The sequence below is a fragment of the Drosophila tropicalis genome, unplaced genomic scaffold (genome assembly GCF_018151085.1).
Source record: "Drosophila tropicalis isolate 14030-0801.00 unplaced genomic scaffold, ASM1815108v1 contig_859, whole genome shotgun sequence".
NCBI classification, from domain to species: domain Eukaryota; kingdom Metazoa; phylum Arthropoda; class Insecta; order Diptera; family Drosophilidae; genus Drosophila; species Drosophila tropicalis.
This window is the reverse complement of record NW_027173353.1, coordinates 1-60,050: the sequence shown is the minus strand read 5'-3', so window position 1 is coordinate 60,050 and position 60,050 is coordinate 1. Positions and strand designations below refer to the sequence as shown.

At 37.4% G+C, this 60,050-nt stretch overlaps 13 protein-coding genes and 1 long non-coding RNA gene across 15 annotated transcripts; 1 reads left to right on the top strand and 13 right to left on the bottom strand.

Annotated features, from left to right (window-relative positions):
• Positions 1–14,950: 14,950 nt before the first annotated feature.
• Positions 14,951–18,299, bottom strand: LOC137582443 (vesicle-fusing ATPase 2). The gene is made up of 2 exons (XM_068296982.1): positions 18,106–18,299; positions 14,951–17,975 (listed from the first exon to the last, which is right to left on the bottom strand). The coding sequence occupies exons 1-2, from the start codon at positions 18,213–18,215 to the stop codon at positions 15,833–15,835; spliced, it is 2,253 nt and encodes a 750-aa protein (XP_068153083.1). The 5' UTR covers positions 18,216–18,299; the 3' UTR covers positions 14,951–15,832.
• Positions 18,300–18,398: 99 nt separating this feature from the next.
• LOC137582444 (tRNA:m(4)X modification enzyme TRM13 homolog) lies at positions 18,399–19,944 on the bottom strand. Its single transcript, XM_068296983.1, has one exon. The coding sequence runs from the start codon at positions 19,933–19,935 to the stop codon at positions 18,589–18,591; it is 1,347 nt and encodes a 448-aa protein (XP_068153084.1). The 5' UTR covers positions 19,936–19,944; the 3' UTR covers positions 18,399–18,588.
• A 736-nt stretch (positions 19,945–20,680) lies between these two features.
• SmD2 (small ribonucleoprotein particle protein SmD2) lies at positions 20,681–21,401 on the top strand. Its single transcript, XM_068296309.1, has 2 exons — positions 20,681–20,823; positions 20,940–21,401. Coding segments are annotated over exons 1-2 (360 nt in total). The 5' UTR covers positions 20,681–20,821; the 3' UTR covers positions 21,298–21,401.
• Positions 21,334–22,292, bottom strand: LOC137581910 (protein D2-like). The gene is made up of 2 exons (XM_068296308.1): positions 21,972–22,292; positions 21,334–21,900 (listed from the first exon to the last, which is right to left on the bottom strand). The coding sequence occupies exons 1-2, from the start codon at positions 22,098–22,100 to the stop codon at positions 21,418–21,420; spliced, it is 612 nt and encodes a 203-aa protein (XP_068152409.1). The 5' UTR covers positions 22,101–22,292; the 3' UTR covers positions 21,334–21,417.
• Positions 22,293–22,424: 132 nt separating this feature from the next.
• LOC137582513 (protein D2-like) lies at positions 22,425–23,367 on the bottom strand. Its single transcript, XM_068297089.1, has 2 exons — positions 23,065–23,367; positions 22,425–22,992 (listed from the first exon to the last, which is right to left on the bottom strand). The coding sequence occupies exons 1-2, from the start codon at positions 23,188–23,190 to the stop codon at positions 22,513–22,515; spliced, it is 606 nt and encodes a 201-aa protein (XP_068153190.1). The 5' UTR covers positions 23,191–23,367; the 3' UTR covers positions 22,425–22,512.
• Positions 23,368–23,471: 104 nt separating this feature from the next.
• Positions 23,472–24,322, bottom strand: LOC137582299 (protein D2). Its single transcript, XM_068296778.1, has 2 exons — positions 24,139–24,322; positions 23,472–24,070 (listed from the first exon to the last, which is right to left on the bottom strand). The coding sequence occupies exons 1-2, from the start codon at positions 24,229–24,231 to the stop codon at positions 23,588–23,590; spliced, it is 576 nt and encodes a 191-aa protein (XP_068152879.1). The 5' UTR covers positions 24,232–24,322; the 3' UTR covers positions 23,472–23,587.
• Positions 24,323–24,696: 374 nt separating this feature from the next.
• Positions 24,697–25,579, bottom strand: LOC137582300 (protein D2). Its single transcript, XM_068296779.1, has 2 exons — positions 25,418–25,579; positions 24,697–25,365 (listed from the first exon to the last, which is right to left on the bottom strand). The coding sequence occupies exons 1-2, from the start codon at positions 25,577–25,579 to the stop codon at positions 24,892–24,894; spliced, it is 636 nt and encodes a 211-aa protein (XP_068152880.1). The 3' UTR covers positions 24,697–24,891.
• A 1,319-nt stretch (positions 25,580–26,898) lies between these two features.
• Osi20 (DUF1676 domain-containing protein Osi20) lies at positions 26,899–28,109 on the bottom strand. The gene is made up of 2 exons (XM_068297536.1): positions 27,700–28,109; positions 26,899–27,637 (listed from the first exon to the last, which is right to left on the bottom strand). The coding sequence occupies exons 1-2, from the start codon at positions 28,094–28,096 to the stop codon at positions 27,195–27,197; spliced, it is 840 nt and encodes a 279-aa protein (XP_068153637.1). The 5' UTR covers positions 28,097–28,109; the 3' UTR covers positions 26,899–27,194.
• Positions 28,110–31,880: 3,771 nt separating this feature from the next.
• Positions 31,881–33,221, bottom strand: Osi19 (DUF1676 domain-containing protein Osi19). The gene is made up of 4 exons (XM_068297643.1): positions 33,016–33,221; positions 32,682–32,952; positions 32,421–32,602; positions 31,881–32,081 (listed from the first exon to the last, which is right to left on the bottom strand). Exons 1-4 carry the CDS (start codon positions 33,211–33,213, stop codon positions 31,932–31,934), a joined length of 801 nt encoding a protein of 266 aa, XP_068153744.1. The 5' UTR covers positions 33,214–33,221; the 3' UTR covers positions 31,881–31,931.
• Positions 33,222–35,612: 2,391 nt separating this feature from the next.
• On the bottom strand, positions 35,613–36,813 carry Osi18 (DUF1676 domain-containing protein Osi18). Its single transcript, XM_068297852.1, has 2 exons — positions 36,256–36,813; positions 35,613–36,191 (listed from the first exon to the last, which is right to left on the bottom strand). Exons 1-2 carry the CDS (start codon positions 36,701–36,703, stop codon positions 35,731–35,733), a joined length of 909 nt encoding a protein of 302 aa, XP_068153953.1. The 5' UTR covers positions 36,704–36,813; the 3' UTR covers positions 35,613–35,730.
• Positions 36,814–39,521: 2,708 nt separating this feature from the next.
• Positions 39,522–49,214, bottom strand: Osi17 (DUF1676 domain-containing protein Osi17). The gene is made up of 9 exons (XM_068297594.1): positions 48,610–49,214; positions 47,568–47,804; positions 47,072–47,325; positions 44,673–44,857; positions 44,184–44,513; positions 43,518–43,704; positions 42,035–42,133; positions 41,799–41,977; positions 39,522–39,743 (listed from the first exon to the last, which is right to left on the bottom strand). The coding sequence occupies exons 1-9, from the start codon at positions 49,136–49,138 to the stop codon at positions 39,602–39,604; spliced, it is 2,142 nt and encodes a 713-aa protein (XP_068153695.1). The 5' UTR covers positions 49,139–49,214; the 3' UTR covers positions 39,522–39,601.
• A 7,271-nt stretch (positions 49,215–56,485) lies between these two features.
• LOC137583146 (uncharacterized) lies at positions 56,486–56,985 on the bottom strand. Its single transcript, XR_011033371.1, has 2 exons — positions 56,726–56,985; positions 56,486–56,669 (listed from the first exon to the last, which is right to left on the bottom strand). It is a non-coding gene; the product is annotated as an uncharacterized lncRNA (long non-coding RNA).
• Positions 56,986–57,171: 186 nt separating this feature from the next.
• Osi16 (DUF1676 domain-containing protein Osi16) lies at positions 57,172–58,973 on the bottom strand. 2 transcript variants are annotated; one of them, XM_068297488.1, is made up of 3 exons: positions 58,524–58,973; positions 57,840–58,471; positions 57,172–57,774 (listed from the first exon to the last, which is right to left on the bottom strand). In XM_068297488.1, exons 2-3 carry the CDS (start codon positions 58,153–58,155, stop codon positions 57,251–57,253), a joined length of 840 nt encoding a protein of 279 aa, XP_068153589.1. In that variant the 5' UTR covers positions 58,156–58,471; positions 58,524–58,973; the 3' UTR covers positions 57,172–57,250. The 2 variants fall into 2 exon arrangements, with proteins under 2 accessions (XP_068153589.1, XP_068153590.1); XM_068297489.1 differs by having other exon boundaries at positions 57,172–57,771.
• Positions 58,776–59,986, bottom strand: LOC137582010 (uncharacterized protein DDB_G0280315-like; the record flags this gene model as incomplete). Its single annotated transcript, XM_068296436.1, has 2 exons — positions 58,776–58,779; positions 59,060–59,986. Coding segments are annotated over 2 exons (931 nt in total), but the record flags the coding sequence as incomplete, so codon positions are not given.
• Between the last annotated feature and the right edge of the window lie 64 nt (positions 59,987–60,050).

Sequence of the window (60,050 nt, the reverse complement as noted above, 5' to 3'; positions counted from 1 at the left end):
TCATGGTGACTTGTAATCAATGTCGTAATAGCAACAAAAAAACAGTTAACAACTTCCGTATGTCATGCACTATAATTTAGCTCAAGTAACAAACAAAATAAAACAAACAAAATGATTAAACAAACGGACTAACAAAACGTCGCGACGTCTCACAGAGTCGACTTAAATGCAATTCGATATTTAAATCAAATTTGATTCGATTTGCAACATACACACACTCTCACACTCACTCTCACACACACTCACACACACATTCGATGGCCACTTGGCAATTTCAATTTCGATTTCATGTTTACATACAAATTGACATAATTTGTTTATAAATGTTTAAATGCCCAGCCAGATTGTTGTTGGCGGAAAACCAAACACCCAGACACAAATATTATACGTTGCCAACATTCAAAGTCTTGATTAGTTAATATTTTTATATCTGTATATATATGTATATATTGTTTTGTTTTACTGTTTGCAATTGTGCGAAATACACATAAATAGAGTCTAGCATGGATGTAGAGAGGGCCAAGGAGGGGAGCGTTTTAGAGGGTGAATTCCATGTATTTGTTGTTAACAATTTTAGGTGAACTGAACAACTGAACAATGACAAGACAAAAGACTTAAAAAAAGGTTTAAAAATTGAATTTGTTTAATCTTTTTAAATGGCATGATCATAAATGAATATCCTGAATATATTTATGACAATTTATTTGCCTTTAAAGAGAGCAAATCGACTCCTCATCTTAGTTTCTTTTAAACAATTTCATCGATAAACACGAAAGGGGCTGAATCTTAGATCGGTTTTTCTAAGTCTTGATTCCTAGATGCTCTTGAAATCAATTATTATTTATTAAGATATTATTAAATTCAAGAAGTATATTCAAATATGTATAATAAAACCTAAACCTTAAGGTTTCGCTCCCTGATTTAAGTCTAAACCAATTTGTTATTAAAAAGTCAATAAGGATTCTGCTAAAAGTATCCATTCTTATAAGAAGAAACAACCAATTAGCAGGTTAAAACCCCCTCCCCCACCCTCTACGCCCATGAAGTCTAGAAGACTAAGCCAAATGCTATGCTAATTTAGTTATCAAAGTCGAAAATTATATACGAAAGAAACACTTGCACTTAAGCATTCTGTTGATCTTTTGACATTTGTTGCCATAAATTAGAATATTCAATACAAACACACACAAACACACACACACACACACAAAACACTTGCCCACAGATTAAATTGTTCAACAACATTTGAGCTAATTTATAATAATAATAACAATTATATGAATGAATTTCGACAATATAATCATATTTATTTACAAGTTTAACTTGTTAAAAACAAAAAGTTATATGGAAAATATACCTCTTCCATTCTGACTTTAAACTTGATATTTGTGTTTGTCTGTATAATATATATATATATATATCCTTAGTATAGAAATCTCTAAAGATTATATGAAATGCTGAAATTAACAAATTGATTGCATAACAGAATAATTTAAAATCAGTTAAGGAACAAAAAAGAAGAAGACAACAAAGCAACTTGAAATAATAATTAGCATATCGGTTTATACATATATACATACATATAAAGAAAGGAGAAACGCTTTGCTTAAAGTCCTAGACAAATGCATTAAGTTAAGACTAACAAAACATGTTAAAAAATTAACATTAGATGACAACTATAAATAGAATTAAGTGAATAAGTTAATGACCATTTAAAATCTCTAACGTTTGGGCTAAGAAATTACATTATTATATATATGTATATAGAATTCGGCACACTTTCTCGTTCTGTGGCTACGACCTGTTCTGGATCGATTTGTGATATATAATATATATATATATCAATTTGGGTGTTGTTACACACAGTCGAGCCCAAAAAATGAGCAAAAACCCAACCCTGTCGAACTTGAGGTGACGCAAATGAAGGCACCCCAATAAATATATATGTATATATATTTATATATCATTGATGTCAATACCGATAATACAGTGCTGGATTAATCGAAACACAGAATATGCGTTTTGGGGATCCAAAGTAAAAGGTTTCTTTTCAATCCAAAAGTTAGGAAAGGACTGAAAAACGTTAAAAAAATAAAATATTTGCAGAAGTTTGGCTTTTTTTAGATTATTTGTTTGCCCATTTTAAACCGATTTTAAGTTCATAAAATATTTAAAATATTTGAAAAAAAACAAACAATGTTATGAAAATTGCACAAAATTTTGTTTTTGGCGACCTTTTCTATTTTTTTGTTAATCGATCGATTCCTTTTTAGTTGTTTTCCTTTTGGAATGAAATTTAAATTCACTTAAATATAAAGTTTTAAATTTTCAATTAGTTGAAGAATTGACTAAATAAATGTTTTAATTAATTAAGGTTTATTGGAATACTTGGCAGAGTTTTTTTTTTGCATTTTTGTCTAGCTAGAAGAGGAAACTTAATAACAGAGTATGACAATTTTCCAAAATAGGTTTTAGATTTGGTTCAAAAAGTAACCAGATTTGAAAGGTATAATCAAAATAAGAATAACATTTTAGTTGAAATTCTCAGGACATCTTTTAAAAGAGATAAAACACATTTTTTTTTTGATGATTCATGTCAGTATTTTGTCATATCTTAAAAATTGATGATGCATTTTTCATCGTTTTCAGACTTAAATATGAATTTTTTGATGTCCTCCAAATTGTCTGTATAATGAAAGGGACTAAAAAAGATATTTAAAGCCTTAGCAAGAACTGATTACATTGAAAAGTGGATTAAAGTTTGAAAAAGTTAGAGATTGGTAATGTTGAAAGTTTTTGTGAATTATTGAAAACTTTTTAAAATATATTTCATTGACTTACAATTAGATAGCATATAGTATATGGTAGATAGATGAATGAATGAACAATGAGTTGATATTTCAGTGAATAAAAATCCTGACTTACGACTGATGCGGCACTGCATTCTATATATAAATATTACACAAAAGAATTACATACTTACATGGATATACATATCTAATATGCATTATTATTAACACTTTCATGGAATTGTAAAATGAAAATGTCAAATGCTCCAAGTGCAATGTTGTTCTTGGTCATTCACGTTGGCATCGACGACTCACTCAGCATCGAAGTGCGTAGAATTGTGGCCAACAACAATTGAGAATAGAATGACTTTGGAACTTGTGACCAAAGTCTCAAGATTTCTCTCTCTCAATCTCATATTGGCAGTTACAACAACAACAACAACAACAAGAACCTATTACAATTATTATTACATATTAACATTTGTAACATTCTTACATACTTAATACATTATTACAGTAATTTAATAACATGTTCTCATGGTCAACCTGAGTGTGGAGTGCCCCATGTGCGATTGTGGACTGTTTTTTTTTTTTTTTTTTTTGCTGGAGTGGGCAAAAGGCAGGCAAATTATAAGGTACTTCTAATAGAGACTAACTCGGGCGATCGATATGCGCCAAATGGCGGGGCTCTGCATAATTTAAAGAGTCGCCGCTAGCGTCAACATTGTAGTAACAACCAAAACGACAAGAACAACAACGACAACGACAACAACGACAACTCCAACAACAACTGCAACAGGGGGTCATAATGAAAAACAATTTACGGGCATTCCATTGATGGCTAAGTCATCCATCCATAGTGGATATCATGTCAAAGATACAAACATCAAATATCACGATTTGGTTACGGATATATGTCGTAGAAAAACGAAAAGTGAAAATGCATCGTTTTAATTATAACACGTGATATCATTGGACGCGCATGATTTATGCACACTAACCACCCAGATCAGTTCAGAACAGATCCGGCAACAATTGCACCTGAAAAAAAAAAAACCAAGCACCAAATACAAAAACGCAAATCTCAAGTTCAATGTAGACGACGGCGATTTAAGTGACTGAAGAATTGGAGATGCCAGACAAGGCGAACCCTTGAAAATGGAAGCCACTCTCATCGTTTGTTATCTACGGGGTCCGTTGCACATGATACGGCTGTGGACACCTAAAACCACATGGAAACGGCCTCGGCACATCTACACAAATGTGCAAATATAAATACGTCTGGTTGTGTCTGTCATCCACATTGTTGTTGTTGTTGCTGCTGTCGGCGGCATCGTTCCATTTCTTTGCAAATTTGTGCCTTTTTATGATTTTGCACTATATATATGTATGTATATATAGGCTTAAATTGGGTCTAGTTTATGCGGTTTTATTTGATGAATCTGACCTTTAACATGATCATGAAATGTCTCTTTTTTTTCCCCCAACAATGGACTAGTTAGGGCGATAAAATGGGGGCTAGCCTGTGCCAGTTACGTGAAATGCCAAATGGTGACATTGAATTGACTAATAATTGCAAACAATTATTTATCGACGGGAGGGAGGGGGGTTCTGGGGCTGAATAACATTTCAAAGGAACCCACATGACTAATGATAGTGTCAAGTAATCATTTTGCTGATCAGTTTACATATGAAACAATTATGCCGGAAACTTAAGCTCAAGTTTAAAAAGAAATGAAAGTTCATTTCCGTTTGGCCAATCTTTACGGTCCTTGTATCCAAGGGGATAGTCATTCATGGGCATTACTTGTATTTCAAATCATGAGATATGAAAAAATGGATGTAAAGAGTTCCCACCACAAAGGAAATTGCTGAAATCTCTATCTCTGTATCCGCTCCTGTATTCTGAAACGTCTGGATATCATTAACTAGGGGAACCTTTGTACAATTTTAGAGATCAGTATTAGTATTTCAGACATTTTTAAGAGTTTTTTAATGTTATACAATGGGATTTACTTGATGACTTATTTAAGAAAATATTTTTGCAAAATATCTAAACAAAATGTAAATACAATATATGGTAAATAGAAATACCTCAACGAAATCCCTTATATATTTCATTTAGGGGGAAATCTAAATAGTTTGATCTTTGAAAAAAAAAACCCGATTAAAGTTTTAAGCTTTCGTAATTATATGGAATAATTTTTTTACATACTTCGATGAATGTTTCCCCCAACTTGTAAGCTTTGTTCTTTGTACTCCGATATCCGCCAACTATTTACACATTGTCGTTTCAATTTCCACCCGCCCCTTTTTGCCCACAAAATAACTAGCTCTAAATCAAGTTCAAAGTCAAACTAATTAACAACAATTTAAATAATCAATAATGACAAAAAGCACACAGACACAAAAAACAAAAAAAAAACTAAAAAATCACGATGGCAAACGCCCAAACAAACAAAAAACCTATAAAATAATAATAATCATAGATATAAGAAGAAGAGAAAAAAAAACAATAAAAAACCAATATGAAACATGTTTGATTTTGATTTTAATTTTGGTTTTGTTTGACCAAACTGTGACTAGCCAAACTACTTAGTTACTTACACTGACTAAGATAAGCTTCACATCCATAAAATGGGACAAGTCTTAAGTTGCAACGACTTTGTGATACCATGTATTAGGCCAAGTTTTAGGCTTTACTTTCTATTAAATGAGTTCAAGTCATTTTAATTTGTAATCAAATCGAATTTACTTTTGTTAAGTAAATAAAAATGGTCAGAATGGGCTCGATCCTCTCTTATGTAATTTCAAACCGTGTGTATTTGAAAATCTCAATTACTTTTCGGGAAATTGTACTCCAGAAATAAAACTTGATATAGAAAACAATCTTCCAAATGGGCAAATGGGTGGGCAATCAAAAATTTGATCTCTTTCTAATGTTCGATTTGTGTGCTGACTAAAATGAAAGCTCTGAGATTGTCAGAGCAAAGTCTTGGCAAGTCCTTCGACTTTATACATATGTTATGGGGTTATGTTAGGTCCTTTGTACATAAATTTTCGATTGATTTCTAGTGTAAAGTTGAGTTTAATATACTTTTTGTGGCAAATGTTTAACGGGTATAATAAATAATTAAAAACAAATACAGCAGCAATAGCAACAACAAATCAACTCAGACGGCTATATTTTGGCAGCCAACTTGTTTAATTTGCATAAAGTCTCACACACACAGACACACAGCGTTCAGTCCGGGCCCAGTTCAGTCCTCTCCCCCACCGAAAACCACCAGCACCACCAAGAGTCCCACGCAGTTGCAATTAAACAGGCGCGCGCGTAGATCGAGTCAGCTGCTGTTGATGATAATGGGCTTTATGGGGTGGGGGCTGAGAGGAAGCCAGGTGAGATACATAGGTGAGAAGTAGGTGGCGTGGGGATGCTGAAGCAGCCAACTGGAGTTAAAGTCAGAGAGTGAATGTGGCTATATTTAAATACATTTTTTATATGCACTTTGTTTTTTTGTGAATTTCAGGAATCGGAATCGGAATCTCTTGTCGAAACTAGTTCGTCGCGAAATTAGTGCAGTAAATAAGCAAACAAAACAAAATGACTAAAAAAAAAAAAACAATCACAAAACATTTAAATATGCACGTACATACTGGTCGGTTTATACATACATGTATGTATGTGTATCTGAGGAGATGTTGAGATTTTTAAGGTACCTACATATATATATAAATACATATACTTATATGTACTTGGCTGCTAAATGCGGCTTTATTTAGCGTGTTCTATTGAAAAGGACAATAAACTCTAAGCCAAACGTCAAGGTCAACCACTCGCATTAGATTCGATTCTAAAATTTGTGTGTTTAAACTGAGCTAAATTCTTGTCATTTTCATGGTATGCACATTATATGCAAATTCACACACATTCAAAGATCCAGATTTCGATTAACTATTAACTGAGATATTCAGAGATTCATAACCATATGAATAATGGGAGGCGAGATATTTGCGTCACGCCAGATTCTACCTACATTGATATTGCATATCGGAAATAATTAATTAATTCCGATAAGAAATCTTAACTTGTTTGCGATTGTATAAAAAATATAAACAGATATATTTAAATTGCTTTGATTTGACATGATTATGTATTTTAGATACACCGATAAAATAAAAATTATGCAATTACTTTTTAACATATTTAAATAATTACAGTCAAACTTAACTAAAGTGATCAGATTACAGGTAATAGAACGTAAAGGTCTAGGAACCTGCAACTAATAGGGAAATGTTTCTAGAGCGGTCTAAAGAAGGATGTCTAAACTCTGGTGATCCTCATAGAAGTCCATAGAAGCTTTAGGGGTTTATATGACAGAGGACCTTTCAGTTAGACAGACTAGTTTAGTCTTAGAGCTTGTCTACTAACTGTAATTACTAGTTTTGCCTTCCTGATTATTTCTGACTGATTTTAATAAAACTTTTCTTTCGATTCATTTCTTATCCCTATAAAAATCGTTTAAGTTATTTTTGTTTAATAGATAAGAACTCGGAAAATACCTTTATAATGTTTGTTTTTAGTGATATTTATAAACGCATAATATGTAAATAATAAAAGCAACTTTAACATTCGAGAACTAATTCGGTTTTTAAAATGTTTAATGTTAAACGTAATGAAACTCATGTTCTGTTTTGAAACATGTTTTTTTTATTGAAATTCTGATATTTGCTTTAGATTGATCCATTGATTGATGTTTAGATTGATCCTAATTCTTTTTCCATTTCTCTGAGATCATTTTTAAAGATTAAATTTCCTCGTTTCCCCTCTAATATCCTGTCGTATGCATATCTAAAGGACACACTTAGCGACTAATGCTTATAAAACTGACTCCATTTACTTTTTACTTTAAAAATGGCAACAATTAAAAACTTTTGAAAAATTTTCAAAATGAAAATTTGACATTTGTGGAAATTTTGATATTTTGCATTCCATAATTCTCGCTTCTTGAAAGACAAAGGATGTCGATGTCGACACAAAGTGAACTTATATTATACGCTGATTGGATAAGGGTAAATAAAGAGTTCAAAGATCAACCAATAGATGACGTGCCAGATAAGATTTGTTAGACGTCATATTACAAGAGCGATCAATTGAAAAACACTTGGAGAACATAGGGAACTAATAGCCTTACCATATCAGTTCGAAAAGCCTTTAGAATTCAATTCGTCTACTGTGTAAAAGGGGAGTTTTCTTTAGTCTTTGTGAATGTTTTGGATATGCTTAACACGGATATCTAAAATTTGGAACTGTATTCATCTATCTTAAAGATTTCTCTTTCTTGTTTGCTCTGGCATTTCCTAGGATTGTAATTCACATATAAAACGGAGGAGCAAATGCTCCTTTAAGTCTTCCTAAAATTACACGCATTTGGAATTATTGTAATAGTTGGATAGATAGATGCACTTTTAGATGCAATTTTTTGCCTCGTATCTGTCAATGTAAGTTGTCTCTCTACTTTAAACAAGGATTAATACTGGGGAGGACTACGAGGATCTGGACACCTGACGACACCTTAAAGTCCTCAGCTAGTGGCTGTTCGAAGTCTTTGCTAAATCCGACAAGGACATCATGGAATACAGTGGAGTATGAGGACTTGGGCAGCCCTCAAAATGTTAATAATTTGAATAATTTTGTACTTCTTCCATCTTCTTTTAACCCCTAACTAGTGGTCTATGCGAACTGTTAGGTAATCCCACAAACTTCATTGAAAATAACTGAAATTACTGAGACAAAAGTCGAAATATTTTGACCCAACATCTCTACGAACATGCTATATATGCAGATATATGCAGTTATATGTAAATGCGATTTAAATATTTCTGTTTTTTGCAGTTAACTTTATATATTCAATGCACTCGTCGAAGTTGCAGTTGGTGTTGTTGTTGTTGGTTGTTGTCAAGTTTTGTTTACTTTTGGATTTCGTCTTGTCTTTAAACTGTGTTTTTGTTGTTGTTTTTCTTCTTTTTTGATTAAGTGGCATGGCATATAGCCGGTAAGTCTCTGTGTATGTATGTAAAAATTTCATTATCTTGCCCTTTTTTTTGTTGTTGTCGTTGATGTTGTTGCTGCTGCCGCTGAAGTTCAGCACAATCAAGACGAAGAATGTCACATTGAAAGAGGTCAATCACCAGCAAACCAGGCGCCTTGTCATGTCATTTATGTAATTGAAAACAATTTATTTTATTTGCTAACGATACTTACGATTTAATTAAATTAACTATAAGAGCAGGAAAAGCAAGCAAAAGTAGTGAACAGCCAACAGATACTTAGATACATATCGAGACATTTGTATCTGCAAGTGGTTGTTGTATCTCTTTACACATGTTTTAGATACATAATTATGATTTGTATTTGTTGCATGACTAACCCGACTGGCCCGAGCAGTCGTCCAGAAAAGTATGGGTCTTGCAAATAAAAAGCGCATAATAGGCGTTTAAATGCAATTTTCTTCAAAAAAGCAAAATGCTCAGACAACAAAAATATTGTATCAAATATGGAATTATATGTTTTTAGGCCACATCATTTTAGTTTAGAAAGAAATATGCGGGGAGTGGAGGACCAAGACCAAGAGAAAGAAAACATACAAAATACAAAACGACAGCACACAAAAGTCCTTTTGCTTTTTTCCCTTAAAAATATTTGGGTAGCAGACGAAGGAGACAGTCAGTCCCAGAAGTCTGGAGTCGGAGTCGGAGTCTGGCCTGGTTTCTTCTTCTGTTTTTTTTTTTTTTTTTGTGGTTTGATGGAACGCTTTGTCAATAATTTTGTGAGGGTGCCGCCAAAAAGGGCAGCATATTTATTTTTTCGTCGTTTTTTTTTTTTTTGGTTCCTTGTGTTTGAAATAGATTATTGGCAAATAAGTTTGAGGAACATCATCTGTAGTATTTGAAAAATATTTATTTCGTCTGCCTAAGATGGCGTCGGGCAAAAGTTCAAGGATTTTTGTCATTTGGAAGTTCAGTGAACCAAACGAACCAAAAGGTAGCCGGAAATATCAAATTCGCTTTAATTATGGCAAAACAAATTAATAAGTTTGATGAAAAGTGAAACACAATGGGCATACACACAGCCAGTCACACACACACACACATACAGATGTCGTCACATTTAGGAAAAAAAGGAAAAAGAAATCGAAATCAATATCCGCCTTTGCTTCAAGTGTGCCCTCTAATGACTGTGAGGCGTGGCCCAAGGTGCGATCTCAACTCAACTCAACTCAGTTGAAGGCGTATGAGGGAATGGGGGAGTTAGGGGTGCAAGGGTTATATATATATGTACGAGGTAATTCGAGTAGCTTCTAAGGAAAGTGAAGAAAGCCGCAGCTAGCTAGGCACGTGCTGTCTTCCCCCCATCCCCATCCCCCTAAGACAAACAAAAAAGAAAAGAAAAGACAGCTGCGTTTTTTCATGTCGAAAACTGATGAAATGAAAGTGAACTTACCTCATACAATGCGGCACCGCTTCATCTAGAAGTCAGTATGATCCAATCCATTCCGAACTTGATCTCGATTCGATCGCGATTTCAGAAGTCTTCGGCTGCTCCTGCTGATGGCACTTCTCTGATTGATCTTGGGACTGCGTGCCAAGGAATTCCTAAGAATCTCTGCACACGAAGGGAAAAAAAAACGCCGCAAATTGTGGCACGCAAAAAAAAAAGGGTGGAATACAATATAATAATAACAAGGAGCAAGCGGAGCACACACACACACACCGACATATATATATAGATATATACAATTCGTATTATTTAATTTGGCAGTGTTTTTGTTTTTGTACCTCCTTGTGTATCAATGAATCGAAATCAAAATGAAATGCGAATGTCTCGATCGCGTGCGGCAACATTTTCACTGATTTGAGCTTCAGGTTTTTTTTGTTGTGTTTGTCCTGGTTCTGCGTTTTGATTTGTGTTTCGGTTGTTACCGGCTTTTGATTATGTTTTTTTTTTTCTGTTTGTATCTTGTGTTTAGGCTTTTAAATGCACTATAAATATGCTCATTTAAACGTTTAACCCTTGGCCGAAATCGCAGTTTACCATGCACAATATATGTATGAGAGGGAAATTTCTCTATATATTATGGGCATTCTGAAGCAACTACCAATAAAATTGGTAAGTACATAGGTGTAGGTTAATGAATTCTCGTTTAATTATTCATAGAATAGGCTAAAAAGTTTAAGTAAATGTGTCCTTTGACATTAACTTTTAAAAGTGTCTCAAAGAAAGGAATTTATAGAGATCTCTACTACTCAATTCTTATATACATATATCGAGAAATAGTTAATGAGTGTTAAAGAGTAGGCCAAAATGCTTAAGTTAAAATAAGTAGTAACCAGAAGAATCTAAGAGAAAACTAAAATAAACAGTGGAGATCTATTCTACTAAATTCTTTCCACTCTCCTTTCAATTCTTCAATAAATACTTGTCATATAAAGTAATTACATTCTATAAAAGGAATGTCAAGGCTAAACTCTTCCCCAAAACAGAGATTTCAACTATAAACTGGTCAGATATCGATATGTACAAAAGATTTTTCACTGTTATAGTCCATTAACTTTTCTATCATGGGTCCTTATTTGGACTATACTCAATGAAATAAGTATCTGTATATAACAATTACCAAATTTATCATACAAATTCTCCAAAGACTACTATGATCTTATAGCTTAAGTGAGTGCTTTGTGGGTTCTAACTTCATTAGGTTTATTTTAAAATACTCATATTTTAGTTCTTCTTATTATGAATAATAATATACATAAATGCATAGAATATATACATATATATATATATACCTATATATATATATTTGTACACGATGCTTTCTTAGAGGCTTAGAACTTTCGTTAGGGATAACTGTGAAACCAACTATCATTCTGAGCAACTGTCTTCGACTCTTTCGAGTCCTTCAAGTCGCATTCACCGATCTAATGGCTTTAATTCCTGTGCCAGTTGGGTCTTATATGCTTTGTTTAAAGATAAAACCTTATGGTAAGTTTTCTAACTTCCTTCCAACCAATTTCTTCTCCTGTCATTTCGTATATTCCCTTGCAAAAGGCTCTTGTCCTTAAACTAACTTTCATTTTGCTTCTAAGGGTTAAGCATTATTCATATTTTTGTTGTGTTTTTATAATAATATATGCAGAAACATATACGATTTCCATATCAAAACATGATGACTAATATGCATGCAAGTTCCAAGAAAATCACCGCATACCAATACTAAAATACAAATAGTTTTTGGATTTTTGGGCTCAGTCCTCTCTTGTCTCGCATGCCAAATTGCAACTTAATTATAAATTGCACAAAAACCAAAAGCAAAACCAAAAGAGCCAACCAACAGAGAGGAGGGGGAAAAACACAGCTAATTTAACACACACACACACAAATTGCATGTGTATGCAGACGTCTTGAAAACATCAATGAAAATGCCAAGAAAATGTAGTAGTTGGGCACTGGAAAACTCATGAAATGTGCGCAAGTATATGGAAAATCTTCCGCGTTTGTGTAATGCAGGAAGATTTTTGCATGATATTTGCTTTTTGTTTTGTTGTTCAGTTCAACAAGCGTTAAGACCCCGGCAACAACGACTCTCAGTTACCAACTATTAAGTCGACAGGCAATCCACAAATAAAAACTAATCAAATAAAAGTTTCAATTCCGTAAGTCACCTTAAATCTACTTCCATTTAAGCCAAGTTTATTAAGACAAGAAATTCCTTTTCTAGACTTCAAGCTTTCCCATAAAGATCAGATAAAATATTACCTAAGGAAAGATCTTAGTGTAAGGAAAGTTGATTTTGGCCTTCTTTCTAGGGAAAAGTGCTATATTTTAGAATTTTTAAGGAAAACGGATTAAAATCTATAAAATTTCAATTTCAGAATGATTTTTTTGAAAAATTTGTGAAAACAAAACCTGAGTTCCGATTTGAAGGCTTAAGATCTCTCGGTAAGTGAAGCAAACTAAAAACTTGGTAACCAAGTTGGCTAGATGAGGATTGATTGACAAGTACATAACTTCTGCCCCATAATTACAAAGTAATGCTTGAAATTGTAATTCCAGCATGAAAAATAAAATCATGTGAAATGAGAAGACTTTTTTTAATTGGAGGCTGGAAAATTCACGAAATTTCACCACAATAAAAAGGAAAAGGAAAAAGAAAAACAGATCCGGTGAGACAGTGAGGAAGATCAACAAAAGAGTCACAGAGACAGAGAGAGAGAGAAGTAGAGAGCGGGAGAAAGATGGAAGAAGAATGAGAGATAGCGAAAGCACGCGAGTTCGATTTGAAAGAAAGCTGAGAGAGTAATAAAAACTTGAACACATGACAGACCCCCATCACAGATGCCTCCTACTCCAACTCCTCCCCCTCCAAACAATCAAACCGCCTGTCGCCGGCAATCTCTCCCTCAATCGAAGCCATTCCACTTGTTGTCTCCTCTTTCTCACTCTCGCTCTCTCTCTCTCTCTCTTCTTCAGCAGAGACAGCGTGCGAAAGTGAAATCGAACCTTTGCTGCCGGCGTTTGCACTTTTAACAGCGATCAGTAGCGGCAGCCGGTTTCCAAAGGGGGTTTTGGGGAGGGACGGTATGAGATTGGGTTTGGATATGGGTATGAGAGTATGGGTTTTGGCCTGGCTTGGGTTCCAACCTGGGTGAGAAAGAGAGAGAGACACAGAGACTGCGCGCGGCTACAATTAATAATAAAAATAACAAAATTTTGTTGTAAAAGTTTCTCAGTTATTTTTAAAGACGTACGTGCGACGTACGACTGAATGAAAATCCGTTTTTGGTTTTAATTTTGGATTAAGTGGCCCGGTCAGTGAACTTTGTCCGACTGGGACTTTCGTCATTTACGTATTTTTACACACTTCTCTGATGACGTGCGTTTGCCCCTTCCCAAAGATGCCACCGAGTAAGTGGGTGGGTCTGGCGCATGATGACGCTCATTTTCGGACTTCTTCCTATTTGACCAAGTTAAGACAGCTGCATATGACTTGCATACACAATTAGCCAGTGAACTGATTGGATTGGATTGAATTAACTTGACCCGTTTACACAATGCAATGCAAATCAATTCTTAGATCTTAAGAAATATGCAGCTTTAATTAGTTAATAAGCAGCATTGACGTTTGCACCTGACACTCAGTCGCCACACATACCTGTGTGTGTGTGTGTGTGTATGTGTAGGGAAGGCAGAGGTGCATAACTGTCCAATGGCCAGGAATCCTCAGACATAGACGGTGCCACCACTGGCTGGCTGATAAAGCATATTGGCGCTGCCGAGCGCCATGGGCGTCGAGTGCAATTAGCGCCATATATCAATTACTATTACTCTACTTCCATATTACGTATACGACGCGCGCGCCGCCGCTAAAGTGTTTTCATTATAAATCATTTATTCAAATTGCATATTGGAACTGCTTCTGCAACTGCAACTGGTTCGTTGGTTTTGCTCAGTTATGCCAGAGATTATTATTGGGGCCCATCAAGCTATCTCAAGATTGAAATGAAAAAAAAAAAAAAACAAAACCAAAGCTGATGACGGCGGGTCAGTTAGTCGCCCGACCCAGTCGATCAGACAGCTGATCTCAAGTTGGCTAATGATACACTTAACGCCTTTTTTTACTTTGGACAATTGTCTGTCAAATTATTGCCAATTTTACAAATATTTCAAAACTCTTTAGCATTAAAAAAACAACGAAAATTAAGCTTAAGCTGGGAAACATTATTTATACTTACAAATATATTCAATACAATTTCATCATCCGATTTGATCATCAATTCCCTTTATGTATATGCTATAACTTAGTCTCTTTTTTAAGAATTAGTTGATTTGATAAAAGAAACGTTTAAATGAAATATTTAAAATATTTAAGATCGACTTCAAAATGTGAAAACCATAATGCATTGAATTTTACTTGTGATTGACAAATACGAATCTGAAATTAAATTTATATATAAAGAATTGATATGAAAATGGGATAATTTGGTCTTATTGAATATTTCGAATATAGAATCTTCCAAATGGTTTTCAATCTCTAGAAAATACAGATTTCTTACCACATATGTATATATAACTCAAAATTTATCATTAGTAACAAAAGTTGTTGAATAATAATTATATTTTATTTTACATTATATATTGTGTATAATTTTCATAAATTTTTTTCAAAACTGGGCTAGAATAAGCCAATACACAAATACACACACATATACACATGCACATCTAATGCTGAAACCCAAATTGTCCTATCAATTGCTATATGTAAATATATATATATATGTATGTATGTATTTTGTATCATTATTTGTATTTCTATATTGTGCCACTGAACTTTGTAAATTGTTGTACAAATTTGTTAAGAAATAAAGTTCTGTATAAAGTCTATAAAGGTCACATAATCCATATGCATATCTTTTATAGATTAGTCGCATATCCATATATATGTGGATATATGTATATGTTTTTAAGGTGATTCATTGTTTTATTTTTTGTTTTTGCTATTCGTTGGGTTATTTCACACTTTTGAACTTAATATCGAGAGCAAAATTTTAGATTTATCGTTAAACCTTATATAATCGCAAGCAAATCTTCAGTTACAATCGAGTTTTGGCGCTTAACAAAGAGGAAATCTTAGACAACATTAATGCACAATACCAAATAAGGAAGAATAATAATATGTAAGTAAGCAGATAAGTAATAAAATTATCATTATCAATTAATAATCGTCTAGGGGTCTAAAGCTGGCGATTATTTGTGTTTGTTTTAATTTGGACAGAGACATATTAAACGAGTTAGTTAGTTGGAATGTTTACTACTCCATTATTGCAGGGTAATTCCAAATATCCCAGACACAAACTGACTGACTGTCTGACTATATTTGAGCTAAGATAGATAGACATAGATCGAGGGCAAGTGCATTTTGCATTTAGAAAGCATCGTTGAGCTCTACGACTGATAATCTCAGTTCAGTCATAAGCGGTAGCTAGTGTGTACGCGCCACTAAATCTAGGCCGCCCTCCTCTTCCATTTTGGTCAGGAACTTGATAACACGATAATGTGGTTCCGATTGTCTTGCCATATCGATGAGGGCAAGCAGTTTCTTAATGCCAATGCACACGCGTTTACCGGCCATATTTCGGGCAATATTTTGTATCTCCTCGGGACTAAACAGATCAGAGTGATCGAGGACGGCAAGCACATGATCGGGACTGGACAAATTTGAGACATGTAACACTGAGGTGAAGGCCGGTAACATTTCCATTTCCTCTAGAACCTCTCGCCGGCTGGAAGTGCACAAGATTAGCAATTTACGTCCCTTGGGCGGTTGTTTTTTGAGCAGCACCAAAAGGGCTTGCAGTGTGAGATTGGAGTAGCGGGGTCCAATGGATCCATAGTCAAGCAGGCGTTCCACATTGTCTACCACAACGCAGCTAAGCGTGGATCGGTAGGCATCATCGAATATTTTGCGTATATGCAGACATTTAGCTGACTCGGTGAAGCCGACCATGTCTTCGGGTGAGCAGACCTTGACAAAGGGAAAGTCACTCATTTTGGCCAAATTGGCGGCCAGCGCCGATTTGCCCGAATTGGGAGCACCCTCGATGAGAACCGAGACAAGGCCTGAACTTTCGGTGGCTTTAGCCTGTTGGACATAGAGCATGCCATCTTCCAGAAGGCTTGTGACTGGTGGACCCCAATTGATGATGCCTCGTGCCACCATATTCTCCAGCATTTCCTGGGCAGCGCCAAAGGCCGGCTTTATATCGTTGTCCAGGGCGTGTAGGAAGTCCGATCGGGTTACCTTCAGCTTTTCCATGGCCTCAGGATCCACATGGACTTTGGAATCGGCTTTGATTAGCCGATTCATGGCTGTGGATTGAGCAGCTCGTACCAGACCCTCCAATTCGGCGCCACTGAAGTTCTTGGTTCTGGAAGCAATCTCTGCATTATCCACATCGCTGGCTATTTTATTAAATTCTCGCATCCGTTTGGTGTGTATATTAAGGATCTGGACGCGTCCCTGCTCGTTGGGTAAGCTAATTTCCATTTGTACTTCCAAGCGGCCAGGTCGAAGTAGAGCTTCATCGATCATGTCTCTGCGATTGGTCATGCCAATGACGAGAATGTTATTTAACTGTTCCACGCCATCGATTTTGGCCAGCAGCTGATTAACCACGGTGTCATGGACTCCACTGTTGCCTGCCACAGATCCACGAGCCTTACAAATGGCATCTATCTCATCGAAAATGATGATGTGTAAGCCACTATTGGGTCCCAGGCGTTTTTCCTCCTCTTCCGCTTCGGCGAAAAGCCTTCTGATATTTGCCTCCGATTCACCCACATATTTGTCCAGGATCTGCGGACCATTCACTATCTTTGGCTCGCGTGCATTCAACATGGTGCCGATTTGTCTCGCCATCAGAGTTTTACCCGTACCGGGTGGACCATAGAGAAGAATGCCTTTGACATGCTTAATGCCCAGTTGCTCGACCAGTTCTGGTGGGAAGACTCGAGACGCAAAGGCTCGCCGAAATATGGCATTGAATTCCTTATCCAGGCCACCAATGCCCATTTTGCCGAAATCCCAGTCCGGATTTATGATTGATTGCCTCACAATTTTGCCCTTGGATCTGCCCTGCAGATTGAGCACTGAATTCTCTGCCTTTTCGAATTGCACTATTGTATTGCCCAGAATTCGTCCAAAGCGTACATTCCTCGTCTTGGACTCCTTGCCATCGCCCACAGTTCGAGGATCAATTGCTTCCAGGGTTTTAACGGCCAAACCCAGAAATTTCTTATCCTTGAATTGAAAGACCAGTGTCTGACCCACAGTTAAGGCCATGCCTGCGAATTGCATGATGAATTCCTTGGCCATTTCATCCGAATCGTATGGCTCTTGGGTTGTGGTCTTCTTTTGCAGAAAATCCGTCTCGAAGGACACACTGGTGATGATATCCGAGTTGACATCGAAACGATAGGGTCGTACATCAATTTCCTGATTAATGGAAAGCGTTGCCCACTTCCGCTGCACCAGAGAGAAACCAACATGTCCACGTGGCAGATCCGTTATCTTCTCCAAGGCGAAGATGTAATGTTGGCCAGGCCCTGGTGATATGTCGACGTATCTGTTGTAATTGAAGGAGAAACATTAATCATAATCAGAGTTCAGCACACTGGGTCATGCTTAGTAGTAAAGCAGGAGATGCGGATGTCTGTGTGTGTGAGTGTGTGGGAGGCACGGAACGGGATACAAACTTGACTTCATCGGTGAAATCTGCTACATTCACGATCGCTTTATTCGTCAAAGACAGCTCATCCGTTGGGCATTTGATTGCCTTCATTCTATGCGCCATTTCGACTGACATTATGATAAAACTTTTCCGTAATGTTGTGAAAAAAATATATTTTCCACTCTGAGTCAGACGCAGACGCAAACAAAAACTTGTAAACAGCTGATCCAGCGTTCCAGTCAGCGCTGTCAGGTTTAGCCATTAAAAGGCTATACATTATTCTAGTTAGCATTTAGTTATGGCAAATCGCTAAAAAAGTTATTTTAGATTTTGCATATTTATGTTATGTTTATGTTATTTTAAGATATTTAATTTGCTTAGATCATAAACAAAGGTAAAAATATTAGCGATCAAAAGGTATTGAAAACCTGCTAGCTCTGATCTCAAAATTAATTATCGATTGATCCCATTTACTATCGAGATGAGCGCCAAACATTAGGTTTTTAAATTATACATTGTTTTTATTATTGCACTTTGTATCAATGCGCTGTGCTAAAAGCACAACATTTTCCAAGGTAATGTCACTTGGCACATAGAATTTGAGCGATGCTTCATAGCCATTGGATCGCAGATGCTCCAGGCGTCCATAATCAAGAATACGTTTACACTGGTATCCAATTTCCTCACGTTCTTCGCGACTCAGCCTTTGATTGGTGGACTCTGCTAGCTCCTCTTGGTTCTCTGCCATGGCCTTGCGACGTTCTCGACTCATGCCAGTGCCACAAACGGCCCATCCTACCATTTTGCTAATGATGACAAACTCTCGGGGACTTATGCCGGCCTGTTCCAGCCACGTCTTGCCCACATAGCTGCGCCAGGAGCAACGATGATGACAGCAGAGGGCAATCAGTATATAATCTGTAGTTGTGGTCTCATTCTCGGCCAGAACACAGCGCAGCGTAAGATCTGTGGCTGCTCCACACAAATGCTTTGACAGGGCTACGTTTCGTTTGGTTTGCTTTAGTTCCGGTAGCTGGGACATCTTCAGGTCGGCGATATCAGCTCGGATGCGTTGAACCAATTCCTTATTGGCCACCTTATTGTCCTTTTTGTGGCGCAACGAAAGGCGATCAATGAGAACCACTTGGGCATTCGAGAGACTCTGAGCCTCCAGTGCAGTGGCCAGATAACATGCCAACTGTCCCTTGCCAGCTCCAAACTCTATGAAACTTGTGTCCTCCCTTAGTTGTTGATCGTGTTCAAGTATTCCGAGAAGTGCTGATGTCTGGACAAGATGTTTGCGCGATTCCTGCCCATATTCTTCATTGTTCAAGGGCTCTTCCAGCGAGGGATGTTGAAATTGAAGCTGTTCAATGGTGTTGGCCACGTGCTGATCATATAAGTGTTTAACTTTCTTTATAACACCATAGAACTCCGCATCCTCCAGTTCGTGTAGTTTCAGTTTGCTGTAGCTATCATGCTCCTCGGAATTGTCCAAGGCGTCACCAGCATTAAAATTTTTAACTATGTAAGGCAAGGTGCTAATTTCTTCGCGGGCATTGCAGATTTTTAGATGTTTTGTTAGCTTCCATTTAAATACAGTGTGCTTTGGATCCAGGGGACATGCTACCCGGATTTGTTCCTCAGCAATTTCCACATTGTTTTCACTTGGTGTGGCGGGAGCGTGGGCGCCACAAAATAAACTCCCCTTATTAGGTGTCATCTTACAGTTGCGCTTCTTTCGAGGCACCCAGTAGGCGCAAGTGGTTGCTTCTCCATTGTCCTCAGTGGTGGTCACAGTCATCTTTAATTTTTTCGCGGCGCCGCCAGCCATGACGTCCGCATCGGTGAACATATGGTTAGTAATAACACGATAACACTATTCAATAAGTCTATCGACTATCGTTCTGTTTGGCGCCAGAAAAAACGGTCACACTGTTCAAAAGGTGGGTCAAATGATGTGGAAAATGGTCACACTATTCAATAAATCGATAAATTTGTATGGCGCTAGTAAAAAACGGTCACACTATTCAATAAATTGGTGAATTTATGTGGAAACTGGTCACACTATTCGATAAATCGATACATTTTTGGCATTAATCCGCTAACCTACAAACTAGAGCTGGGAATCCATCGATAGTCTCCCCACTCGATGGTTTTTTAAGCGATGGAAAAAAATCGATAGTATCGATGGTTTGGTCTTTTTTCATCGATGGATAAAACCATCGATATTATCGATGGTTCCATCGGAAATTTAAAATGGTTATTCGAATTATTATTCAAATAAAATACAAAATTGTTAATGTTTTTAAATTTATTTAATTAACATTTGAAACAAAAAAGAAAAAAACTTCAAACAAAAACTTCATATTCAAACAAAAACAAAATTAATTAAGATCTTCAGTCTCAACTGGATAACTTAAAACGTTATAAGTGTTTTACAGTTACTTAATGTGCTAAAAAGCAAAAACACTCAATGGTACGTACGCACAAATCAAGTTCGATAGATAGCCATCGAAAAATTTTCATCGATCTATCGCACTTTTTAATTTCCATCGATACTATCGATGGAGCCATCGATGGATTTCTATCAGCTCTACTACAAACGGTCACACTGTCCTCTGGAGAAAAGCCGCGCTGCCGCTGTTTGCTGAAAAATAAAATTAAGTTCAAGAATTAACAATATCAAATAACAAATAATAATAATAAATAAATAAAATAACTGCCAAACGCTAATTACAATGTAAGTATCACATTAAAAGCCTAGTCAGTTTAGTGGTTCTGCGAATTTCGAGCAGCATGATGTGCGGCTTTTTTTGATTTGCTGTTGTTGTTGGTAATACTCATTTTTGCTTGCAGGGCCCTTGTGAAACCCAAGTCTGAGCTGACGCCAGAGGAACTGGCCCGCCAGGAAGAGGAGGAATTCAATACCGGACCTCTATCTGTGCTCACACAATCCGTAAAGAATAACACACAGGTTCTAATCAATTGCCGCAACAACAAAAAGCTACTGGGACGTGTTAAAGCCTTTGATCGCCATTGCAACATGGTTCTGGAGAATGTCAAAGAAATGTGGACAGAACTGCCGCGTACCGGCAAGGGCAAGAAAAAGGTGAAACCTGTCAATAAGGATCGCTTCATCTCAAAAATGTTTCTGCGCGGTGATTCAGTGATTCTGGTGCTGCGTAATCCCTTAGCCACCGCTTCAGGCAAATAGTCACCAACCAATTGGCCAATAAGTACAATCATTAACTCGATTCACATTTCATTTACATTAATCAATAAAACCAAAATGGATTCTTTCACATTTCACAAGAAGAAGAGGTCATAAATGAAATTATGCCTCGGACAATTGTTTATGCAATTCAGGCACATAGTCATCATACTGAGCCTGATACAAGTTACCGGCAATGGGCTGGCCCAATTGATACTTCTCAGCAAATTTGGCTGCACTGAATTTCGGTCTATCCTTGCGAGATCGATTGCTGACACGCTCTTCATCGAATTCCAGTTTGCCCGGCTGCTTGTACAGCAAGAAAACATAACGATGGAGACCAGTATCTTTTGGTGGGCCAGATCCTACATAGCCGGCGAGTACCTCACCTTTGGCCACATCATTACCAGGTATGTTCACGACGACCCAGTGTTTAAATTCACGAAAAGTGGGCTTCGAACGTGAGGGTGCATCTGGATCGGTCATGATGAGTGTATAATAGTCAGAAGCCTCAGCTGGACTCCACTCGACCAGTGGTTGATCCTTCACTTGAGTGGGTGTTAGCTCAACACCATCCTTGGCAATGAGCCCATTGCTATAAGTGACCTTTGAATGGAAAATTTTTCGTTAGCGCTTTGTTTACTTTTCTCTTTCATCTTTGCATCCTATAGCCACACCTGTAGAAACTGGTTTGGTGGTTCTGATATAACATCAGGTACCACCTCGTGGGTCTTGAAGATGTCTTCCACAGAGTGGGAATCTGCAGCCAGAATGGTAGTCATTACCATTAAACAAATGAGAAACATTCTGTGGGAATATTTTATCTGTGGATTATTACAGCTGAATTTTTACTTCTTTTTTCGATGATCTGCTTCGAGTGGAGGTTTCTGTACGACTGAAACCAGTTTGTTACGTTGCTGTAGTTTTATAAAGCAAAGCAAATTAACGCTTCAACCTCTCATCTACCAAAACTAACAAACAAGTAACTTGTTAACCCTGTACCGGCAAATTGTGGGATACATTTTAGTCATAGCTAACTGAATGTAGGAAATTTATTTCGTTATACCTTAAAAGATTATAACTTTATCCCAAAACTAACCAATGCAAGAAAGTGTATGTGCATGACCTCATTTGACTTTGCCATTGTTTCTGTCACACTTGAGTAACAATTTTAATATACATTATAATTAGTAAATTATCAAACATTAACTTAGTTATCTAATTGCCAGATAATTGCTTATAAAGCAAAGGAACATAATCATCGTATTGTGCCTGGAAAAAGTTACCAGCCACAGGATTGCCCAGTTGATATTTGTCCGCAAAACTAAGAGTATTGAATTTTTCTCTATTTGTTGCACTTGTCTTTGGTATGCGTGGCTCATCGAAGGATAACTTCTTAGGCTGCTTGAACAATAGGAAGACATAGCGATGTAGGCCAGTGCCTTGAGGCGGTCCAGCGCCCACATAGCCGCTTAGGACTTCGCCTTTTTCAATTTGATTGCCAGGAATATTTCCGACCAGCCAATGATGCCATTCTCGGAACTTTGGCTCTTTGCGGCTTGGAGCATCCGGGTCGGTCAGCAGCAAAGTGTAGAACGAATCGGGTTTGGCTTCCCATTCAACTTTAGGTTCATCCTGCACTTGTGTAGGTGTTAGCTCAATGCCATCCTTGACAATCAGACCACTGGCATAAGTAATCTTTTGAATGGAAAATTTTTGTTAATGCTTATTGTTGATGCTTCTTTTTTTCCTTTGCAATTGTGACTTTACCTGTAGAAACTGGTTTGGCGCTTCGGGTATAACATCCGGGACAACACCGTGTGATTTAAAGACCTCTTCCACGGATTGAGAGTAAGCAGCCAAAAAGCTACTCAATACGATTAAAAGTAGAAGCATTTTCTTTGAATATTTCGACTAATGTTCGAGTTAAACGACTGAACTGTCTTCAGTGAAGGTTCAGGAATGACTGAAACTAGTTGGCAATGATGCTCCAGTTTTATACAGCAACCCCGGTCTGGGTGCTCCTCCAATTAATCCATCTAAGAGTGTCATATGACCCGTTGAACCTGTATTGACAGGCCAAAGGGCAAATATCATCTTGAAAGTAGTGGAAATTTTACTCCATCTTACAATCAAAATTAAAATAAGCAAATAAGAGTATATACTAGTCGAAGCTCTTTTGTTTTGGTTACGCTTGAGCGATAAATTTAATAGCTATTAACTTGAAAATTTAGCAAAGTAATTTGTAATGTATTCAATAATGGAAATTATTTATACATCGTGGTTTGTCTTTCTACTTTTTGCCCGACAATTGCTTATAAAGCTTTGGAACATAATCATCGTAACGTGCCTGAAAAAAGTTACCAGCCACAGGATTGTCCAACTTATACTTGGCCACAAATTTGACAGTGCTAAACTTTTCTCTTTTGGAGGAACTTGTCTTTGGTATGCGTGGCTCATCGAAGGATAACTTTCTCGGTTGCTTAAACAGCAGGAAGACATAGCGATGCAGGCCACTTCCTTGGGGTGGTCCTGCGCCCACATAGGCACTGAGCACATTCCCCTTGTCTACTTGATTGCCAGGAATATTTCCAACCAACCAATGATGCCATTCACGAAACTTTGGATCCTTGCGGCTTGGAGCATCTGGGTCGGTGAGCAATAAAGTGTACAAAGCATCTGGTTCGGCATTCCATTCAACGCACGGTTGATCTTTGACTTGAGTAGGCGTCAGTTCGCCCCCATCCTTGGCCATAAGTCCGCTTTTGTAGGAGACCTGCAATTGAAACACTTATTTCTGGTTTTCATTGACGTTGCATTTGAGTGAATTATTTTTAGCTACACCTTTAGAAAGTCATTGGGCGCCCGTGGTATGATATCGGGCACGATGCCATGGGCCTGAAAAATTTCTTCCACCGTGGCTGATTGGGCAGCCATTACAATGTCCGAAACAACAAAATTGAAGATGACCAGAATAATATTTGAATGAATAAACAATTAAGCAAGGCTTGCTTGGAGAACATATATTCTAGCAATCAGAGATAAAGTTAATGTGAATTAGTAAAGTCTTATCGAGAAGTGAAGTTAATATAAATTGGTGGAGAGGCATTTGTAGTCATCATATTGAGATTTTATACCAGTTTCCCATTGGCCAAACTTCAAAGAAGATGTCATTTTGACCACCATCAAGTCTAAGAATCTGTAGTTTTTTATAAAGAGACAGTTGAGGTGTCTTTAATTAACTAATCTAACCTCATTAAGTGGACACTAAGACAACTTTTATATTCGAATCGATGTGAAGGCTGGAGTTGTGTTCCAGTTTGCAATGAAGTGTTCAATGTCATTGCAACTCGAATTCTATTCTAGTTTATCCAGCTTAATCTAGTGATCATGGTCATTAAATTCATGTCCATTTGAGCTTTATTGATATTTCTGGGTGGAGTATCACTCACATGAGTCTTAAGATAACGATTTCGATTAATTTATGCATTTCTTTAGCCAATATTTTAAGCAACATCAAAAACCGGACCCTCTTCCACTCACTTTCGTATGCGAATGGGATTGCTTAAAGCGTCTGATTTTTATCGCATTATGACCCTACGAAATGGCCTTGTACAATGCTGGCACATCAGAGTTCCAACTGGCTGTAAAGAAGTTCCCGGCCACGGGATGACCCAGATTATAAAGTTTTACAAATTCTTTGGTATTAAATTTGCCACGTTCCTCGGCATTGCGCTTGGGAACTTTTGGGAAATCGAATTTCATATGATCTGGTTGCTTGAAGAGCAGGAAAACGTATCGATGAAGGCCACTGCCCTCAGCTGGTGTGACACCGATATAACCAGCTCGTCTGTCACCCAAAGTCAACTGATTGGCTGGTATATTGACAACCAGCCAGTGAAGATATTCCCTATGTGTGGGATTATTGCCTCTGGGTTCATCAGCATCTACCATTATGAGGGTATAATAGTTTTCCATAGCCGATGGCCATCTAACAGTTGGCTCATCTCGCACCTGCATGGGTTGTAACTCAACGCCGCGATCTGCCTTAATAAGGCCTGGATAAGTGACCTACGATAAGAAAGAGTATCAGCTTTAATTCTTAATTCCTTTGTCCACTTACATTAAGGAAATCTTGAGGTCCGATATCTATAATATCTGGTATGACATCCAAGTGTCTCAGGAACTTGCTGACTTCCGTATCCGCCTCCCCATGCGTGTGGCTAATGATTAGAAACAAACTGATGAATAATCCAAATAGTCGGTGGCTAGTGTTAGTCCACATTCTGTCTTTAATATCTGCAACTGAAGCCGATCTGGGCCATGCAGTGACTTAAATACTTCACTTTGCCTACGATCAAGCTCACAAAAACCGGCTGTGTTGGCCATCTTGGGGACCAGTTATGCGATTTTTGTTAAAACAGCTGTGTGTTTAATAATGAGTGATTTCTTATAGGTGTGGGACTGACTGACTACCCTGCCCTTTTGCTTGCTAAACATATTGAAATTGTTGTCGTTTTTAATTAAACTTTTACCCAGAGTGACCTAACATGCAAGAATACAATTTGTTTGCCTGACAAACTTGCGTGACGAGTGGCCGTTTAAAAAAATAAATAAAAATAAAAGCAAAAATCATTTTCGTTGACAAACCTATTACGGAAATTGCTACCAACTTTATAATTATTTTCATGCAAATCATTTTTAATAATGTATTAATATCAATAACGAAAACAAGAGAAAATGCAAAAACTGAGAATAAAATCACTGAATATATTCCGCAATTTAACTCAGTTCACAGTTCAACTCAGTTTTTGTTAATTTTAATGACTGATTTTTTAACTTACAAACATTTTATACACATTTTTCTCTATAAAGAATCAAAAGAATGCAACATTTATTGCATTTATTATGCATTAGTCAATCAATATTGTTTTTACAACTGTTCACCATGGAAATTAGTAAAGTTTTTCTTTAACAGAAATAACAACTATCAACAAAATAGTTTCAGAATCTTTATAATTGCAATTCTTTGGCAACTTGAAACTTTTAATGGTTTATGGATCAGGTGTGAACACAAACGCATCCAAGTCCTTCACGTCGAAAAGAATAAGGACTCAGTAGGACTTAGGACTTACCAGGCAACCAGCAAGCAAATTTTCTTAGAGCTGCTTTTAGAGTCTTTTTCAAAAGTTCAAAGTGTCCTCGGCCCCATTATTTGATATACATACATATCTAATCTATATAGAAGAAGTTTTCTCTATGATTTTTCCATATTTCTACTGAGAAATTTTGTAATAAACTGGGATTTTTTGATTGCTGGTTAAGCTTAAATACAAACTATCCTTCCAGAAGCATATTATGCTAATCACGATCTAATCTATAAGCGTACTAACAATAAGTACTACAAGGCTCCCCCAAAAAGTATGCAATCCTATGTGAAAGCCTTAACTTTCACCTTGGCCTTATTCATAGAGAAATCAAACAGTTTCCAGATTATAAAAGAACTAAAGAAAAAAACAAATCACGTTTTAAAGTTTTTCAATTTTTGCAATTTTTTAATAAATTAAATAAATATTTCAATTAATTAATTTGATTTTTGGTCGATTTGTGCAGTATGTAAACGAAATAGTTGAGAATGAAAGTGCAAAGTGAGAGTGGTGAAAGAAAATAGGGCAAAGAAGCATGAGGCTAAGTATGAGAAGAAGAATGGCTAAAAATCCTCGTGGGCTCTCAACGTTAACAACTAAACTCTATGTCCTAGACATGTTCGGTTACATTTTGGTTTGCTTGACTCGAGCTGCCACGCCTACATTGGGGTGAATGGCGTGTGGTAGCATTCAATTCCTTGGTATGTACACATATGAAAAGCGGCGGCAGGATTAAAGCGCTTGGCGCTTGATCTAAGACGAAGAGCTGTAGCTGGACGAGGAGCCCGATGAGCCGGACGACGATGAGCCAGAGGAGTATGATGAAGAGCTGCTGGGATGGTAAGAGCTGTAGGCCAAGTTCTGGGAGTCCCAACGAGCATAGGGACCACCGCTCATGGGCTCCCAGCTGCTGGGATCGTATGAGGAGGCAGTGGTGCTGGGTACACCGTATTCAACAGCTGGCACTGGAGCTGGCATGGGCACCATGTTCATCTTCATGCCACCCAATTTCTGGATCAAGTTGTAGATAAGGAAGCCAAGCACCAATTTGATGGCAATCTTTGACAAAATCAAAGCCTTGGTGGCCTTAAGACTGACCAGACCCAAAAGAATGGGCATGACAACCTTCAACTTGAGTTTCATGAGCAACAGCAGAGGCAAGAAAAGTTTGTCCTTGTTCTTCTTTTCAGCGCGACCTAAAAAGAAGAAAGGATCAAGTAAAAATCAACTTTATTGGACAAACCAAAGACCTACTAACCTTCTTCTTTGGGCAATTCCAAATCAAAGCCACGATCGGCACGATAGGTCATCACAGAGCCAGCAAAGAAAGTCTGAGGCAACTGCAGACGCATCTCGTTCGAGTGAAGAATGCGGGCCACACGATCCACAATGACCTTATCGATGACATCATCATCGAAGGCACGACCGCTGACATCGTCCTCCACATTGGCCATCGTATCTAGATAGGTCAGAACTTTCTCCTTCAGACAATGCATGGCATTGGAATGGAAACACTTATCCACAATGGTCGAGATCAGCTCATCGGAGCTGTGAATGCGAGGTGTGACCGCATTATCAATGGCAGCACCCTGAACTGATGACGCCACCAGCAGAACACAACCGAACGCGATCAAGGACGTGTAACGAAAAGCCATTTTCTTATTTGAATTTGAATTGCACTCCACTCGATATTTTGTATATTGATCTAACCACCAAAGAAGCGCGTTGTGTGTTCACTGCGAAGTCGATGCGACGACAATGTTGGACAATTGTGCGAGTATCAACGATTTTATACTGCCGCTCCCAGGGCACTTGTGTTGGAAGAGGGCAGCGTGGACAGTGGACAGTAAGTTTTGGAGCGCACCGTTTTGTTTTTCGTTTCTCGTTGTTTTGTTTTTGGACAGCTCCGAAAATGAGTGACGAAAGCCCAGCCATGCCAAGCCTTTGAGGGCCAACACATCGAAAAGCAAGTGTCTGAAGTTTTTCACCAAAAACTATTGTGGCTTCTTCTTTGATATTTAGGTTGCACATTGCTCCATGCCCACGTCACCGATCACCGCCCCACCAACCCACAATGTACATATGTCTTAAGCTTTCTCGCTTTCCATATCATCCAGAGAACCCTCCGCCCCCCGCCAATGTTTTGGCCAAAGTTGCATTATATGTATTGACTGTTCGATGAAAATAAAAACTTTTGTTTCCAATTAGTATGCGTAGATGTAACTCTTACGCGAGTATAAGAAAGCCAGAGACCCCCCGCCCCCCCACACACACATACACACATCCAATCCCTGGCCACTGCTGCACGTACATATTTCAGCGTATCAGTTTGATACACACATTTCGATACAAGAAATCAGTACGGAACTAGCTTACACTTTTTGCCTTAGCCCCCCAAAAGGAATTGAGGCTTCGTTTTATTCGGCATTTGGTATTTTGTCTGGCCCTTTTTTGTTTTTCGTATGCGGAACTGGTGTACTTTTTTTTTCTTGTCTCAATGATTATTACTTTTGTTTGTTTTATTTTTTTAGATTACGAAATAGATTTTCGCTTTTTTTTTTTCGTGTGACACATTTTCAGTTGACACGGTTTTTGTACATTTCTCAATTATCAAGAATCATTTTTTGTGGAATTTCAAAAATTTCAATTAATTAAATGCATATAATTAAGGCCATGAAAACTATTGTGGTCACATCATTTACATTTTTTCGTTTCCATTTCATTTCCTTTCTCTACAAAATAAATGCATTTGGAGGTAATTTAATTAAGTTTAATATCAAGTAATTGCTTCCCTCTTAACATGATGTTTTTTTACAATTTTAAAATTCTCCAAGCTTTAATCTTTGTTTTTAAACAGAAAAATTTATGGACTTGATTAGTTTTTTGATGCGTTTTAGCCATATATGCCAAAGATTGTGGCCAAGGATGATATTTTGTTTAGTTTAACTAATGAATAAAATAATTACTAAAAGGTTTCTTTTTTTATCCCATAAGTTTATTAATTGAAGCTTTTTTTATTGCATACATAAAAATCAAGCAGAAGTTTTTTTTGTCTATTTTTAAAAAAATTGAATTAAATACTAAAGCCATTTAAAAACTTCGCTTAGCATTAGTTAAATTAAAGTGTTGGTAATAAAATTCTATAAAGTTTCAGGAATAAAGCCTATTAAATTTACTTTTCGTTCAAATTAATTAAAAACTTGAGAATTTTATAGGCATAAAATATATTTGAACGCAAATCGTTTCAAATCTTTTGGCTCGTGAACAGTTTCAAAAATAAACAATAAATAAAAAGGTTCTCTGCTATCATCAGCAAAATTAGATATATTATTAGATATTTGTATAAAGAAAATTTGATAATTTTGATTGAATTTAATATATTATTTTACATCTAATGCACCTTAACTATGATAAAAGTTTAATTCTACCCCAGCAAAACGCATGTTTAATGCAAAAGGCAGATTCCAAGGAGATGAAATATGTGCTTAAATATTTTATTGGCATATAGTAACATAAAAATTGTACTCTTGAAAATTATAAACAATTAGCTGTCACTTTAAGTCATATCTTTAATTTGAACAAAATTTCTAGCAATTCATTATTGAATTTGACTTTAAATTTTAATCGATTCAACCAAAAGAGGGGGCCAATTTGATTCGACTCTAAATTGCAATTAGTCCACAACCAAAAGAGGATGATTAATTGATGATGATTTGGCCTTAAGTTGATATCAAATTAGTTAGAAGAGGCCTGTTGATTAACTATTTGCTTTGGTGATTAAACTATTCATTGTTATGCTAATCAATTTCGTTGGTAAATATTTGAGATACGCAGTTCCGTCATGTTACTTAATCCACCATCATTGAATTCAAGTGCCAAATCTGTGGATACCCTTTTTTTGTTTTTTCTTTGTTACCTAATTGTTATTTTAAATAATGCATCAGGTGTCGTTGTTGTGGCACGATTTTATTTATATATTTCATTGTTGTTTTTCTTTATCTGTTATCACTCAATAAAAGATATTTGTGAGCTTCCTTTATATCACAAGCGCCACACTTTGCTTTAAATCGTGCCAAAAGTTGGGAAAAATACATATGTATATACATATATAAAACTTTATGTCGTACAATAAATTTCCATAAACTCGTGTCTGTCTCTGTGTGTGAGTGTTGCCCAAAAAAGCGTCCTCATGCATGCCAAATGATTATGAAAGTGAATCCAACACCTGTCTATCCATGTCGTTGATGAAATTGGTTTGAGATTTTCCTGGTAAAATAATCAAATTTTAAAAGATTCTTACTTGAAAGGTGAAATGGATTCTTGACCTATGATTGGCTTTGATTTTCTTTTTTTTTTTAGATTTTATTTAAACCTAAAAGTATTTATAAAGACATTCTTAGCTTTTGTTGAATTCTAATATAAGTATTTTTTTGATTGGCAGCCATTTAAATTTTGTGGGTTTTATTTTTTATTTCTTCTGCTTTTGTTGTTGATACACGAATCGCTCCTTCAACCACAAAATTCTTCTACATATTTTCAATTTTTTTTCCCCCGTTTTCAATTCATTCCGTTTTTCATTTTTGCTTGGTAAGAATGTCATGCACTTGAACGCATTCTCAGTTGGAGCATGGGTTTTATTTTTCTGTGGATGGAGTCAGGATTTTTATTTGGGGGATTTATGAATGTGTATGTGTGTGGTCAATTACGCTTCATTGAGCATTCAATGCCGTTTGATGTCTCCTATGCTATGTAAGGCCTTCCTATCGGTTGGTGTGTGTGCGGGTGTGTACCCACACCCTGACCAAGAATGCTTAAAGACTTTCACTTGCCCTCAAACTCTTTTGTGGTCAACTTTCGCGTACACCAGTGAAAAAAAGAAATTTTTCAACAATTTTTTTTTAAATGATTTTTACGCACTTCATCAATTTAATCGACTGCCCAAACCCAAAGTTGGCTTGAGTAGAATATTTAATATGATTTTGCTGGCCAAGAGTGGTCATTCGGTCTTAAGTTTGGCTAATTAGGACAAGATTACCGTGCACGTAATGCTTTATAAATATTTAATGCCAAGGTGAAATTTTGGCTAAGGCTTAAAACGCATCGTCCACAACGTTGAGTAAGTTAATTAGGCTTCCTAGTCTGAGAATTAGCCCAAATAGATTACTCTCTCTCTCTTTCACTCTCTGTGTGTGTGTCTGTAATAGAATTTGTCTAATTAAAACGATATTTTGAACATTTATTCATGGTATTTATCTTTGCTACTTTATTTGTGTGTTTTTTTTTTGGTTCTTGTTTTTTTTTTTGTTTCTGTTCTTCAATAAATAGTTAATAAATAAATGTATTTAATAAATAAAGTCTAGGTTGAGAGAAAGAGACATCTCAGGAGTTAAACAAACAGGACAAGGAAAAGCAAAAGTCACAAAAGAAAACTTTTAACAATTAACAAATTATTTTGTGCTTTTGGAACTTTTGTTTATGGCTGCTTTTTGACTAGGCATAGCCCTGGTAAGCCAAGTTTTGTGCCGAAGCGGAATATTGAGGCTGCTCAACAACGGCGGCGGGCACGGCTCCAGCAAATGTACGACCATCCCAAGGACCATGGGCGGTGATGTGTGCCGTGTGATGATGATCATGGGCAATCTGAGAGTGGGGGAGAGGCAAGGAAAAAACAAATGAGTATTAAAATTTTTAGGCCAATAAAAAGAGAAATTTTATAGTCAAATTTTTTTTTTAAGGATAAGGAATTTCTGTGGTGGATTGTGATTATTGTTGTGGGGAGTTGTGGGGCTAGGGTTTTGTTACGACTTACCCATCTAGCTCTCTCTCTCTCTTTCTAGACTCTAGGGTTCTATACATACATTATATATATTTGATATTGCTACCCGACGCCACCCTCACAACTCAATCCCTTAATTACCACAGCCCGCGAATGCCTAAAAGACAATGGGAAATTTGGTTTTAATATCTAAATTATCTTACCTTTTTGCACAATTGGAAAATGGCCAAACCAACCGAAACAATGAAGGAGAAGAAACCCAAAGCAAGAGCATTGAAAGCCTTGATCTTCAAGATGCCAATTGCCATGGGGATAACAGTGATGGCCTTCAGGAGAATAAGCACCAGAATGGGCATGGCCAATTTGCGTAGACGATGCTTCTTGCCTAAAAAATGTCAAAATGAAATTTGCATATGCACATCAGTTGAATGTGATGATGACAGCTAATCAATAGATTCACCCACCCTTCTTGAAGATGTTGCCCTTCTTACCCCTGGCTTCGATTTCATCGTCATCGTTATCTTGATTCAACTGCAGATTCAGGCTCAACTCATCATTAGCCAGATTGCGGGCCGAGACAGTGATTTTGGCATCAGCTCCTGGCAGATTCATGCTGACATCATGTCCCCGCATATAGTTCTCAATGGCATCAATGAAGCCATCAGCACTGTTGGCACGTGCCTCGCTAACGGGCGCCGATTTTTCACCATTTGAACGCACTTCCAAATTGGAGACCTGCAAGCACATGGCAAACAGTTAGATAAAAATCTACTTAGAATATCATTTATCATTTCTTACCGTATAGCTTTCTTTGCTCATCACATTGTCCACAAAACGCATGGCTCGCTCTTTAATGCAGGCCATCGAATCTTGACCACTGGCGCATTTCGATTGCTCCTCGGCAATCAGACGTTGTAATTGAGGCGTTGTGGCGCCTTGAGTTGCTGCCGCCAGGGCTACAACACCTACCACAATCACAAGGAGTAATTTGGCCATTATGCAGTTGTGTTTGTTGTTGTTGTTGTTGTTATCAGTAAACAATGTTGATCAGCCAAACACAACAACTCGTCTCAATGCCGGCACAATTGCGTTTAATAATCGTTTTTCTATTGTTCACGATTTTTATACTCCCAATGTTTAAAGCGCTGTCTCAAAAGACTCGTCGGCCAATTGGTCGTCGTTTTGGTATTTTGGTTCGTTCGTATCGGCGAATGCCACAGCAAAAGAAATGGCGAAAGAAATCATGAATGAAGTTAAATGTGTAAACAGGCAGCAAGTCGGCTTGGCTCTTGGCTTTAATACACGGGCCGGTTGCTTGGCTCTTTGCTTCATCTGCAAAGTCTGTGTGCGTGCCTTTGTGTTGTACCATGTGTCGTATACTTAATGTGGTCTTATTTCAAACGCGTGCCGTTAGCTTCACAAACACACACGCACACGCAGATGTGGTGGGAGTTAGGGCGGAAACTAGGGTCAGGTGTTTCTATTTAGACCTCAAGAGTAGGGTTTCTTCACCTGAATCTCATTACCATTAATCATTTAGAAACTGATTTTAGTCGAGAGAGAGAGAGAGAAGAAAAAGCCACAGAAAAAGGAGTCGAATGCATAAACCTTTTCATTTATTTAAATCAACTTTCATTCACATTTAAATAAACTCATCTGGCATACACAGAATAACGCATTTTGTTAAATATAATTTCTTGATTGAGTTTACATTACTCTCGGTTATAGTCACGTTGAGAGCCCATTGGAAACTAGCAATTAAAAAGGTTGCAACACATAATTTTATACGCAAAAAATTATGCAAACAAATTGCGTATGCAATTAAATCAATGCTTAATTCATAATTAATAATTAACACAAAACATAATTGTAGATTATCAAGCGCCTCCGCCCACAACCAAAAACTAAAGCGGCCAAAACTTTGGCCAAAAAGTCATCATCTACATGCCAATTGAAAAGAAAGCGCTATTGCCTTATTGAAAACGAAAGTAATATGCTTAAGACATAATCCCTTTCTCCATCCCCCGTCTCATGAACGCAGCCCTCTTCTGTTGAGACTTTGTTGCCTTTCCCTGCCACAACTGCGAAATACTGAAAAATCATGAACTGAATTTCGATATATTTTTTAGCTTGGTGCGCGCGACACATTTGAATTATGAATCTCTGTATATTGATTACGTTTGCCTTGCCATGAAAATTGAATTGATAACGGAATAAAAGTGAGGACGTGAGGGTGAAGGTGTGTGTGTGAGGGGGGGGTATGTGTGGGGTTTCGTTTTTGTTGCTTGGTCAAACCAGAAAAATTTCACCGAAACCAGCATTGGCGCTTAATTTGCAATTCTGGACACATTTGCCATTTCAAGTTGAGCCCGAGACTCCCTTGGCCGCCTTTGTTTCTTTTTGATCACTCTTTCAATTTGCTGCCAATGAAATTGGAAAACATTTTCACATTCGAAATTGTTGCGTAGAAACGCAGCAATGGCTGCCATGTTGGCCACGATGGCGGCCAAGTGCATGCCATTAAATATAAATGAAGTGTTGACCATTTTTATTATTGGCGCCGATGCCATTTTGCATTGTTGCACGCTGCTGTGACAGGCGCTTTGTTTCCTCTCCCCCACCAGCTCGATATGATAAGGTTGAAAATGATGGCTCTTCCTTGACTATTGATTTTCTCTTTGGATGTTGAACAGAACAAAACACACACACACGAATAACAAATATTCTATCTTTTAGCTAAATTCGACGGTTTTTTTACCCTGTTTTATTTACTCACACACACAAACACACACATGCCCGCATCGGTTAAATATATTTGCTTTGGCTCATGTTATGCCAGCTGCCCCCATAAGCATGCTATAGTTTTAGTCTTGCTCAGTTTATCCAACTAACCCAACATTTAACTAAGGGGAAACAAATGTCGTAGAAAGAAAGAAATTGCAACTTTCACATTACAAATGCACATCACAATGGCGCACAGTAGGGCTCTTTAGTGGTTTCTAAAATTTGTACAAGATTGCCAAGTACATATTTCTGTGTATACACACATACATACAAACATGAGTCGTTAAGCGAAATTAAAGTGGGCAAAAAGCAATTTACTTTTTCCTGTTGTCTCAACCAGACACATTTTTGGCAGCACTTTGGGCACTTTGAGTAGACCCATTAGAAAGTTTTGACATAATTATGCCAAGCAAAGGGTTACATTTTGGTAACCTTATCCCTTAGAAGACCTCCAATTAGAAATTTCATCTTTTTGCAAGCTTTTATTGCATAAGTATTTACAAAAAAAAAAAAAAAGAAAAGGAAGCAAAATCCTAAGAATTGCCATCCAAGAGGGTTGGGTTTTTGCATTTGTTCAGTTTGGTTTTTTTTTTTTGGGGTTTTTGTTTTTTGTACATAGAAATAAATAAATAAATAGAAACAATATGCAACTACTTAGAAAATAGAAAATAAATAAGGTTGCTGATTGGCCAATTTGTTCTCTTTGGAGTTTCGTATTTCGTTTCTGGTTTAACGTCTCTTCTGACCCACATAGGCCATATCTTGGGCATCCTGTGGCTCCTGAGAGGAACGTGCCCAGGCATGAGGATCCCAAGCCGGGGCTGGATGCTCCAAATGATCAATATGTTCGACTGGCAAATCAACATGATGATCGATATGATGTTCTAAATGATGGTCTATGTGATGGGGAACAATATGTTCGATGTGATGGGGCACCACATGCTCAATGTGATGTGGCACCACGTGATCAACATGGTGGGGATAGTGCACCACTTCGTAATTGACAATTTTGGGCTTGGCGATTTTGAAAATGACCAAAGCACCTGACAATACCAGCGATAGAAGGCCCAGAGTCATGGCTTTCCAGGTCTTTAGAGCAATGAGACCAAGAGCCAGGGGCACGAGAACCGTTGTCTTCAGCTTCAGGCCAAGAAGGAAGGGCAGAATAGCCTTACGGATCATTCCACGTCCTGGGTGAAAAAACAACACAAATGTTAAGTTCTGTCATGGATTCTCACTTCACATCGTACTCACCCTCTTCGCGAGTTGCCAATGGAATAACACCGCCCTGGGTCAAAGGATTCTCCATTAGAAAGTCTGGAACCAGAGCACGAGCCTCTGAGCTGTGGAAATAATCAGGTGCCTGGATTCTCAGGGCATGGCTGGCCAAATAGTTATCGATATCATCAAACATTTGCTGGGAACGGCCCGTGTTCGATTTGGCCTCTGCTCCAGCTTGCTCTGTTGTGCGGATAATTGACAAGCGATTGGTCAGTTTCACTTCTGGCTGCTGCAGAGCCGCATTGAACCACTGCAAGGCCTTGGGTCGCACACACGATATACTCAGATCCTTGAGACAACTGTGATACATGTCCAGAGCCAATTCGGCGGCAGATGTGGCCGGCTGCGATTGGGCGGGCGCTCCATGGACAGAGGCCAGTGTTGTCGCCAAGGCGACAATTAGCCAAGCGTAGTTTTGCATCCTGTTCACTTTCACCGAAAGAAATAAAGCCAAAAAGCCAATCGATCGTAGCTCCCTGTACGTAGTGTATGCGCACGCTATGGCGACTCAATGGGTTATGCAAATGTCGCCTGGGCAGCTCTTGGTTTTTATACGTCAAGTACTTTGTTAATTGAATTGCGTATGCGCGGCGTATGCATTGCTTTGCTTTGCTTGTTGCCTCTGTGCGCTGCTTTAGCGACCATTCCTTTTCGTTGTCAAAGTCATGGAAAGCGCAAGTTGTGGCTCTATTGTCGTTGAAGTTTCACCTCCGCACGGGTTGGCTAACTTGGCCCTAGTTGCTGTCAACCTGCTTCTGGTTCTTGCGGGCCCAAAAATGCGCCCAACCCCACCAAATTGGGTCTATTGGGTCAACTGTGCGTTTTATGGTCACGCAAGTGTCTTCTTGCCCAACACAATAGATATCCATCCATCAAACAGTGTTTGTTTCTTTTTTCCAGCATAATACTTACATACTCTTCCATCATATACCGCACATAATTGAAAGTTATTTTATGGCTTCTTTATCGATGGACAGTTGCGCGGGGACACTGCCCGCTCGTTAAATCAAGTGGCTGCGCTTCCAGTCCCTGGTGCGTGCCCAGCAACTCAATTAGAATACTCGCACTCCAACCTATTGGCTCGCCTGTATCTTTTGCTATCACATTACACAGCGAATTACGAGATACGGATACCGAACAACGCTTAGACAGCTTGAGACTTGAGACTTAAAGCCAATCGGATTGCATTTGTGACTTTGGGGTAAACTTGCTATAATTTAATCAATTTTCTTTGCTTCTCTAGTCTAGGCAGCCGTCATGGCCACAAAAAAATAAGATAAAATCACAATGAATCAATTCTTAAACTTCTAAAATCTCTATAATCTTTTCAGAACCAAAGTAACTTCAAATATTATTTATAAGCTTAAGAGCTCGCTGAGCACAATTTAGCCTTTAGTTTAGTTTTCACTGAATTCTGTAAAAGTTATTGCGTTTTATTAAAATTTGTTTAACTTTAAGGTCGGAGATATAATGGACCTCAAAGGAAGGCGTTAAAATTCTATCAAAACGAGACATCCCAAAAGACAATTATACCACGCCAAAAAGCTTTTTTACTATTTATATAAAATTTATAAATTTTAAATTCTTTTTTTAAATGTTCCTATTAGTTACATATTCTGTCTGTCTCAAGAGGCTATTGTCCTTGCCATAGGACACGGCGTGTGTATTTCATGAAAACGAATGATGATGAAGAAATTCGATATTCGTACCCTACTTAAATCATTTTGAACGGTATATTAGATTTAAAACTTCTTTTGAAATATGTATATGTACTTATAGAAAAAGTCCTGAAACGAAAGTTTATTTCTATGTAGTTGGTTTATAATAAATGTTCCATTAGATTGAAATATATTTCTATACAATAATCAATATAAAATAACCATTAAATTTTACCTTCGCTAAAGGTACTTTAATTGGGCAGTTACATCGTTTGCCTCTCTGTTTGTTAATTGGTTTCACATATCGGAAGTGCTTTCGTTTGAAAATTAAAAACCAAAAGGGAGGGAATCGGGGACTTTTTTTCTTTTGGTTTTTTTGGTATTTAATGAGCTGCCAATTTGGTAATCGGTGTTTTGATGTCATTGTAGGGGCTAAAAAGTTTGTTGGCTCATTTTGTTGTCTTTGCTACTTTTTGTTCCTACTTCCGTTTATATAATTTTTTGTTATTTTACTTGTAAGTGAAATCTGTTTTTGTTTAAGGGTCTTTTTCATTTTCATTTGCGTGCTAATTGCGATTGGCATTTACATAAATATTCATTTTATTTCTGTTCAGTTCAGTTAATTCTCGGCAGACATCAAAGTCACCTACACATTTTCCAGAGCCTGGCTAATAAATCTATTTATGCAAATGAGTTCCCTGTTTTTGAACATTTTTTTCTGCTGACAACAATTGGCTGATATGGCTGACTTGTGTTACAACACCTTGATTTATGTGATGCAAATGATTATTGATTATTATTATTATTATTATTTCATTTGACTGTAAATGTGCCAAAAGCTTATCATATAGGGGAATACATGTACATATGTGGGTATGTGAGTGAATAATACTCCCTCCTTATGTTCGACTAACAGAAATTCCTTGGAGATTTCATTTCCCTTTTGAATTCCTTTGATTTTCAATGTTTCATCTGTTAAAAGAAACATCAGATATTGAGTAAAATAAAACACAAATTAAAGTTCACACAGATTTCTAGGTTCATGTAAATATCAATTGATTGAATGCTTTTTACATGACATTTAACACAATTTCAATTTATTTTTCAATTTACGTTTTGGCTAAAAGAAAATTCTCTATTAACGTTTTTTTTTTTTGTTCACATTGACTAATTCGATTCGCGGCCATGGCACACAATCTGAAGGGCAATTAATATATATTCTGATTTCATTATATATGTTTTTTTTTTTGTTTGCTACTGTGTGTGTATTTGTTGTTGTTTGTATTGTTGGAATTGTGGTTGTGATAAATTTAAAAAGTGTCAAGATACCGAAATGAAAATTAAATACAATAAAAATTTCAACAAAATCAGAATGAATATTAATGCTTCGCGTTTGTGTGGCAACTTATAAACATTTAAACTACAATAAATAAATAAATAAATATATAAAATAAATAAATAAATAGTTAAAAATTTAACAAGTAAATTATGCTTAAGATAATACAATTAAATATGCCTATTTACAGTTCTGTTTAACAAACAAAAAAAATGACTTAAAAATTGCTCGTAGAAAATTTTGTTTCTTCATTCCATCCCTTTCGTCCTTTCATCCTTTCTTTCGTTTCGTATATTATCTAGCCACCAATCAAATTCAGTTCATTTCAATTCTCCGACATATTGCACTGTGGATGGAGAGTCCGGCAATTCTTTTGATCCTGGCCATCACGTGCTGCCTGAATGAGTCTATAGAAACGGCGAACCGCTTCATTCGCATGCGTTACAGCTTCTAGTTCGCTAGCATCACTGCAAGAGACAAGAATGAGAAACTTTAGCAAACTTTTGTTTTGTGCAAAATTTAATTAATTCTCTATTTTTTTTTAAGCGACCAGCAGATGCCAGCGGATGCTGGTGGGTGCCCTTTAGTTCTTCTCTCATCGTAGGTAGCTGCGGGCCAAAATCAATGAGCATTTTTGTTATCTAACAGGAAGTTGGCTAATTAACTTTGCCATTGCAACGGCAACGTACTAAACTTTTTCGGCACATTCGGCGAAAGCATCTTTAATTGCTTTGACTTACTACCAAAAGCTTACTAAACAAACTGCCTTAGAGTGTGAGCCTTTTGTGTTCATGGCAGGAAAAAAGTAAAGTCTCCCGCCTTTGGGCATATCCATAAAACTATGTAGGTTACTTGACTTTGACGCCTCTCGCTCTCCCTCTCTGGTTATCTATTCAGACAAGTATTGTTGGTGGCCCTCCCACAGGATGTGAAGGTTTTTTTTTTGTTGCGATTTTACGAGGCCTAGACTGAGAAGATGCCATGACAGCTAATGGATTTCATGTGGCTAGTGAAACGTAAATGTGTAATGAAATGGAGGTTGAGAGAGGCATGAAAGCCCGAATCCTAAGTCAAGGCCAAAACTAATTTCATATGCTCTTTGCGATCCTTCCAATGGGTGTGAGTAACACAGGAGACGTGACAAAACCAAAACAAATGAAACAATTCCTTCTTACATTAAATAATTAAATGGAAAAAATAGATAAAGGAATCTCGTTCTCTTCTCTTACAAAATGGGTTGACATTTTGTTAAGATAATAAATATCAATGAGTAGAATGAAATGCCAATTCCTTTTAATATACACTCTGAAATCGAAAACTCCTACAAAAACTTATTTTTCACTTGATTCACTTTAAGTTTTACCTGACAAATACCTTTAATCTCTTCTTCTTCTGGCACTTTTATTTCTAAGAGGAAACTTATTTTGCACTTGGCAAATGGTAAATTGTCTATTCAATTGAAAGAAATGTCTGACAGGCATTTTCAATTAGCCAAATCTATTTCAATTAATTTTCAACTGTAAACCGTAGCAAACCTGGGCTCAAGGACACTGAGTTCAGTCTGTTTTGGCTATTTTTATTTGAATTTATGAGTACTTATATATATATATATGTATTTGTATGTATTTATATATATTTATCCCCGTTGTCTTTGGGTTTTCGGCAAAGACAATTAAGCACACTTGGGACATTCAATTAATGACTTGTCATTGGCATAACGACTCATAAATCACACAATGCCTGCCAGGCAAAATTTTCTTCTTCCTTCTATGGGTCCGTCTGGAGCCTTTTTTGGCTCTCCAATGCCCAAAAATGTTGCTAACAATGGCAATGGCTGTCATTGACAATGTGCTTTTCTTAAAATGTCAACAAACTTATCTTAGCAACAAGCAGGCAGCAAAAGAATATACAAAAAAACACAAAAACACAAAAACGAAACAAAAGAACTCTATGAATTTGCACCCATTGTTCAGTAATTGATCTCTGCCGTGTTTAACCACCAAGAAAATGGTATGATAAATATAAATTTATCTGGCCTGTGCCATGCTCGAGCAACTTTTAAATGTGACTGACTGACTAAGTGACCCATTGCCGACATGCATGTGGGTGGAACCAAGAAAGTGCCACACGGCAAGTGGCATGTGGCATGTGTGGTTGCGCTTGGCTGGTCATGTGCACTTCTTGAGGTTGCGACAAAACTGCACTCAAAACATTTGACAACCGAGAGCTACGCTTTCTTTTCACGCTTTTGCCTATTATTAATTGAATGGTCGTAGTGGCGGCTTTTCACTAACAATAAGTGAAAATATACGTTGAACTAAAGCATTTTCGTCTTGACACCATTTGACTGCTTGACATTACAATTAGAGATGCTTGCCTAAATCTCCATAACTATTAGAGCACAACAAAAATGGGCAGTGAGCCAAGTTGATGGTGTCCGACAACTAACCAGTTGAATGGGCACATTAGCCAGGCTTGTCGTAATTGCAACTAAATTGATTGAATTCAAGGCCAACACTTACCGACTTAACTCAGCGGATACAAAATTACTATACGGACTGTATTTCGATGGATCCTTGTACATTTCGCATACCATACGCTCTTTGCACAAATCATTCTTTAGGCCCATCTGTTCAATAATTTTATCAATTTTCAGCAATATGGGGCTGTAGAAGGGGTCATAGTTGAGCGGATAAAGTGGCTGAAAAGGTTAGAGGGAAAATGAAATTAGCTGTTAGCAAGAAATTGATTCACTAACCTGTCCGTCCTGCACAAATGGCTGATGTTCCAGTATTTTTTGCTGCTGTTGTATCAAACGTTGTTCGGCCTGTATGCGTATGGCCTCCTTTAATTCGGGCTGTGGATAATAAAGGGTTACATATACATATAGTCTTCATTTGTGAAACATTAAGCCAGCTGTTGACAGCTCTTTAAGACATGTGTATGCCAAAATGCCCACGGCTGGCATACTTTCCCGACAAGTTCAGATGGCTCTTGGTCGTTTATGCTCATTTAATTAAAGCCAACACCAGGTGATTTTGCAATTTTGTGTAGTGCAATGCCATAGTGCATTGTAATTATGACTCGGTTGACATGCTGAACGCCCCAAAAACATGGGAACTGCTGGTGTGGTTGTACTTGAAAGTGAAAACTGTTTGCACATGTATGTATACCATTCACCATCTAGGGGACCCTGCAATTTGCATGACTACATATTGCAGGAGAAAAAAAAAAACGAGAAACAATATACAAACTAACAAATCGCTCGGGCTGCAGTCTAACTGCAAACAGCAGACAACAGACAATAAACACAACTAGAGAGAAAAACTATTTGCTCTTTGAGGAAAGTGTCAATAAACGAAACGATGGGCCGTAGCCTCAACGTCTGGTCTAGACGTTTATTTGCTTTAAGTTTTGCCTCTGTCGATAAGTGAAAATGTGCTGCAGTTTGATTGATTATATTGTCACCACTCTCGCACACTATGGGGGAGTCAGGTGGGACTGTCTCTGGTACAGGGCCACCTAATGACCCACACACACACTCATAAGACATTTGCAGAGCAAACACAAAAGGAAAGTTTTCACAAGCATCCACCTAACCATACACACACAGACACCAACTACTTGCATGGATTTAATAGGATTACAGTAGAGAACTTTGACATTTTTAAATTATTCATAGAGGGAATAGAAATTTTTCCAATAAATTGAGTAAAGTTTTTGCCAATTTAAAATGCCTTGCCAAAACTGAAAGCCCTTTTTGCATTTTTGTTTGTGTTTCTAACCAACTAATGGAAAATATCTGCAAACATTTAAATACATACATACATTTATTTACATATGAAATACTTGTCAATGCTGCTAAAAGTTTAAAAAAAAATTGAAGAATTTATTTGCTTTTGTTTGCAGACTTTTCTAATATTGAAATATTTTAATGTGAATTTGCCTTTTAGACTAAACTTAAACTATGGAAGATGCAATTCATGATGACCTTTTTGTCATCTGTGTTCTATTCTAATCTTTCTAATCTATTAATAAGATTGGCAAACTAAATGTTAATGTTGTTCAGACAAAATTTTAGATAAAGGTTTGATATAAAGTCTCAAATGACTCCTAAATAAATTCATTTTATGATTGAAGATATTATTATTTAAATTTTAACTGAATTTATGGGGTTATACTAGGCATTAATGTCTTTTTAAATTTGACTAATGGAATGATGTAATAATAATAATACACACCGAAAGCTGTTGCTGTTGTTGTAGTTGCTGCTGCTGCTGATTGTTGCGTGCTGGTTCATATTGGGCAGCAATCTGTGCGGCTGCCGTTAGACCAGGTCCTGGTCCTGATCCTTGTCCGATAGCCTGTGGCGGTGGTGGTGGTCCTGCCACATATACCGGATGGGGTTGTGTAGATGCTGGCCTTGAGCTGGAAAAAAAAGCAAAATGTGACAATAGAAAGGGAGAAAAAGAGAGAGAGAGAAAGAGAGAGTTGTTTTTCATCTTTTGTTGGTTTGATTATGGAAAAGGGCAACTGTGGTTACTCTAGTCACTGTGGTTTAAGGTTAGACGCTTTTGTTGGTTACTCCCGTTGTGTGTATTTTAATTGCCGACAATTACAGCTATGGAATTTTGTGCTGTTTAGGTTTAATTAAAAATTGAAATTACAGTTAACCGAAAATTGTTACAATCTTTGGCCAAAAAAAAAAAAAAAAAACCAATTTGCAAGCAATTTTGAAATAATGCAAAGAGGGAAAAGTTGGTGACTTAAATAGGGGAACAATTTCAGCAATTTTAAAGCAAAGCAAAGCATATCCTTTTGGTTAGTTAGTGTGCGATACCGTGTATTTGTGTTTGTGAGTGGGTTTTAGAATGTGTGTGTGCATTGGTTTTTGTGCCGTTTTGTACCTTTGTTTGTCCTGATTTTGAAACGGATTAAAACTGTGACTAGAGGCATATACTTTTTGCGAATTTATTTGTTGGTTTTGCTGTTTGTGTTGTTGAATTGTTGGTGGTCTATGTTGTTGTGTGGGTGGCCAACGTTGTTGTTGTTGTGGTGGTTGGTGCTGCTGCTGTTGTTGTTGTTGTTGCTGCTGCTGTTGTGCCTGTTGTTTGGAATAGCTTTGAGTTGTGCCCAATCCCCATGCATGCAGCTCACCAGCATCATTTGCCGTATGCGGCTTAAAATTATGTGAATTTTCCTCGATTTGTGCAACGCGATTAATATCGCCTATATATCTATTTGTGATGAAATAAAAGTTTTGTGGCAAGCATTGTTGATGTGTGTGTTTAGTGTGTGTGTGTGTGTGTTAAGAGACAAGACATTTAAGTACATACAACATAACGAAAACAAAGAAAACACAAACATTCAAGAGCAAAATTATTTTAGTTACTTACTCAGATCCCAAACCGGGTCCACTGTTCTCCCAGGCGCCCTCGAAATGCTCATATCCTGGCCCTGGTCCATGACTCTCGTGCAATGGCGCCCCATGCAAATATGTCGACGGATGACCCTTGGGTGGATGTGTGTAAATAATCTCTGGCACCGATTGATGCTCTCCACTGTGCCATGGCGGCACAACCTAACAATAGAGCAAACACACAGAAGGATGGGGAATGATAAGCTTAAATTGAAGAAATAATGGTCTAGCCGTTGTCGCTGCAGTATATAGAGGGCTTCTTTTCTCTCTGCTTGACATTTAATAAACTCGGCACTGAAAGTTGTTGCGCCAAGGGTGGTTAGGGAAAGGCGCTTTGGCGGGGCGGGCAATCTGTATAGGGGCTTCTTTTCTTTAATATGGTGCGCACTTGAGCTATTTATATACAATTTTACTTCCAACTCGAATAATACGCATTATGTTTTTTCTCTCTTTTGGCTTGATTGGGGTTTTTTTTTCTTTTGGTTTTTGCTCTCTGCCTCTTTGCCTCAGTTCAATGACTGCTAAATAGCCGTAAATAATAAATACGCACAAATATGTGCGAGTAGCACTGATGATATGTGACATTAAGTGAATATTATATATATCCATATGTTGACACTCAATAACAGAATGTCTTTACATTTTTTTTGTGCTCGTCAGCTGATTATTTGTGCTTTTTATTGTTGGCTAAATTTTCTGGATTTTCTTTTTTTTGGCTCAAGGACCAAAGTTTTTGGCACATTGCGCATTGAGCATAGCGAAAAAGAGGTGACAATCTAGGAAGAGTTTTTGCCACATCAGAAACAGCAAACCTGAAAGACGACATGTGTTCCCCGCTAATCCTGAGTGGGTGTTGGAGCTTCATACATATATAAGTGCTTTTGTGCCAATGTCTTATGGTGTGTCTGGGTGTGAGTGTGTGTGTGGGTTGGGCATGTTTAGCTGTGAAATAATTTAATTTTGGTGTTCACAGGAAACCAGGGATGGATTAAAAAGAAGATGCTTTTAAAGTGCAACTGCCAAAGATTTCTGGAGCAAATTCATTGGAGTATACATGAAGAGTTATTCCAAGACTTTTCATGAAATAGTTATTGAAGAAAATTGAAAAGAATAATATACAAGAGAAAGTGGACAATGAAAAGGATTAACTCGATTTATATCATTGATTATTAAAAATTGTCTTCAAATTATTAACACTTAATTCGAGATACTTAAAAGGTCTCGACAAGCCGCGTTAATTGCTATATCATTTATCTAGATTGTCGCCAGGACTTCGTTTTCGCATACTCTTATGATTCCGAAGTCCAAGGTTTAGTTAATGGTCTATTAAGGACTCTCAGTTTGATCCGTGAAAGTTATTAAAACTTTAACATGTGCATATGTATGTACATATATCTAAGTTAAGAGCTTTAACGACTACACAAAGACATTCCATACATAGTAAATTTGTCAGATACAAGTTAGAAGCCGAAGCATTTATTGTTAGCTTGAAAGTAGAAACTATCTGTCTGCAAGATTACCTGGCTCAGACACAAGGTTAAAGGTAAATCTCTAACGTGGATATACTTTAATATGGAAAAACATGCCAGCTGGATTATCCTAGAGCTTATATACGTATGTATATTCTCAAAGCTAAAGGTAAAAGCTGCAATCAATTCTTTCGTATTATGTGCCCAGCGCCCTGGCAATGGCAAACAAAAATTTCGAAATAAATAACTCATAAATATCTAGGCATGTGCTCGCATTTGGCTTACAAGTGGCAGACAAAGACGGAGCAGCAGCAGCGGCAGCAGATATATGTACATATAATCCTTACAAACGAACACATTTATTTTGCCTTTAGAAACGACAGGATTTCATTTGATGATATGTCAAGCTGCTAGAAACCGTGCATGTATGCATATGAAATGGAATGAGTTCTATACTGCGTAGGTTGCCCTTGAGAATTTGTTGAGAAGTACGCGTGTTAATTTCTATAAGTCCTTAGTGCCGGAATTCAATTAGCCAAACACTTTCGTGTACTTTTTTAATTGAACTTCCGTAAAGTGTGGGAAGAAGCTAAAAATATACATATATATACACATCATTAGCAGAAAGACTAGACACGCTGTGAAAGACTGACAGCAGCCACATTCATTCATATATATATATATACATAGATAAGTAGACAATATGTTGTATGAGTAGCTTAACCATTTTGACTTTTTAATGAAATTCTTCAAAGTCTTCCGAAATCTGTGCGCGTGCATGCGTAGACATCATAACTGGCATATCTAAGCATATACAGGTTGGCCCCGCCCAGTTAAATATATTAAAAGTGAAAGAAAAGTTTTGACAATATTGTTTGTGCTTTGTTTTTTTTTGTTGGGTACTTGCCGTATGATGATGGTCGATAAGATGATGATGATGATGATATTTGGTGGTATGATACGATTGCTGGTAATACGAGCACAACTTGAACAGATGCGACAGTGCCGGGAACAGGAAGAGCAGGAACTTTAGTAGCAACTTCTTGGCTGCTCCAACTCCAATGACAATCGGCAGCAACCAGAATAACTTGATCTTGATGATTTTGATGATTAGCAGCAAGGCCAGGAAAGATAGCAACAATTTGCTGCGTAGAAATTTTTCTAAGGAAACGAAAGTACGAAAGTGGGCAATCCAAAGTTGAAATATATATATGTGTATTTTTTCTCTCTTTTCTTTTCTTAACACTGAGTTGCATTTTTCACTTTTTTTTTTTTTGGCAACTGGTTGAAATTATTTAAATGCATTCGCAAATTGCTAAGAGAAGCTGGAGAGTGAAAGCGAATCACCGCCAAACTTCTCTAAATGAAATGAAGTTTTTTGTGGATATATGCATATTACTTACGTATTTTCTTCATGATTATCTTGCCAGCCAGACGGGCTTGCACTTCCTGCTTTGGTATTAGCTCCAGCTTGGCAATGATTCCATTGCCTTCGATGGCCCGTGGCGATATGCGAAATGTGGCACCATCAAACATGACTTCTGGCAGATCCACCTCAAGATCGTGTGTCATGGCAAATTTAATGCTTTTTCCATAGAGTGCATTAGTCACTTCCTCGATGGGGCTATCCGGGGTGGTTGCTGCTGGTTGACCAAATATACGAGTTAATAATGAATGACAGTTGTGGGACAATGAAAGTTAAATTGATAATACATGAATGAACAAACAAGTTCAGCATTTGAGAACAAAATGATTTTCCAGTTTTAATCCAAACGACTTGCTTAGTCTTGATTTAATCTCTTAGTTATATTTTTAACGGATGTGCTTAACTGTTGAAATTGCTTAAATAGAAGGAACATTTCTTTTGTTTGTTTGATGTTATCTTTTAGGTGCTAATGTTTTCTTGCTGTCGATTACTTAACATTTAACTACCTTGATTGTTGTAAACTTTTGTGTTTTTTAGCTTATTATTTAACTTTTTTTCTTTAACTTGTATTGTTGTTGCTCGATTACATTAGCAAAAGAAAATAGCTACTGAGAGCAGAGCTATTGGGCGGGTAATTGAGCGCAGTCAAAGCGCCGTGACTCACATGAATGAGAGATCGGAGCCATGGCAATGCGTATCTTTTTCTTATTTTGTTTTTTTTGTTAACATAAAATCAAATCAAAACTCAGCAAGTGAAAGTTGCTAGCTTTATTTTTTTCTGGTATTTTTTCTTCTTTCTTTTTGAACGTGCCAAGAAAAAAAAAAGGTAAACAAAATGAAGCAAAGAATCAAATGTTAAAGCGGGCAGATGTGAAAACTGATATTTAAACTGAAAATAAAAGCAGTTCAGAGAGGAAAAGAGAGAGGAAGAGAGAGTGAAATGAGGCAAGGGCTTGGTCATTCGTAGCTTACATAAGTTAGATTTGCCTATGAAATGAGAATGATTTAAGATGACTTACCGGCACGGCCTTCATTGGGTATTTGATTTATATGCTCGTCCGTGTGTGATTCTTCAGCATATTGAACTTGATTTTTGAAGAACTTTAGACGCTGTGTAACGTTCACATCCTGCTGATCTAGGGCATCGTTTAGATAGCTATAGACATTCTTCTGAAAACACGAGATATCCGGCTTAGTATAACAATCGCGAATAATGCCATCCCATAGATCATTGCCGCTGGAGAAGCGACGAGCGAAACGCAGTAGCAAGGAATCATTGGCTAATCGCTTCCTTGTTATTGGGGATTCATCTGTGGTCGCATTCACTACAGGCTGCCAGTCTTCCTGTCCTGATTCTGGCTCTGTCTCTGGGTCTTGTGTTGCTGATGGCTCCGTGGAAGTTTGTTGACTTAAATGTGTTGTGGACGCATGGCGGTTGGCTCGTCTCATGTTTATTGCTGTCTCATCCGCTTTGACGACAACAACCGCCAGCTCGATTAGGCAGAGCATGGCCAGAAGCAGTAAAAACCAAGTGTTTGATTTGACCATGGCTGGGTGGCTATTGCGATTTCTATTTCTATTACTCCGGTTAGAGGATGTGCTATGGCTCTCACTTGTTGTCCAATTATGGGTCATCCAGTTTTTTTTCAGCATTTTCAATTTCACCCAAGTCAAGTCAACTCAACTCAACTCAGCTCTTTGTTGTGTCTGTGGCTGCGATTGTGGGCTGATTAACACTTGTTAATAGAACCAGCAATTTGCACCTCCGAACTGCAAATTGCAGTTTGATGCAGGAGGGCTTAACTTGCAATTTGTCTGTCCAAAAAGGTCTTTATTTATTTGGATGCGCTTGACTTGTTGTCTGATTGTTAAATTAAGTAGGCTACGTTGCCCCTTTGGGGCCTTCTCTGGGCCGCCTTTGAGCTACCGCTTTGGCCGCAAATACAGAGAGAGAATGGACAAAATCAATTTATGAACCGAATTGTCCAAGCAAAAACCCGCTTAGCACGTAAACACAATTTCATTGAATTCCATTGACAATCTGATTCCAAAACAAGCACAAACACACACAAACACACTTCTTTATTTTTGGCCAGTTTATTGTGCTTTCTTCTGCCAGTTTTTCTTTTGTGTTTAAAATTTCGCTATTGCATTTAGCACATTTTCTATTTACTTAAATGCTCCAAACCGGCAAAACTAATAAGAAGCAAACAATCCAAACGATACAACAAGCCTATCTCCGCAATTACTTCATCCAAATGCGAGTCACACCTACGGTCTAACGGTTCACTCGTCTTGCCGCGTATTTTGCTAGACGATTTTCTTGACTGGATCGTCTCGTGTGCGCATGCGTGCGCGTCTGACCAACAACTGACTCTTAGACCGCTCGTCGTGCCAGCCAAGATCATGGCCAGGCCGCTCTCCAGCCAAGACGCGAGTTGCTTTCGTTAAGCCGTTTCAGACGTTTCGTTCAGATTGTCGTTAAAATTTTTGCATTACTCGGCGTACCTTGTCTTTTCCTCTGCACTTATTGCATTGCACGCTGTTTCGAGTTGATATGGTCTTCTTGTTTAACTTTTCTTCAAGATTCTTCCGCTAACTGTAGTCGTATGCTCTGGGTTTTTCCTATCTCTTGCCTTGCCTTGACTTGTCTTCCACACTGAAAGTTGCTTAGCCGCCAAAGTCTAGCTTTGTTTATATTTTCCAGTTAGTTTTGATTGTTTCAAGTGCAGTTTCGCGTCTGGTGGCTCTCTGTTGTTTGTTTGCCGATGTCGTTGAACAAGTTTTTCTTTAAAGACAATGAGTTTATGAGATGATTTTTAGTATGTTTATAGATTCACATGGAAATATGCATATTAGCTTTGACTCTTTGGGTCACCTAAAACCGTCATAAAAGTTTATCGATTGGGAACTGGTATGAATTCCAAAAGAATCTGTAAAATTTTTGACATGTTTTAATTACTTTGATTATTCTATTCAGCTTACAACTGGCTCTAGATTTAGGTACATGTTAGAGTTTAGCCTTTTTATACTTATGTACATATGTCTTTTCAGATATGAAATATTAGAGGTTTTGGTTTTATGTTTATGGCAAAGGAAAATGGAATTGGAAAAACCATAATTCATATTTTAAACTACATTTCGTTTTGTTCATAAATGTTGTAGTAAAATTTTTACGCTAGTATTAAAATATTAAGAGGCTTTCGAAAGTATATATTGATGAAATTTTCCTGACTAAAAAAACTTATAAACAATAGAACTACTTAAAGTGATAAGCACTGATCTAGAAAAGTGATTTATCAATCGACAGAATATATATTGGCTGACAAACATGTCTAGAGAATGGTCTAACTGCAGGGGTCTAACACAAACAAAAAGTGACAGTCCCAATCAAAATAGTTAGCCGATTATACATCGCCCGCCAAAGTGAATAGCCACTCTAGGAACTGCTAAACGCAACGAATGTTTGACACTTTTAATCAATATAAAACAAAATCCATAAATCAACCTAGGGCGCATAGTTGGCTCTATTACTGACTCAAGAATGTACATAGGCATTTCAAACGGATCTGTCTAATGTGTAAAGAGAAAACCATGTTTGCTATTATTGTTGATGGAAAATGTCCAAACGGTTAATAAGCTGATAATAAGAAGTGAAAATATGAAAGAGAAAACTTTTAAATATTAATACTGCTGCTTGACTCCGCCCACCAAAAACCTTTTCAATAAAAATGTAAATTATTGACAGCAGCAAACAAAGGCAATTGCCCACGAGTAACATATGTAGATCGATAGATAGATTTGAATCTCAACAACTCACTAATTTATTTAATCAAATAACCATTGATAGAGACAAAATTTTGTACCTTACTTAAAGCCCATTCTATTCAGTCTCAATTATCCACTTGTCATTTGTTAATAGGCCATAGGCAATTCTTTTATTACCATTGGCAGACATCTTGATGTAATCTGCATTGCCATTTATAATGTCTATAACATAATCAATTATACTAAATTACGTACACAGCTGCAGACGCTACACACACACGCAGTGTCACACACACACTGTTTGAGTTATGATTATTATTTTTAATGAGCTCGCTTGTTGAGCTTCGACCACGTTAATGTTGTTGTCCACAGTACGTATGCGTAACATTTTTTCAAAATGACATATGCTTTAAGTTACGACAACGACAAATTTTGTGTGCATGTTTTTTTTTTCTGTGTTATTATAGCTTTTCGTATTAAACATATATTCTATTAAAGTGCCATGTCGGCTTATATCATGGCAAACAGAAATGGTCATAAAACAAACACTAGCTCACAATAATACAAATGCAATGCATACGTATGTGTGTATAAAGTACTTGGCCAGCAAACTAGTTTGCCATCTTAAGTAGACCTAGGAAGGGGAAGTTAGCAGAACAACAATCAAACCACTCATATATGATGTAAGAGAAGTTTTTTGGGTTCAGGCAATGTCAGAGACCCAGACCGTTAGGTGTCTTTAAGGGTTAGTGGCCAAGAGATGAGAGGGCTCCAAAGAATCCAGTTCTGGTTCTTTGGCTAATAAGTATATTCACAATTCGTATACATAAATTTATGGTCTGTCTTATATAAATTATGAGATTTATTTGTTTAGTTAAGGCTTTCACTGCAAATGCGATTTATTTTGCGTTTGTGTTTTTTTCTTTATAATGATTCCATTACATCTATCTTAATGGCACTAGCGAGCCAGATTACATTTTGGTAACAAGCTTTCGCTGTGCTGCCACTTCAGCGGTGACAGCATTTCCCAGAGATTTTTATTGCATTTTTATGTGACAATTTCTGAAGCCAACCAAAACACATACATATATACATCACTTAACGTTTCGGCTGTTTATCAGGTTTATTTGTTGAGAAGTTATTATGTAAAAAACAAAAATCATCCTCAAAGCCATTGTATCTCACATTGAAATCTCTGTGGAGCAACTTTCAATTTCAATTTTAGTCCGAGTTAGTGAATGTATCTAATAGATAACTAATTTCTCTTTATGCGTGTCAGTCGATTTGTAAGCTATTCGAGTCTAGCGTGCAAATATTTCTCTAAATTATGTCTAGGTTTTTGTTTCGTTGTGTGTGTGTGTTTTTTTTTTTTTTTATTTGCTTTTAGAGAAATCTATAAGGGGAGCAAAAACCAAATTCACTTTCATTGCGGTTAACCAACTCGGCTAACTCGATGGCTTATTAAATTCAATTAGATTGAATTTATATGTGCAAAGGTGTGCAACGAAATAAAGCAAAATAAAATAAATACTCTCTTCACTTGATAATATGCCAATAAATATTCAAGTTTGATATCCATTTTTAACAGCTATGCGGTTTATGCTTGATTGATTTGTTATAATCGGAAATTTAATCGATTTTATTGATTTGCCATTAAAGAAACAAGAAAAAAAAGAAATGGTGCTAAACTTGAAGGTTTTATTAATGCCAAGTTACTTTCTTTTTTTTTTCTTTTTGAGATGCTAAATTCATGCAGAGCGCTCTCAATTTGTAAAACATTTTATTTCACTTGTCGGCTTTAAGAACAAAATACCGCCTTGCACGCTATGTAAACACACACACACACACAACGGCGGCAACACGTGTTTACTTACAAGACAAATTAATTGCTATTCTAATGTGAACACCTTCTAACAAATTGTGCTGGGTATTAGAGCGCGAGTTGAGATTCACATCTGGCATGCGCTAATAATTCAAGTGTACTTACTACCACCCGCCCCCACATACTAAGAACTTTGGGAAGCCTCAATGCAAGTCGTTTCCGTTTGAATGTGCGAGAAAAATTTCACTTTTACATACACAAAAAATATTGTTTGACAACAGGTTTTGTAACCTGTCCCCGGTAGCCTTGCTGCAGCATCCAGCACCAGTTTGGCAACCAGTTGGCAACCAAATGTTGCCTGGTCATTCAGAGTCAGAGCTCAGTCGGTTGCAATTTAAGAAACTGGGTCAACTAAATGCATTCCCGATGGGGCAATCATCATGAATGGCCCGTATATACATATATTTATATTTGGCTATTACTTACTAAACTAACTTGCTGGCGCCAGTTGTTGTTGTTGCTGGTCGTTAGATACACATACTAGCATCCAATTAACACATAATTCTGATGTACATTTTTGGTGTTGCGTGACGACTAAGCAATTAGCGAGAGCATTTGTTACTGTTGTCGTTGTTGTTTTTGGACTTTCGCTCTCTGTTTTCACAAACAAACAAACAAATTTCCACAAATCATATTAAGAATTAATCTTTGCCGCAGTGCGTTTGTCTTTCACTTTTACGGTTGTTGTTGTTTATTATTATTTTTTTTTATTTGGTTAAATCACACCCGCAGCGGCGCGTTAAACGTTCGACGTGAAGAGTTGAAAACCAACTGAGTTTAGGTGCCATATTGTGGTGTCTGCAAAGATATAACCAACTTAAGACTGTCTTGGGTGAATGTGAGCTAAGAGTTGGAAAGAGAAAGCATTTCACTGCAAGCCAGAAAGTATGCAACACCATTTTGTTATTTCATTTTAATTTTGCTCCAAACCATGTTAAAGTTGGTTAACTTAGACTTGGCCAAAACATATCGTTTTCATATCGTTTTTATCTTTAACAAATAAAAAAAATAAATAAAAAAGGATTTTGGGCAATATAAAGGTAAAGGTAGTTTCCTATATTAAGTGTATTTTGTAGTTAAGAATTTCAATGTGTTGCCTCTTGTTTTTAGTTCAAGTTGAACTTAAAAAAGCCAAAGGCTAGTTCGTGAATACATAATCAACCCCGATGCTTAAGGATTGATTCATCGAGGGACAAAATGCCACTTCACATATGAGGAGAACTTTATAGACAAGAACAGAGAAGGAACACATGATCAAGGTTGCCTCTATTATTAACCTCAATGAGTGATTTACTTCACCAAAATGATGATGATAGCTTTGAGGAGCCAACTAACACTTATATTTACCGACTAAGACGTTTCTATTTGCCTACAGAGACTACTTTTCGAGGACAACAAGTTTATTGGACTAAATATTGACACTAAGTCAATAATTTTTTTTTATAAATTTGTATTTGGCTTATTCAACATAAAATGTATGCATGGGTATACATAAAAATTATACTGCTTCTGTTATAAATGTATCATTTTGAATGTCGTCAGGGCTAATTAATGTTTCTGAGGCGAAACGAACACTTGGTGTTGGATTGATGTCATTTGAGGTCTCTGATTTGCTGGGATGCCTGAATTTATCTTTGAATGCCTCAATAATCGTATGCTTCTCGTTGTTGTTTGTATTGACTGCAGCCTCTGTAGAATTTTCATTGAATTTTTCAGTTCTATTATTTAACTTTTGTTTCCATTCATCGAAAAAATGCTTTTTGGGTGTGTCGCTCTCCGTTGTTGTGGGCTCAGTTGGCTTAGCTGGAATTTCGATGGTAGTGGTCGACGATTTTGTGAATTTTTCTTTCAAGTGTGTACGATTCTGCCAATTGCCTTTCCATTCTTTAAAAATATTTTGCCTTACAGGATATTCATCTGTTTGATTTGGTCGTTGCTTATCCCATTTCTGTTGCCAGCCTCCATGTCTTTCCTGAATGGATTCGAGATGGTCGTCATTTTTAAATCCATTTTTTCGTTTCTGTGTATTCGATTTGGAACGACTGGGGAGTGTTTCGGGTTGTGGAATGGGTAAAAAGTAAGGGAGGTAAACGGGTATAGGATAGAAATTCGGTGGCATATAAGGAGATTGAATGGAAGACAATAAGGAAATGGATGATAAAGCGGTGGCCGATTGCTGAGAAATCATAGGAATATTAGACCATAATTGGGAGAGAGAAGATGAAGCATTTGGAATATTTTGGTGTTTCGATGGTTTTGACATCGTTACTCGATGGGCATGATGGCAATCTGCTGGCTTTGACGTCTTTGGAGCAACAGTCGTCGAGGCAATTGCTGTCACTAGTTCCTCTTTCTCTGCTTCAAATGTGGTCGTTTCCATGGTATCCATGATCATTGATTCTATACTTTCTTGGTTCAATATTTTTGACTGTTCTGTGTTGATTGCTTGTGTTTCCATATAGTTTGTTAATGGCACTGCCCATGAAGTGCGTATCCATGATATGCATAGTAAATGAAGAATAACTGTCAAAGAGTGTTTTGTTTTAACCAAAATTCATTCAAAACAATCCTACAAATAATCATTGACTTACCTTTAACACAAGCGTTCATGGCGATTCGAAAGATACTAAATTTCCACAGAGACTTGGCTGCTTTTTATATGTTACAAATTATTGAAATATAGGTTAATATGAAGATCTATGAATTTGCTAATTAAAAATTTGCACGTGCTGCCAGACATGAAGAAAGAAAAAGATAATTGACCGATATTAATCTGCTAATTAGAAACACAAACTTCTGCATCGAGAACATTTGAAACACAAGTTTAGGTTTTGCAAAAGTCGGATTTCATCAAAAGAGTAAATTTTCCACATAGTCAAAGCCGCAATATCAAAAATGCTTGCTTAATGCCAAAATGAGTGCCTATTGTTAGATTGTCCATGATGTTGCCACAAATCCGGATGTTTTCTGTGATTCCATAGGTGGTGCCTTCTTCCTGTTAATGCTGCTGCTTCTTGTCCGAATTCCGAGGATATGACCAACTTACTAGGACCAACCAACTAGGATTGTTAAGCTGGAAAGGAGCAAGGCTGTTGCGATCGCATGTTTAAGACGGACCATGCCTGCTCTGCTACGTGGTCGTTCCATTCAGAATTTGTCAGCGTCTTAAGCGTCAAAGCAAATGTCTTGTCGCCTTTATATGCAACCCCAAATTGTAGCAATCAATTAGAATACAATTAAGAAGATTTTCTGGGGAAAGTCTAATCCATAGTTTTTATTATTTTTTTTACCAAATCGTGGGTAAAAGTGCTAATGTATTTTTGGTCTACAGATCTGCATACAGGCAGCATTTCATATTTTGGGGACATATACTCGCTTTGTCTATTGCCAAGAAGCAACTGGGTTTGCAGACTCCGATCTCATGGCAGCCTGTGTTATAAGATTTAATTAGATGTACAACTAGTTATGTAGTTATTTGAACTTACGAATAAGTTTATCAGCTAAAGCAAGTGGCAGCATGAAAAACAAACAAGTATATAGTAAAATCTTCAACATGATTTGGCCGACTGAAAGAGTTTGCTGAATATCTAAAACGAAAGCTGGCCACAATCTATCTTAGTTGACTGTTGGTAACTGAATGCAATGATAAAAGCAATGTTCAATACCAGGGGCGTCTGTGATATAATTACGTAATATAAGGGATCTCTAACATGCTATGCATTGTTTATCTTCTAAAATAAGCTTTTCTCTTAGTTATTCTTTCAAATATGCAATTTTGTTGCACTTCTAAACATCTTAATAGTTTTTTTTTGTGCTATATTAAATTCTCTGCCACTGCTACATTTAGTTACAGTATCAAGTGGAACCCATTAATTATTACAGGTGCCGGAACGTAGTTGCTTAATTAAAAATAAATTCTTTCAGTTTAGAGTTCGCTTTGTTCACATTTAACGCTGAATTTAATAATAAATAAATAAATTAAATATTTTTAAAATATGATAAAATATTAACTACAATTTTTGCATTTGGCTTGGCTGCTGCAGGTTTAAAGATCTGGCGTACCCGCCATAACCATATCCACTGGCACTACCACCACCACCACCGCCAGCTCCAAAATGAGCACTGTGTCCGTGGCCATCTTCATGGCTTACCGAGTGGGAATGGCTGGAGGTATAGATGGGCTTGGCAACTATCTCGTAAGTGGTCGATTTGCCACCTCCGCTAGCCAAACTCTTCAGGCCCAATACACCAGAAAGTGTTAGTGCCATTAAAGCGGTCATCAAAGCCTTGCCGGCCATTAGGGCAATGGCTCCAAAGCCCATTGCCATTAGCATGCCCTTCATCATAACGCCAGCTGCCAGAAGGGCCTCTAGTCCTCCTTTTTTGCCAAACTTGTGCTTGCGGCCCTCTACCAAGGATTTGTCATCAAGCAAACGAAAGCGAAGATAGCGGGTCTTTAAAAGATTCTCCATTTTGGCAAGTATATAGCCATTCAAACGTGTATTGGGATCACTGGGATAACTTCGGGCTACTTCTGTTGGATTTAGAAAAATATCCAAAATCAGACAAGGGACTATCCAGTTTATTGGCTTTACTTACCAGCCATCAGTTCTGATGTCTTCAGTTCCGCGGCATTCTCATCCTTAACGACACTGACACCAGGCAAAACATTTAGTTCCTGTTGCTCAGCTAACTTTTCCATTATCTTGACAATCTCTATTTTAAGGCACATCCAGCTAAATGGTGATATCTCGCACTCATTCATTGAAACATCCATTTTTTGTGGCTGCTTTAGCGTCTCCACCTTTACAGGTGATGGCTCTGTTGTCGGGACATTTGCTGCTTGTCCATATTTGCACATGAAGGCGAACAGGGCTAAATAAAATAGATACTCCAAGGTCTTGACCAGCAACATCTTTGGTATAACGAACGTCTAATGATTTGGGAGCTGTATGAACGACTGCAACGTCTCATTTCTTTGGTTTTGCTTTTTATACCCATTTCCCTTTCACTACACGCACCCAAAATCCAATGCCTCGTTTAAGGTGCTTGTCCGACTGTTGTGCTTTTCTAATTACCCCAGCGATTTGTGGTCGAAATTCTTCCCAGCGTCAGTCAGCTGCGTCCAAGCGAACGACTGGGCCGGGCAAATGGGCGGCACTTTCGCTTTCCTCTGCGGCAAGGGCCAGTGTAGCGAATCGTTCGGTTAATTCTGTCACCAAAAGTTCCACCTAATGAATTCCCAGAGAGTAAAAGAAAACTCGCAGATATCAGCATAATTACCAGACAGATAAAAGTCGCGTGCCCTCCGTGTCCATAAATTAAGTCCCCTCATTTTGTCTAAACCTCTTGGACTGACTAAATATTCGTTGTTAATTATGACTACAATTTCATTTTGCTTCAAACCCTCCAAAGACTCTCAGCTTTCTTCTCCATAGACAAAGCGAGAAAAAGTTACATATTTTTGCTAAATGACTTGCATATTTACAATATCTCAATTACGATACTTCAACTAACATTAGTATCTTAATGTCTCTATCTGAGGGGGTCACATATTGGTAACAATAAAAGGCATGTGTTTCCGCATATCAATAACACTATCACGTTTTTAATTTTATTCCTTTTCTGTATGAATAGAATTTTTATGAAGAAATTTGGTCTTGGGATACTAACAATAAGTAAAATTACTGAAGTTTAATTTTAAAGCAATGCCAAAGTGATAAGAATTATATATAAGTTTATTCATTTTATGAATCAACAGAATTATTGATTTCAAAATCCACATTTTAGATGTTTCGTCTGTTAAGTTGTTGCTGTACATATTGGTAAGTGGGGAAAGAGAGTGCATATTGCATCTGGTGTAGTGTGTTCTGTTGTTGTTGTCGATGAAGAGGCGACAGCTGTCGATGTTGTAGATTCTGTTGTTGTCGATTAAGAAGAGGCTACGGCTGTTGATGTTGTAGGTTCTGTTGTTGTCGAAGAAGAAGAGGCCACGGCTGTTGATGTTGTAGGTTCTGTTGTTGTTGTCGATGAAGAGGCGACTGCTGTTGATGTTGTAGGTTCTGTTGTTGTCGAAGAAGAAGAGGCCACGGCGGTTGATGTTGTAGGTTCTGTTGTTGTTGTCGATGAAGAGGCGACTGCTGTTGATGTTGTAGGTTCTGTTGTTGTCGAAGATGAAGAAGCCACCGCTGTTGATGTTGTAGGCTCTGTTGTTGTTGTCGATGAAGAGGCGACTGCTGTCGATGTTGTAGGCTCTGTTGTTGTTGTTGTTGTCGATGAAGAGGCGACTGCTGTCGATGTTGTAGGTTCTGTTGTTGTTGTCGATGAAGAAGCCACCGCTGTTGATGTTGTAGGGTCTGTTGTTGTTGTCGAAGAAGAAGAGGCCACGGCTGTTGATGTTGTAGGTTCTGTTGTTGTTGTTGTCGATGAAGAAGAAGCCACCGCTGTTGATGTTGTAGGCTCTGTTGTTGTTGTCGATGAAGAGGCGACTGCTGTTGACGTTGTAGGTTCTGTTGTTGTTGTGGATGATGAAGAAGCCACGGCAGTTGATGTTGTAGGTTCTGTTGTTGTTGTCGAAGAAGAAGAGGCCACCGCTGTTGATGTTGTAGGTTCTGTTGTTGTTGTGGATGATGAAGAAGCCACGGCAGTTGATGTTGTAGGTTCTGTTGTTGTTGTCGATGAAGAAGAAGCCACCGCTGTTGATGTTGTAGGTTCTGTTGTTGTTGTGGATGATGAAGAAGCCACCGCTGTTGATGTTGTAGGTTCCGTTGTTGTTGTGGATGAAGAAGAAGCTACGGCAGTTGATGTTGT

Coding starts and splice junctions, on each gene's coding strand:
- LOC137582443 (XM_068296982.1), bottom strand. CDS start 18,215: ATGTCAGTCGAAATGGCGCATAGAATGAAGGCAATCAAATGCCCAACG. Junction 17,976..18,105: donor GATTTCACCGATGAAGTCAA/GTTTGTATCCCG, acceptor CAATTACAACAG/ATACGTCGACATATCACCAG.
- LOC137582444 (XM_068296983.1), bottom strand. CDS start 19,935: ATGTTCACCGATGCGGACGTCATGGCTGGCGGCGCCGCGAAAAAATTA.
- LOC137581910 (XM_068296308.1), bottom strand. CDS start 22,100: ATGTTTCTCATTTGTTTAATGGTAATGACTACCATTCTGGCTGCAGAT. Junction 21,901..21,971: donor CACCAAACCAGTTTCTACAG/GTGTGGCTATAG, acceptor TTCCATTCAAAG/GTCACTTATAGCAATGGGCT.
- LOC137582513 (XM_068297089.1), bottom strand. CDS start 23,190: ATGCTTCTACTTTTAATCGTATTGAGTAGCTTTTTGGCTGCTTACTCT. Junction 22,993..23,064: donor CGCCAAACCAGTTTCTACAG/GTAAAGTCACAA, acceptor TCCATTCAAAAG/ATTACTTATGCCAGTGGTCT.
- LOC137582299 (XM_068296778.1), bottom strand. CDS start 24,231: ATGGCTGCCCAATCAGCCACGGTGGAAGAAATTTTTCAGGCCCATGGC. Junction 24,071..24,138: donor CGCCCAATGACTTTCTAAAG/GTGTAGCTAAAA, acceptor TTTCAATTGCAG/GTCTCCTACAAAAGCGGACT.
- LOC137582300 (XM_068296779.1), bottom strand. CDS start 25,579: ATGTGGACTAACACTAGCCACCGACTATTTGGATTATTCATCAGTTTG. Junction 25,366..25,417: donor GACCTCAAGATTTCCTTAAT/GTAAGTGGACAA, acceptor TTCTTATCGTAG/GTCACTTATCCAGGCCTTAT.
- Osi20 (XM_068297536.1), bottom strand. CDS start 28,096: ATGGCTTTTCGTTACACGTCCTTGATCGCGTTCGGTTGTGTTCTGCTG. Junction 27,638..27,699: donor GGAATTGCCCAAAGAAGAAG/GTTAGTAGGTCT, acceptor TCTTCTTTTTAG/GTCGCGCTGAAAAGAAGAAC.
- Osi19 (XM_068297643.1), bottom strand. CDS start 33,213: ATGGCCAAATTACTCCTTGTGATTGTGGTAGGTGTTGTAGCCCTGGCG. Junction 32,953..33,015: donor TGAGCAAAGAAAGCTATACG/GTAAGAAATGAT, acceptor ATGTGCTTGCAG/GTCTCCAATTTGGAAGTGCG. Junction 32,603..32,681: donor GGGCAACATCTTCAAGAAGG/GTGGGTGAATCT, acceptor GACATTTTTTAG/GCAAGAAGCATCGTCTACGC.
- Osi18 (XM_068297852.1), bottom strand. CDS start 36,703: ATGCAAAACTACGCTTGGCTAATTGTCGCCTTGGCGACAACACTGGCC. Junction 36,192..36,255: donor ATTGGCAACTCGCGAAGAGG/GTGAGTACGATG, acceptor TTTTTCACCCAG/GACGTGGAATGATCCGTAAG.
- Osi17 (XM_068297594.1), bottom strand. CDS start 49,138: ATGGTCAAATCAAACACTTGGTTTTTACTGCTTCTGGCCATGCTCTGC. Junction 44,514..44,672: donor GGACCCGGTTTGGGATCTGA/GTAAGTAACTAA, acceptor CATCACAAATAG/ATATATAGGCGATATTAATC. Junction 41,978..42,034: donor CATTTGTGCAGGACGGACAG/GTTAGTGAATCA, acceptor TAACCTTTTCAG/CCACTTTATCCGCTCAACTA.
- Osi16 (XM_068297488.1), bottom strand. CDS start 58,155: ATGTTGCTGGTCAAGACCTTGGAGTATCTATTTTATTTAGCCCTGTTC. Junction 57,775..57,839: donor GACATCAGAACTGATGGCTG/GTAAGTAAAGCC, acceptor TAAATCCAACAG/AAGTAGCCCGAAGTTATCCC.